The sequence below is a fragment of the Nicotiana tabacum genome, chromosome 17, assembly GCF_000715075.1.
Source record: "Nicotiana tabacum cultivar K326 chromosome 17, ASM71507v2, whole genome shotgun sequence".
Classification (NCBI taxonomy): Eukaryota; Viridiplantae; Streptophyta; class Magnoliopsida; order Solanales; family Solanaceae; genus Nicotiana; species Nicotiana tabacum.
In genome coordinates this window covers 67,592,871-67,664,959 of record NC_134096.1, presented here as the reverse complement: position 1 = coordinate 67,664,959, position 72,089 = coordinate 67,592,871, and the positions used below count along the sequence as shown (strand labels likewise).

Here is a 72,089-nt window from a genome sequence, read left to right as displayed (position 1 = left end):
TAACGAGTTGCATTTAACACCACCTGGGCACTCACCTTATAGGCTAAAACTCAATATTTACAGCACAAATATGGCTAAATATGCACAAAAATATATAAAAGAATTATCAAATAAGCCTAACAGGCATGACTCCTTATTAATATTATAGTACAAGTTTTAATTTCACAAAGGGAAAATTTAAACACATAAAATTTCATCACAAGGATCTTGTCCTTATATAACTTTCATCGCGGCTTGTAGCCCAATTTAAATATTTTATATCATATATAAAATGCGAGGATCTCGTCCTCAACTCCGAATCACAAGTATTTTGCACATTGTGCCAATTGAAATTTTCAATTTACTTTCTTTCTTTTTTTCAATAAAATTTCGTAAATAATTTTTCTCAACACATAATGAACCTCATACTGGTAGGGCATATAATTCATAAAATTGAATTCAATTAATCCGAAATCACATCGAAACCAACTGTAGAGAGTAATAGAAAGTCACCTTTGGACTCATAGACCACAATAATGTACAAAACAAAAATGATACACACGGGCTAACACCGTAAAATCTTCCAACAAGGATAAACAAGGGAGTGGAGTACAAATTCACTAATCCACCATATATAAGGAGCATGAAAGGAGTTCTCACCTCGATAATCGGAATCGAATCAAAATAAAAATGGTGCTCCTTTTATTATAAATTAAATCATACATGTAACTACACCATCTGGTGTATCAGCCTCAGACAATTCATAGCAATTATATCAACGGGTCGGGCCTCCACCTCTTAGGCGCCCTCTACCCGCCTGTCCTCCACCCTTAACTAGCTATGCACGTGGAATATTAACTGGAATAAAGCTTGTAGCCTGAGTGTTCTGATGACATCCACCCCTCTCAAGTCTGGGACAATTTCTCTTGATGCGTCTAGTATCACCATTCTCATAACAACCCCTCTGCGGGCGCGGCTTCTCATACTGAATCTCTGCCGGATAACTGGAATAACCACTGTAAGAACCCGTGCTGGTGGTGCACTAAAAGTATTAACTGAAGCACTACGAGTATTCTGAATTGCGGACTAGGCTGATCGACTGCCCGAGCCTCCGCAATGATGAGTCATAGCTGCATAGTAGAATCTACTAAATCCTCTAGAGTTTCGAGACCTTTTGGCCTCCTTAGCCTCCTTCTCCTCACTTCGAACACGTTCTAGCATCCTAGCAATCTCTACTACTTGCTGAAATGGAATGTTAATCTACAACTCTCTAGCCATACATATTTTAAAATCATAATCGATCCCTTCAATGAATATGCGGACTCGCTCTCTAACTGTACAAACCAAGATAGGTGTATGACGGGCTAACTAACTGAACCTGAAGGCATATTCTGACACTGTCATGGTGCCCTGACGCAACCCTTCAAACTATGTGTGCCATGCATCCCGGGGAGTCTAGGGAACAAACTCTTTCAAAACATCTCTGAAAATTAAGTCCAAGTTGGTGGTGTTGCATCGACTAGTCTATCCTCATCATAAACTTGCCACCATTGATACGCTGCTCCTGACAACTGAAATGTAGTAAAGGAAACTTCGCTCACTTCTACAATACCCATGGTGCGGAGAATACGATGACACTTTCCTAGAAATCCCTGGACATTCTCGGTAGGTGTGCCACTAAAGTAAGTTGACTATATCTCTTAAACCTCCCAGGCCCCATTTTGTTCTTCTAATGCCTCTGGCCTGACCTCAAACATGACCGGAATAACATGTTGTACTGGCACCACACCAGAACCTGACCAAGGTAGACATATTGCTTTGGAGTACGGGCGGTAGGAGTCTGAGCTCCTCCCCCAATCTGTGAAATATTTGGTGCAACGGAGATCAACCCTGCTTGAGTTAATATACCAAACATGTTCAGGAACTGTACTAAAGTCTCCTGAAATCCTGGGGTAACAACAGGTGCTTCCGGTACCTGTCCCCCAACCGGAGCTATTGGCAACTACTCAATTGTTACTCTGACAGGTGCTCTAGCTGCGACACGTGCCCTTCCTCGGCCCCGACCTCTTGCGGCTCTAGCAGTATGCGCAGTTGTTTGCTCAGCTAACCTGGTAGCACGTGTCCTCACCATTTGTGAAAGAATAGAGATACAAAGGCTCAAATTCCAAAATCAACAAATTACGCATGACAGGAATGGAAGAAGTGGAAATTTCCTAACAGTTCTGTAGCCTCTCAAAGATAAGTAAAGACGTCTACGTACCGATCCGCAAGACTCTACTAGACTCGTTCGTGACTCATAGAACCTATGAACCTAGATCTCTGATACCAACTTGTCACGACCCAAAAAATCCCACCACATGCGTCGTGATGGCACTTAGTCTCTAAGACTAAGTAAGCCGATTATAATCATAATTCAAGCCATTTTTTTAATATAATTTAATACAACCTCCCAAGACTGGTAATACTGAGTCACGAACTCTAACTGAATACATGGAATTATCTCGAGGGTCTAATATACAATACTGTTCGAATAAGAAATTAACAGTACAATAAAATGGAAAGACTCCAAGGGACTGCGACGACCAAGCAATCCTGCCTTGAATCCTTGCGATCATACTCTAATCCCTGTCCGAATCCAATATCTCCAATACTTGGCTTTGCACAAAAATATGTAGAAGTATAGTATGAGTACACCACAGTCGGTACTCAGTAAGTATCAAGGCTAACCTCAGTGGAGTAGTAACGAGGTATATTCATGACACTCACTAGTCAAATAACATGTGCAACATAACATACAAAAATAATAAAAAATAAATAGCAGTGATAGCAACACCAATCAACTAGTGATTTAAATAACAAGGCAACAGTAATACCATAAATATTGCTCAAACGAATAATAAACACAGGTACAACCAATTAATCAAGTCCTTCAAAATATACATCTTTTATCTATAAGTTTTTCAATAAAAGTCTCTATAATATAATCTTTTCCAATAAATATATTTCGAATATACTTCCTCCAAACAAATATCTCTCCATTATAATTTTTTCAAGTAAATATCTTTCGAATATAATTCTTTCAAGTAAATATCTTTCAAATGGCACGGCATCACCCTTCGTGCTTTACACTCTCAATGGCACATCATCACCCTTCGTGCTTTACACTCTCCCTCACATGATAATATAATTCAAATGGCACGGCATCACCCTTCGTGCTTTACACTCTTCCTTACCAAGCACATGTATATCATTAACAAGCAAGGTAGGAAGCATAAATAACATCAAGGAGAGTGTTTAAACCACAACACAATACAACAATTCATAGCACAATTTGCCACTAACCGCAACCAAATTTCAAATATGTAGCAGAATCAATAAATTTCTCAACAAATAGCCCAAGGCTCCACGCAACGTATATAAAACCACAAAACAATCAACAGAGATGGAAAATACTCAGTATAGGGCAACACCTTCATTAATCTAAATTCTTAATAATTATATAAACAACTCTTCTTAAGCTTATTTAATTAATTATTTACAGATGAAAAATCCATAATGAAATTAATTTCCAAGAAATATCAAATCATCAATTCACGGAATCCACATAAATATACAAGTAATAATCAAATCAAATTGTCATATAAAAATAAATTCAACAAACAAGAATTGAGGTATGGCAAAATAGATGATTTAATAAATGCTAACAATTATCCAATTTACTACACAATATGCCTAAGACCTTAACCCAATATACTTTGCGCATATAAGCCCGAGTACGTACTCGTCACCCCGCGTTCACGGCTTTTCACATTTCACAAATGGCACATAAGACTCGATGCCTAAGGGGTAATTTCCCCACTCAAGGTTAGGCAAGATACTTATCTTTTTGAAGTTATGCCGATATTCTAAAATTGCCTTCTTGCTTGAATTGACCTCCGGACCGCTCAAATCTATCCAAATTAATTGTACAACTTCATTAACATTCATCGGAAACAATTCCGGATAATAAAACGTCGACTTAAAAAATTATTCTAAAAAGTCAACAAAAGTCAATGCGGGGCCCAACTCTCGGAACCCGACATAATTTTCACGAAATCCGAACATCCATTCCGATACGAGTTCAACCATATCAATTTTATCGAATTCCAATAACAAATCGTCCTCCAAATCTTGAATTTCCGTTTTTGTAAAGTTTTACAAAAATCTTAATTTCTTCCATTTAAATCCAAAATAAATGATGAATATAACCATATAATCATGAAGTATAATCACTTTCGGATATAGAACACTTACCCCAATCCATATGGTGAAAATCGCCTCAAAAATCGCTTCAATCCGAGCTCCATAGGTCCAAATATGTTAAAAAGGCTAAAACCTCGAAATATAGCTACTGCCCAGGTATTTACTCTTCGCGATCGCGGAAAATGCTTCGTAATCGTGAAGCAAAACTTTTCTCAGCCCAAAATTTGCCTTTTGTGATCGCAAAGAATAAGTGCCCAGCTCTTCCAGACATACTCTATTATAATAGTCATAACATTTCGTACAAAACTCCAAAGTGTAAATGGTTTAACTTTCTGAAAACTAGACACCAAGAGATATAACTTTTATTTTTGGATTATCTCCAAATTCTTTATAGATTGCAAGATATAAGCTTCCAAAGTCGAGTTAGTGCAACATGATTTTCCTCTTTGCGATCGCGAAAAGGCTTCCGCGATCGTGATTCACAGTGTCCAAACGGCAAAATTGCTCTTTGCGATCGCGACCGTTTGTCCACGATCGCGATGCATACCTCTGTGGCCAAACACCAGCAACTAAAAATGGCCTAGAAATGGTCTGAAACCACCCCGAAACTCACCCGAGCCACTCGGGACCCCGTCCAAACATACTAACAAATCTCAAAACATATTACGGACTTAGTCGAAACCTCAAATGACATCAAACAACGCTAAAACCACGAATCATACCCCAATTTAAGTTTAATGAAACTATGAAATTTCAACTTCTACATTCGACGCTGAAACCTATCAAATCAAGTCCGATTGACCTCAAATTTTGCACACAAGTCATAAATGACATAACGGACCTATGAAAATTTTCAAAACTAGATTCCGACCCCGATATCAAAAAGTCAACTTCCCGGTCAAACTTCCAACTTAAACCTCATATTTTCACCGTTTCAAGCTTAATTTAATTAGGCTTCCAAATAATTTTCCGGACACACTCCTAAGTCCAAAATCACCATACGAAGCTATTGGAATAATCAAAACTCTATTCTGGGGTCGTTTACTCAAAAGTCCAACTCTGGTCAACTCTTTTTATTTAAGCTTCAAAAATGAGAATTGTTCTTTCAATTTAATACCGAATCTTCCGAAAATCAAACTCGACTATACTCGCACGTCATAATACATATTATGAAGTTGCTCGAGACCTTAAGTCATTGAACGGGGCGTAAATTCTTAAAATAACAAGTCGGGTCGTTACATATCCATTTTTGGCAGATAGTGATCTGTGTCTAGTCGGGCAGAGTCAATGTTGAAGCTAGAGCAGCTAAGGCGTCAGCTTTCTTGTTTTCCTTCCTTAGCACATACTGAGAGTTACATTGCCAAGCCGTCCAATCAATTTTTGTGCATAATCATGATAAGTACGCAATTTTTGATTTTTGACCTCGTAGCTACCGAGAAATTGATTGATCACTAACCCAGAGTCTCCAAAAATATGTAATTGGAGTTGTCTCATATCAACGGCTATCTCAAGACCAAGTATGAGTGCTTGATATTCTGCAATGTTGTTGGAGCAATGTAGTGTTAAGGTGAAGGAATATGTCAAGACCTCTCCTTGTGAATTGACAAACACGACACATGCGCTAGCTCCTTCACGATGTGCGGCACCATCAAAATACATTTTCCAAGGTGGTTGCACTTCGATGACCATTGCATCCTCATCAGGTAGTTCATCAGTCAACTCCCAATCATCAAGTATTGGATGATCTACCAAGAAATCTTCCAAAGCTTGTCCTTTCACAACCTTTTGTTGGATGTACACAATCTCGAATTGTTGAAATTGGAGGTACCACCTTGTTAATCGATCATTGAGGATGGGTTTTGACATAACAAACTTGATCGGGTTCGCCTTTGAAACGAGACGGATGACATGAGCTTGAAAGTAGTGCTTCAGCTTTTGAATTACGAAAACCAATGCCAGACACAACTTTTCGAACTTTAGCTTATTTGGGGTCATCATCCTACTCAAGTAGTAGAGGGAATTTTCTTTACTTTCACCATTTTCTTGGGCCAAAAAGGGCTCCAACTAACCTTTCTTGGGCCGCAATATATGGAATCAATGGCTTTCCTGGTATAGGGGCTGCCAGAACCGGAGGTTTCATCAAGTAGGATTTGATGCTTTGGGATGCGTTGCTACAAGCTTGGTTCCATACAAAAGGTACACCCTTCTTCATGAGACGGCTAAAAGGTTGGCACTTCCCTGCTAGATTTGAGATGAATCTTTTAAGATATGCCAATTTTCCTTGTAAACGTTTCAATTCATGTATATTTCTAAGCTCGGGCATCTTCAAGATTGCATCAACTTTGGCTTGATCTATCTCAATCCCTCGATGTCGAACAATAAATCCAAGGAATTTTTCGGAAGTAACTCCAAAGGTACATTTCAACGGGTTCATTCTAAGTTGATATCTCCGGAGTCATTCGAACACCATTGTTAGGTCTTGCAAGTGGTCTCCTCCCTTTCTTGATTTCACCACTAAATCATCCACATAACATTCCACATTCTTGTGGAGGATGTCGTCAAAGATATGTGGCATCGGCATCGGCATTATTCAAGCCAAAAGGTATTATTTTTTAGTAATAAATGCCTTTAGGAGTGTGAAATGCAGTAAGTTCTTCATCTTTCGGTGCCATACGTATTTGATTGTAGCCAGATGATCCATCCATGAAAGACATCGCCTCGTATCCGGTGGTGGCATCAATCATAAGCTCTGGGATGGGGAGTAGAAATTCATTCTTAGGGTATGCATTATTGAGGTCTCTAAAATCGACACAAACTCAAATTTGGCCATTCTTCTTCTTCACACGAACAATGCTTGAAATCCATGTAAGATATTTAAACTCCCGAATTAAACCAGCTTTGATGAATTTATTGACCTCGGCTTCTATTGATTTGATCAATTTTGGCTTGAAGCGTCTTTTGGCTTGCTTAACAGGACGAGCTCCTTTCTTGACCACGAGATGATGAACTACTACTTTAGGATCTAAACCAGGAATCTCTTTGTAGCTCCAAGCAAAGACATCTCTATATTCTTTGAGTAGCTCCACATAAGTGCTTTCTTTATCTGCGGTTAGTAGGGCACTTACATAGGTGGGCCTGGAGTCTTCCGCAGTGCCAAGGTTGACTTCTTTCAATGCATCAACTGTCATTTTAGTTCCTTCTTGTAGTTCTGGAGGAGCGTCCTCGGCATCTTCATCTTCTTGGGGATCACCATCATTAAAATATAAATGGCCACACCAAGAGGCGTCTCCCAAATTTTCGTCGACCTTCCTTAGAAATGAAGTTCCTCATTCGCAGTAATGTAATATGAAGATCCTACACTTTCTTCATATTCGTCACGCTCTCTAGTGTAAACCACTGTGCGAGTCTTCACTTTGAGTACCGCTTCACATGAAATCAAAAGTTTTGATTGTCGCCTCATTCTGGAAGGGATCAGGCTTTGATACTCTTTGGAGATACTTTGGACTCTAGATGGCACATGTCTTCTTATTTTTCCATAATTACTTTGGGATTTGTTCTTCTTCCTTTTCAATGGCCCCAACCTCTTAAATATAAAAGTTCTTTTAGTTGGTTCTCCAAGTCGATCAAAGACAGAAGGCCTTTTATTAGGATCAGCGGGTTCATCTTCCATCGTTATATAGTTACTACTTGCTCTTCTAATGGACATGTGAACTGGCGGGGGTTGTTTGTAACCCAGGCCCTCACATGATTGCTTCACCACATGCTCCATATCTTTCATCGTGTTTGCTTTCCTAGTAGCTTCAGGTGGGAGCTTCCCTAGATTAGATAGTTCGTTGGGATCATATCCAGCCTTTACGAACAACATGTAAGCATTTGGATCAAAACCTTCATTTGTGCACTTTGTGGGGAGTACCTTATTTTGAGGTATGTTAGAGGCCACAAACTTTTCCAGTAGCTTTGAAGACAATTTTGTGGTATCAATCTGCTTGATAGGAAGGGTTAATTCTCTTAGCGCGTCTTTTTGGGGGCTTGATGATGCTCCTTCATCTTTCTTCACTTTTGGGACGTAATGAAATAAAGGAACTATTTTCTTGCTTGCAGTTGCAATATTCTTTTTGCAAGCTTTCGAAAAGACAAAAAATGTAGCGACAAATATATTATTCGATTTCAAGTGATTGGGTTACAATCTCTAAAATATCTTAAATCTAAAGAGATGTAGTCCTCTGATTCTTCTCCTCACGAACGATGGTTCAAGAGCTTGAGGGCTTGATCTTGAACTTTGACAGATTTTAGATTTGTGGTACGTCACAATAATTTGAAGGTCGTCACGAACTAAGATTTGGTGTTGGGTTATCACGAACGGAAGATTTGAAGCCATCCGCCTATGATTTGAGTTCGCCTTTGGGATTTGACCACAGATGAAGATTGCAGATGTGGATGGAGACCTTGATGTTATTCTTCAGAGCTTCTTTAGCCGTTCCTTCAGCTTACTTGTTTTGGTCCTCTAGCCTTGTCCTTTGACCCCTTTATATAGGTGTGGGTTGGAGTAGCCTTCAAGAAAACCCTAGTGGGCCACTGGACTTGGGGCTCATGGGTTGACACATTTGATAGAAGGCCACCTAATGGGCTAGTCCAATAGTATAGGACTTTTATTTAAATCAATTTGATTAGATTTAAATAATTAACCTAATTATACTAGTCCATAATATTTATTTGGACTAATATATTATCACGATCCGAAATTTCCACATTCGGGACCGTGATAGCACCTAACATTTCACTTGCTAGGCAAGCCAACGTTAGAATAATATTAGCTATTTTAAAATAATTTTAAATTAATTAATAACAAAGAAACAAATGTAAAAATAAAATCTGAAATAAAGTGAATAATCCATAATAATAGCGATGTCTAAATATCATCCTAGAACTGGTGTCACAAGTGCATGAGTTACTAAAATAATACAAATAAAGATCTGAATGAAAATGAAGCTGTATTAAAGGAATACATAGCTACGATAACGTGGAATGGGATTTCAGAACTGTGCACGCCATACAGTTATACCTCAAGTCTCCTGCGAATAGCTGAATTCGAGCAAATCTATTGTACGCCACTGAGACTAACTCTGATATCTGCATAAGAAGTGCAGAGTATAGTATGAGTACAACCGATCCCATGTACCCAGTAAGTGCTGAGCCTAACCTCGACGAAGTAGTGATGAGGCTAAGGCATGTCACTTACACTAACATGTACGCAATAATAATAATAACAACAATAATAGAAATAAAACAGGTATCTCATTTCAACAGTTGAAGCCAACTCAGCAGTCATAAACAATTATTATTTCAATCAGTTTCCATTGCGGCGTGCAACCCGATCCCACAATATATTCATATTCAATTCCGTTACGGCATGCAACTCGATCCTCAATATATCTTTTCGATCAATTCTGTTGCGGCGTACAACCCGCTCCTCCAATATATTCATTTCAATCAATTCTGTCGCGGCGTGTAACCCGCTCCTCCAATATATTCATTTCAATCAATTCTGTTGCGGCGTGCAACCCGCTCCTCCAATATATTCATTTACCAATTCTTATAAAAGAAATTACTCCAATAAATGCAACAATTAATATGAAATTATAAGACAATAAGCATATAATAATTATGATTTATTAGAAATAAGTGATGACAAGTAGTAATTAATTGTGGAAAACACGAATCATAGGAATTAATTCCAAATGAATTTACTAATTTTTCGGATTCAAATCCTAAATTTATTTTAAAAATTGACAGTGGAATCCACATTTCGAATCCCTGAAAAACTTATGAAATCCGAACACTCGTTCCGATACGAGTTCAACCATATAAAAGTTATCAAATTTCGATGCCAAATAGACCTTCAAATCTTAAATTTCGTTTTTGAAAAGTTTTACAAAAAAATCAATTTTCTTCCATCTAAATCCGAAATAAACGATGAATATAAGCATGGATTTATGAAATATAATTACTTTTGGGTATAGAATATTTAACCAAGTCGAAGTCGTGAAAAACTCCTTTGGAATCGCCCAAATCCGAGACTCAAAACTCAAAAATGAGAAAAAATGGCTAACACTCACTTTTTATGTGTTCTGTCCAGCATTTTTGCATCTGCGGACAAATTTTCGCATATGCCGACTCACATTTGCGAGACAAAGCTCGCATTTGCGGAAAAGGGCAGCCAAGCAGAGGACCGCATTTGCGAACCTTCACGTCGCAGAAGCGACTGCGCAGATGCGCGAAAGGAACTGCAGAAGCGCGAAAGATCGCATATGCGATCATGGCACCGCAGAAGCGGGCATCGCACCTGCGTCCCAAGCTTCGCAGAAGCGAAACTTCTCCCTTGGACTCAGAGTCGCAGAAGCAATCACGTACCTACGGCCAAAATTGCGCAGGTGCGAAACACCAGAACCAGACGTGCAAGTTTTTACCAAAATGGTCAGAAACACGTCCGAAACTCACCCGAGCCACTCGGGACCTCGTCCAAATATTTCAACAAGTCCCGTAATATAATACGAACTTACTCGGGCTCTCAAATCACGTCAAATAACGTCGAAATTACAATTTAGACCTCGATTCGAACTTTTGAGTTTGAAACTTTTTAATTTGCAAAACTCATGCCAAAATGTATTAAACGAATCCGGAATGACTTCAAATTTGGCGCACAAGACATAAATAAAATAACAGAACTATTCAAATTTCCAGAATCGGGTTCCAACCCCGATATCAATAAAGTCAATTCCGCGGTCAAACTTTGGAAATCTTTAGCCTTTAGATTTCTAGTTTCCGTTAAATGGCGATAATTTGAGCTAGGGACTTCCGAATCCAATTCCGGGCATACGCCCAAGTCCCAAATCACGATACGGATCTACCGAAACTGTCAAAACACTAATCTGAATTCGGTTGCTCAAAATATTGACCAAAGTCAACTCAGTTGAGTTTTAAAGCTCTATTTCACATTTAATCTATTTTTCACATATAAACTTTTCGAAAAATTATACGGACTGCGCACGCAAGTCGAGGAATGATAAATAGTGCTTTTTGAGGTCTTAAAACACAGAAATAAATGTTTAAATTAAAGATCACATTTTAGGTCATTACATATATGTTTAATTTTGAGATTAAATCCAAATTTCTTATGGATTTAAATTTAATAAAATTTTATTGTCTACAGCAACTTTTCAAAAACTACAACCGGAACCAAATTATTTTAAAATTATTTTGGTTGATACTTTTGCAATTCTTTTTCTAACACTTTTTAGTAATTTCTTTTTGTTTTGATTCTCTGAAAAATGCAAATCGGATTAGGAACCAAAATTTAATTGGTACAATTTCACTTTGTAATTCGTGAGGTTAGATTTTAAAGTAAATATATCTCCTCTGTCCCTTTTTTCTTTTGAAATGCTTAGCTCTGACCCAGTGTATACCATTTAAAATGTATTTTATTTATCGCTTTTAAAAGCAAGTAGCACAAGAATAGGATACATTTGTGGACAAATAGCAGCCCATCAAACTATCCCTTATCACCTCAACATTGTAAATAAAAAAGAATCTCTTGTTCTTTTGAATACCTTAAAAACCCTTAAATTTGACGCTAATTATTAATTTTCTCCCCAAAGTATGCCTAGTCCTAATTACCCCTTATACTTGAATCAGTGAATTTAACTATCCCCTCGGTCTGCCACATGGTATACAAGTGGCCTCAGACAACCTTTGACGTGTGAGGGTGCATAAACAATGTCACCTAAGTAGCTCAAACATTAAAAACAGCTCCCTAATTAATATTTTCCTTTGTTTTTCCCATATATCCCATTGTTATTCTTCCTATTTCTTCCTCTTTATAACATCATCCATCAAAGTACAACTAGTGTTCTTTCTTTTTCTATAATTCTATTTTTTTGCTTTAATCGCAAAAGTTGTTAGACACATTTTTGGTTTTCTTCAAGACATTGAAGATGAACTCACTTTGTTGATCGAAGATCCACCATGGTTGGATTACTATTCCACTTGATTGCAACCCACCCACACTGATTAAACAGCAAAACCAACAAAATATAAACGAAAATTTATTAGAAATTTTTCAATGGAATTTTTTAGACCAAAACCATAAGATTTCTAAGTAAATCGAAGGGAAAATGGGAGAACCATTTGAGGGAATTAGATAGAGTTCTGAGCGAGAGGGAGAAGAGTTTGGGCATAATGATTTAATTTAGCTGTCTTTTAGTTCTTAGGTTTTAATCTGCTTGTTTTCATTTTATTTCTTTTTCTTAATTTAAGTATATTCTCCGAATCTCGCGCATAGCGGGAGTTTAGTGCACCAGACTGCCCTTTTTTTATCCAAGTGGAGCACACATCAGATAAAATGTCCAACAAGGCCAGCACATGTGTACATATATACAACTAGGTGTCACGTCCTTAGTCTACAACTAAGTGCACGTGCGACACTTGATAACTTGCTCACAATTTTGTATAACTTGCTCGCGTTCTTGCTATGCCAAGTCAGCCTTACTACACTAAAGATCGCTAAGGGAATGTTAGAACACATGAGAATTGCCAAAGGAAACTTTTGTATTAGAGAGAACTTGATTGTTTTGCTTGGTGATTTACAAATGAATAACCCCTTTAAATACTAGTTTCATAGGGTCTAGTGAGTAAATAATAATTATTACAAAAGGCCCTTATTATTTACAAGTAAGTCTATTCTCTAGAATATTCTACATGGCTAGAATCTTCTAAGGATTTTCCTAGCAATTCCATAGGGTTCAAAGGTCTTCCATGAGAAATCTCCATATTTCTCTAGAACCTTCCCACATGTGTTAGTCTATTTCATATGTAAGCTTCCATATGGCAAAAATATATGTCAAATAGCACCTATGTGGCATGATGATATGGCGGGTCATGACACTCTCCCCATCCAATTTTGTACTGCCCTGGGCACAAAGTAACGACACGTACGCGCGCACCTCTCCCTGGCGTCGCCGGAGATCTTTGTCCATTAGCCATGATGCTCTATGGAGCGGTTCTCCTTCCCATGTCACAAGGTACTGGTCATTTTTCTTCTTGTCCCATTTGTACTTTGGCCGGCTAGCAATGATGGGCTCGATCCTTCGCCCATCGGATAGCTCTCCTTGATCTTGGCCTGAATCTCCCCATGACTCGACCAAGTCTAGCAGGTTCTCAAGCATCAGGTCCTTGCTTCCATTCCCTATTTGGCTTCCCTCTGTGGTCCCAGCCTTGCAAGAAAACTTGACCCATTTGCTTGGTGCCTCATCTATGTTTGATAGCGTGCCATCACTTTATTACTCGCCATCCTCTTCAACTCTGTCCGTCCAACGTTTCTTGCTACCACCATGCTCCATTTGTATGGCGCCAAGACAGGTTTTGGAATCCCCTACTTTAGGCTTATATTCCAAGCGCATCCCTCCAATGCAGGTGGTCACTCATGTGATATCCTTGTGTGCCTTAGCAAAGTTACCGTTCATTACTTCAAGCTTCCCCAACTTTGGGCATTCCCTTGCTCGATGTGATCCTTTACAGAAGTAGCACCCTCTCTCAAGCACATGCTCGCTACTATTTTTCGGCCCCTTGTCGTTTCTCTTGGACCCCTGTCCGTTATGGGATGGCCCTTTGCCATTGCCCTTGTATACCTCGACTATGCCTTTCTCGTTGTCCATGTCATGATCTCCCCCACCCCTTTCGGCGTTGCCTTCTTTGAACTTGGAAGGCTCCATCTTGAAGTCAACGAGCGACTCGGCTACCCATATGGCCTCGCCCATGTTGGCTACTTGATGTCTTCTTGACTTTTGCTTTACTCAATTTTGCAACCCATCCATGAAGTAGAATAGGGAATCTTCCTCGGACAATGACATGATTTGCAACATTAAGGTAGTGAACTCGCGCACATACTCCCGAATTGTGGCCGTCTGTCGGAGCTCTCTTAGCTTCCGCCTAGCCTCGTACACCACATTCATCGGGTATAATTGCTTCTTCAACTACTTCTTGAACTGCTCCCACGTCTCAATCTTGCATAGCCCCTTCTCCATGTCAGTACACTTTTGACGCCACCATAATGCGGCAACCTCGGTCAAGTACATTGAGGCGTTGCATACCTTAACAACTTCGTCATGCTCCTTGACCACCTCAAAGTACTTGTTCATGCTCCAAAGTAAGTCTGCCACCTCGCGTGCGTCCAGTGCACCACCATACTGCTTTCTCTTAGGACCTTCACATTGGTCCCTTTTGCAAGTATCACGCCCTTGGTAATTCCGACCATGGTTCCCTACAAAGCTTCCTTCTAGCAATCTCTTGTATTCTTTCTAACATTCCTTTAGTTATAACCTTTGCTCTGATAGCACGTTGTCACATCCTTAGTCTACAACTAAGCGCACGTGCGACACTTGACAACTTGCTCATGATTTTGCACTACTTGCTCACATTCTTGCTATGCCAAGTCAGTCTTACTACACTAAATATCGCTAAGAGAATATTAGAACACATGAGAATTGCCAAAGGAAGATTTTTGTATTAGAGAGAACTTGATTATTTTGCTTGGTGATTTACAAATGAATAACCTCCTTTATATACTAGTTTCATATGGGCTAGTGAGTAAATAATAATTATTATACAATGTCCTTATTATTTACAAGTAAGTCCCTTCTCTAGAGTATTCTACATAGCTAGAATTTTCTAAGGACTTTCCTAGCAATTCCATAGGATTCTAAGGTCTTCCATGATAAATCTCTATATTTCTCTAGAACTTTCCCACATGTGCTAGTCTATTTCATATATAAGCTTCCATATGGCAAAAATATATGTCAAATGGCACCTACGTGGCATGATGATGTGGCGAGTCATGACATAGGGGGTAGTAAAATGGTTAAAAAAATAGTTAACCACCCATATTATCCAATAAAAAATGGGTTGGATAATGAACTATTTAAAAACGGGTCAAATATGGATAAGAACCATATTATCCATTTAGAAAAGGGATAACCAATGGATACCTAATGGGTTTAACTTTACATTTGTAAAGCCTCAAATTGGAGGTTCCTCAAGTTTGGGAGACTAAGAATTCTTCCAAAAGTGATCATATTCATGAAGGCATGGATAATATGGTTACCCAAGTCATCCGTCGGTTAACCCATTTTTTATCCGCATCAAATATGGGTCGGGTCGAATAATTTATCCGCTTTTTCATTACCCATTTTTGACCCATCCCATATCTGACCCGCCCGTTTGCCACCTGTATACACAGCTAAGGTGTATGAGACCGGTGGGGTATTTAAATCTACGTATTCAAGTGTAGGGTGGTAATCAGTACTAGGTATAGCTTGAGGAGGAAACTTATAATCTGTGCGAAGTTTAAGGGTGCTTTAAAGTATTTTGCCTAATTAATAAGGTACGCATCCAGCTTTAGGATCAAAGCTACTGATTCAAGAGCTAAGTAAGCTCCGAAAATTAGGTCAAGACATCAACTTTCGCTGGGGATAAAAGAATACTCCTATATACCAATCTTAAGGATTCGTAAATTGACTGTGGACTAAGACAACAATAGAAAATTTTGAGCCTTAGATTTTGGTTTAGTTTTTTTTTTCTTTTTTTTTATTTAAAAATTGTAATTTAAATCATGTATATCTAGGTAAATATGCTATGTCAAAATATTTTTCATGTGTTTTTAGCCTATACAAATTCAGAATCTTTAAGCAGTAGACTTAGAAATATAACATCCATTACTTTTGTTTACCCGAAAAATGGATAGAGTTGAATTTATACGTAGTTCCGAGGATATGTGGCATAACTTAACATAAAATGTAAGGATAAATAAAAATGTAAATATAGATTGCAGAGAATTCGAAATAGATAAGGTTGTTAGGAATAATGAATCTTAGGATTCAACAAATAAAATCAATCTAAGAAATCTGAAAGAACGATTCTTTACTGTAGAAGAATATAGCGCTTTTATTACAATGTAAGCCTCAGAAAAACTTGTTTTCTAGAATTGGTAACCAGGCCCTTTTATAGTGGAAGGATTTGGCTCTAAGCATAATAAAATAAACCTTCAGTGGGAGACCCATAATAAGTGAGCTTTTTCACAATTTCTGCCAAGATTCTCTCTAGTGGGATTGCAACGGCTTTTGTCTGTGAGCTCGATCTTGCTTAAAACCCTCGATTTTGGTTTGAGCTTGATTTCAACTCGAGATCTTGATCTTGGCTCGAGCCCTCGAATTGATTCGAGGTTAATGTTGGTTGGTCTCTGGATTATCAGCATGATAGATGTACTCTGCATCATGGTTCGATTTCGATTTGAACTTGATAATGATATCGAACTCGACACGGATCAGCCTCCCCAGGTTCGAGGTTAGTTTGTCCCACCTTCAGGATCTTACTTCGATAGATCATCGTTCGAACTCGATCGGACGTGCTAAGGCCGAGATCTATTTCGACCGTATACAGATAGTCCCCTCGTTTTTCAGAATGAATGTGGTGAGAAATGATATGACTTTTTAACGGCTCGATCGGTTTATAACCTGACGTTTCCATCGGGTTCGACCATGACGCATCTGATAGTTGTCCCGTCGGTTTAGTCTTTCAAGGCATTTAATGCATGCCAGGCGGTGGTCGGCCACTGCTGATACTGAACCGCCATCGCTTGAACCTATAAATAACCCTTTCTTTTATCTGTTACCACTTTTATATCTTCTATCTTCCAAATTTCCCAAGTTCTTCTTCGTACTCTCCAACTTACCAGTAAATCTGTGATTTCCTTCTGCAAAAGCCCCTCTTCAGTTCTATCAAATCTTTGTCATTTTTCTCTATTCCTTGCTTCTGAACTCAAAAATGGCAAAAACGTCACAAACCATCCCTCAGAAAGAGAAAACTTCATCTTCACAGTGTGCCGCCGATGATACGCCGGCTGAGCCATGGCCTGAGGAGTGTGTTCCTGCGGCGTGCGTCCTTACTTATGATTTCAAGGTCGATAAAGGATCATCGGTACCTGGTCGATGTGAACCAGTATTGAGGTATATATATTCGATAACCGAGAAACACCTCCAACAGCTAAAGAAAGATTGCAATTGGGATAAGAAAGAAATAATGATTCTTTCTTCTGACGAAGATATCACTTCGCACGTGAGAGGGTTTTTGAATGTGTATTCTTATCCTTTCACGTTGGGTCCCCTAGATTCCATTGTCATTGATTTCTGTTGTCAATACCAAATAACCCTAGGCCAGGTCCACCCTTCTTTTTGGCGGATCGTTATCCTGATCCGATATTTCGTAAGCAAAATCGAGGGGATGTCGTTCACCCTCGACCATCTTATCTGATTATACCGTCCTTGACTTTTTTGAGGAGGTTTAATAAAACTCCAGCCTCGAGCTACCAAGGCTCTGTTCTCGAGTATTGACGAGGACAAGGACTGGGGTTGGATGGGCAGGTTCGTTCGAGTAAGGACTTCGGACCTGATTCCGACTGAAAAGATGCCCTTTCCCGAGGAGTGGAATATGAAACGTAAGTGTGATCTTGCTGTTACTTCTACTTTGTTCTTTCATTTATTCTCTCATCGACTCTCATCTTTTTGTAATGTAGCGGTTCCCTGGATGCCCAGAGCAGTTTCCGATCTCAAGAACTGGGTACGAGCCCTTGTTTCGACCTCCACATACGCCGAGCGCTCATGGCGTGATTTGTCAAAGGGTCGGTGGGAGGCCAAAAATCACGGTAAGATCATTTCCCATACTCTTTGATGATCCGAACAAGGTGATTTTCAAAAATATTTTATTAAGGTTTTCTATATGCAAGTTTGGGTAAAGACGCGGTATTGAGGCCCTTGTCCAATGAGGAGGAAATTTCGACCTCTGTCCCAAAGCCGGTAAAGAAAAATAAAAGGAAAAGAGACTCCGTTCTCGAAAAACCGAAAAAGAAGATGGCTCATAAGCCGAACAAGAATGTCATTCCTTTGACCGTGGAATCTGTTCTGCACTAAGGGATGAAAATGAAGAAGAAGAAGAAGAAGAAGAAGAAGAAGAAGAAGAAGAAGAAAACGATGAGTCCGCGCTGGCGGTCCGAATGAAGAGAACCACTTATGCCTCATCGGCGGCTGGATCAATGATGCTCCATGAGGCTTTGCCTCGAACTGAGGATATACCGGAGAAAGATTCAGGTAGAGTCCCCGAACTATCGGATATCGAAGACGCATCTCATTGGAGTCAACGAGCAGGGGATATGACCGAAGGGGCCCTTGAACCCCTTCGAACCGAGGAGAATGCTCCAAGCGATTCATTTGGGGCAGCAACAATCGAGGATTCTCCTACCTTTCCCGTTGTTTTCGCAGGGGTGATTTGGGAAGCTCAAGATCTGGGAACCCTCGATCTAGACAGGCCTCACGATGAAGAAGACCCCTTTCGTGACCTGTTTACCGGCATTAAGGAAGTTGCCGGTGCTGGTGATGAATCGGATCTTTTTCACGGATTATGGCAGGCTTTGAATCAGGTGAGCTTTTAAAATTATTTTGTCGGTACTATCCTTATGTTCATTTTTCGTTAACTTCGCTTCTTGTTTCTTTGTAGGCAGCAGCAGTTCATCAAGAACAATGTTATTGATCCCAAAATGAGCTGCATCGATACGAGGCCGACCTACAACGGGCTACCGACGAGAGGAACTCTCTTAGACTTTCCTTAGGGGCAGAGAGAAGAGGAAATAAAAGACCTCCGAGCTGAGATGGCCAAGGCTTATCGAGATCAGACCGATTTGTCCGAGCAGGTAATGATGCTTTTGAAAACCTATGGGCTTGATACCAGAACGATAGCTAACATTTCGGTCTCACAGCTGCAGCAAAAAATCGAGATGATCGGGAAGCTTCGTGAGGAGGTCGACGTGATAAGAACGGAGTCTTTGCGGTGGAAATAAGGTATGGACCACTTTGCTGTAGAAAAAGAGACTGCTCGAGCCCAGTTATCATCGTCCGAAACCCAACTTCAGAAAATGAAGGAAAAAGGAATGGTTCAAGCAAGAAGAATTGAGGAGCTTGAAGCTCGGTTGGCCTCTGTACTTTCCAAGGCCAAATCTGATGCCGAAAAGGCAAAGGCCGATGCGGATGCGCTTGTGGCCGTCTATCGGGCCGATGCTGAAGCTGCCCAAGTCCAGGCAAGAGAGGCAGCCGAGTACGCCGATACTCGAGCACATTGGGTCGCCGATCTTGCTAAGTGTCGATCCCGAAGGGATACTCTCGAGGAGATCCATGCTCGTGGTTTCGATCTCGCTGAAGAGATAAAAAGGGCCAAAGAACTCGAAGCCGATGCTGAAGCTCTAGTTTCTGACGGCGATGATGACGGCGATGATGATGATGATGGGAACAAGAGTGGATCCGAGAATGGGGGGGAGCCTAATAAAGAAGAGACCGCTCCTGACCGGAAAGTTTAGTGTTTACGTTGTAATCACCCATGTAGATAAATTTGTATATAGATATGTCCCTTTTTTTGCCGACTTTCTTCTGTTTTTTTTTTCTTATCTTGTGAGGACTTTATTCACGCCTTATGAATGTTTTCACAATGATTAAAACAACTTAACCAAATTTGGACTTCGTAGCCTCTGTAACCGAGCGAGCGCTTACTCAAACTTGGAGCGATGTAGCCCTTAGGCTTATTAGTTAAGCCAATGATTCGAGCTTGAAGAAATATAGCCCATAGGCGTAATGGTCGAGTGAGTGCTTGCTTGGACTCGAAATAAAAGTAGCCCGTAGGCTTAGTAGTCGAGTGAATGATTCGAACTCGAAGTAATGTAGCTCGTAGGCGTAATGGTCGAGTAAGTGTTTGCTCGAACTCGAAAAAAAATAGCCCGTAGGCTTAGTCGAGTGAATGATTCGAACTCGAAATAATGTAGACCATAGGCGTAATGATCGAGTAAGTGTTTGCTCGAACTCAAAATAAAAGTAGCCCGTGGGCTTAGTCGAGTGAATGATTCAAACTCGAAATAATGTAGCCTGTAGGCGTAATGGTCGAGTGAGTGTTTGCTCGAACTCGAAATAAAAGTAGCCCGTAGGCTTAGTCGAGTGAATGATTCGAACTCGAATAAATATAGCCCGTAGGCGCAATGGTCGAGTGAGTGTTTGCTCGAACTCGAAATAAAAGTAGCCCATAGGCGTAGTCGAGTGAATGATTCGAACTCGAAGTAATGTAGCCCGTAGGCGTAATGGTCGAGTGAGTGTTTGCTCGAACTCGAAATAAAAGTAGCCCGTAGGCTTAGTCGAGTGAATGATTCGAACTCGAATAAATATAGCCCGTAGGCGCAATGGTCGAGTGAGTGTTTGCTCGAACTCGAAATAAAAGTAGCTCGTAGGCTTAGTCGAGTGAATGATTCGAACTCGAAGTAATGTAGCCCGTAGGCGTAATGGTCGAGTGAGTATTTGATCGAACTTGAAATAAAAGTAGCCCGTAGGCTTAGTCGAGTGAATGATTTGAACTCGAAGTAATGTAGCCCGTAGGCGCAATGGTCGAGTGAATGTTTGCTCGAACTCGAAATAAAAGTAGCCCGTAGGCTTAGTCGAGTGAATGATTCGAACTCGAAGTAATGTAGCCCGTAGGCGCAATGGTCGAGTGAGTGTTTGCTCGAACTCGAAAATAAAAGTAGCCCGTAGGCTTAGTGGTCGAGTTTATCTTAATTCTGATTGCATAATAAATCTCAAAGTAGAGGAATTTTCCTTGGATATAAGATGCCGATAAAGTAGAGAACTTTATTCGCACGTTATTACACGCCTGGGTTCGGGCCAGTCTATATGAGCATGGTTCGCTTCGACCATTTGGCTCTTACAATTTTTCCTATTGGAACCATGTTGTTGCGAAATAACTCTCTTGCGAGGCCTCAGATATTGTTGTAAATGCTGCACGATCAATTGGTTGCCTCATTAAAAACCTTGCCGAAAAACCCATTTGGGATAAAACCGGTCTAAGGGAAAAAGAGTGCAACGCGTGTCTTCAAGTGAGAGATCCATCTTAGCCCTTGTTCGGACTTCTGCAGGGGTCAGTTTTGAAATATAAATGAATATTGAAAGGCCGTACCTTAACAGTAGTACAGTTTTAGATGTGATACATTGCAGCTGCTTGATAGCTGTTTGCCATTTATAACGCCGAGCTTGTACGATCCCTTTCCGATGTTCTCGAGCACCTGATATGGTCCTTCCCAATTTGGTCCTAGTTTTCCTTCGTTCGGATTTCGGGTATTGATAGTAATTTTTCTTAACACTAAGTCCCCAGGCTTGAAATGGCGGAGATTGGTTCTTTGATTTTAATATCTTTTGATTCGCTGCTTTTAGGCGGCCAATTGGACGAGAGCAGCTTCTCGTCTTTCGTCCGATAGTTCGAGGCTGGTATTCATAGCCTCGTTATTTGATTCTTCCATCGCGAATCGAAATCTGGTACTAGGTTCACAACTTCGACTGGTATCAATGCTTCAGACCCATATACTAAGGAGAATGGGGTCGCCCCTGTACTGGATTTTGACGTCGTCCGATATGCCCAAAGGACTTCGGGCAGGATTTCTCTCCATTTTCCTTTAGCGTCGTTCAACCTCTTCTTTAAGTTTTGAATGACAGTTTTGTTCGTTGATTCGGCCTGTCCATTCCCACTGGGGTGGTATGGCGTCGATTGTATCCTTCTTATCTTGTGGTCTTCGAGGAATCTTGTTACTTTGCTGCCAACGAATTATTTTCCATTGTCACACACTATTTCGGCGGGTATCCCGAATCGGCATATGATATGATCCCAAATAAAGTATATAACTTCTTTCTCTCTTATTTTCTCGAACGCCTGCGCTTCAACCCATTTAGAAAAATAATCAGTCATAAATAAAATGAATTTGGCTTTACCTGGGGCCGATGGTAGAGGGCCGACGATATCCATTCCCCACTTCATGAACGGCCATGTGGATAGGACTGAGTGGAGTTGCACTCCGGGTTGGTGGATCATTGGTGCATGCCTTTGACATTTGTCATATTTACGAACAAATTCCTTCGCATCTTTGCCTATATCGATCAAATAATACCCTGCTCTGATTATTTTTCGAACTAATGTATCGGCTCCAGAGTGATTCCCACAAGTACCCTCATGCACTTCCCGTAGGATGTAATCGGTATTTCCCGGACCCAAGCATACTGCCAACGGTCCATCGAATGTTCTTCGGTACAACGTTCCATCCGAAGCCAACGTGAATCAAGCAGCTTTAGTCTGTAGGGTTCTGGAATCTTTAGGGTCCGATGGGAGTTTCCCGCTCTTCAAGTATTTAATATACTTGTTTCTCCAATCCCAGGTTAAGCTTGCAGAATTTATTTTGGTGTGACCTTCTTCGATTACCGATCTCGAAAGTTGAACAACATTCTCCGAGCCCGAGTCATCTACATCGACCGGCGACCCCAAATTCGCAAGCGCATCGGCCTCATTATTCTGTTCCCGTGGTACATGCCGTAAAGTCCATTGTTTGAAATGGTGCAAAGTGACAAGCAGTTTATCTAAATACCTTTGCATTCTACCTTCTCGAACTTCGAAGGTTTTGTTTACTTGACTCACCACCAGCTAGGAGTCGCAATTGGCTTCAATGACTTCTGCTCCCAAGTTTCTAGCTAGCTCGAGACCTGCAATCATGGCTTCATACTCGGCCTCGTTGTTAGTCAACCTGATAGTTTTAATAGATTTCCTAATAGTGTTATCCGTGGGTGGTTTCAATACTATGCCCAGCCCGAACCCTTTCACGTTCGAAGCCCCGTCCGTAAAAAGGATCCATACCCCCGATGATGTACCTGATTTCAACAGGAGTTCTTCTTCGACTTCGGGTACGAGGGTTGGTGTGAAATCGGCCATAAAGTCTGCTAAAATTTGAGACTTGATGGCCGTACGGGGTTGATATTCAATATCGTACCCACTGAGTTCGACGACCCATTTGGCCAGTCGGCCTGATAACTCTGGTTTGTGCAAAATATTACGAAGCGGGTAAGTGGCTAACACACATATGGGATGACATTGAAAGTACGACCTTAACTTTCTTGAGGCGCTTATTAGTGCAAGTGCCAATTTTTCTAGGAGCGGATATCTAGTTTCCGTTTCTCCTAAGGTTCGACTCGTATAATAAACGGGGAATTGCGTACCTTGCTCTTCTCGAACTAGGACACCGCTTACGGCGACTTCCGATACTACCAAGTACAAACAAAGTTTTTCGTCTGTTTTTGGAATGTGAAGTAGTGGTGGGCTCGATAGATATCGCTTTAGTTCCTTTAATTCATGTTGGCACTCCGGGGTCCAAGAAAAATCGTTCTTCTTTTTGAGTAGAGAGAAATATTTATGACTTCGATCAGATGATCTTGAAATGAACCGGCCTAAGGCTGCAATCCGACCTGTTAGCCTTTGTACGGCCTTCACACTGTCCACAACGATGATGTCTTCGATAGCCTTGATTTTATCGGGGTTAATCTCTATTCCTCGACGTGATACCATGAAGCCGAGGAACTTGCCCAAACCGATCCTGAAAGCACATTTTTCGGGATTGAGCTTCATGTTGTATTTCCTCAAAATTTCGAACGTTCCCTGCAAATGGGTCAAATAGTCCTCTGCGCACAGGGCTTTAACTAGCATGTCATCAATATAAACTTCCATTGATTTTCCTATTTGTTCTTCGAACATTTTCTTTACTAAGCGTTGGTAAGTAGCTCCTGCATTTTTTAGCCCGAAGGGCATCACATTATAACAATACGTTCCATATTTGGTGACAAATGAAGTCTTTTCCTGGTCCTCCGCGTTCATCCGGATTTGATTATACCCGGAATAGGCATCGAGAAAAGTGAGGATCTCGTGGCCAACCGTGGCATCGATCATGCGATCGATGTTGGGCAACGGAAAGGAATCTTTGGGGCATGCTTTGTTCAAATCCTTATAGTCCACACACATTCTAAGTTCGTCCCTTTTTTTAGGCACTACAACTACGTTGGCTAACCATTCAAGATATTTTACTTCCCGAATGGACCCTACTTTGAGAAGCTTGGTTACCTCGTCTTTTATGAATGAGTGCTTTCCCTCGGACTAGGGTCTTCTCTTTTTCTTCACCGGTCTGAACCTGGGGTCCAAGCTTAGCCGATGCATTTTTATGTCCGGCGAGATCCCTGTTATATCTAAATGGGACCAGGCAAAACAATCGATGTTATCGATAAAATATTGAACGAGTTTTTTCCTGAGTTCGGGGCTCAACCCCGTTCCCAAGTATACCCTTCGCTTGGGCCAGTGCTCGATTAATATGACTTGCTCTAGCTCCTCGATTGTTGATTTGGTGGTGTCGGAGTCATCGGGAATCATGAAAGATCGAGGAACCCTTTGATCATCATCCTCTTCGATCTTCTGGTTATCTGGATGGGTCGAACCCGATATCTGTGATTGCTATTTGGTGTCCCGTTCTCCTTCTGAGCCCGATCCCTTTATCGGTGAAGGTGAGGATATTGGTTTAGCTTTCTCGATGACGAATATTTCCTTCGCGGCTGGTTGCTCTCCGTACACCATTTTGACACCTCCTGATGTCGGGAATTTGAGGGCCTGGTGTATGGTCGAAGGTATAACTCCCATGTTGTGGATCCATGGCCTTCCGAAAAGGGCGTTGTATCTCATATCACCTTCGATCACGTGAAACTTTATTTCCTGAACGGTTCCGGCCACGTTTATTGGTAGGATTATCTCGCCTTTGGTGGTTTCACATGCCATATTGAACCCGTTTAGAACCAGAGTTGCGGGTACGATCCAGTCCTGCAGGCCGAGCTATTCTACGGCCTTCAATCGGATGATGTTGGCCGAGCTACCTGGATCGATTAACACACGCTTAATTTTAATTTTATTCGTGAGTACGGATATTACCAGTGCGTCGTTATGAGGTTGGATGAGGGCCCCTTCTATATCTTCATCATCGAAGGACAATGTCCCCGTGGGTGCGTAATCTTGAGTCCGAGATCGCTTTTCCCTCATAACCGATGTTTTAGTGCGTTTAAGCACCGGTCCCTGAGGGGTATCGATGCCGCCGATGATCATGTAAATGACGTGTTGTGGTTCTTCTTGCTCATTTTGCTTGATGGAATCCCTGTTTATAAGATGGTTCTTCGCCATCTCACTCAGAAATTCCTGAAGGTTCCCTTTGTTAAATAAGCGGGCTATTTCCTCTCTTAGTTGCCTGCAATCTTCCGTTCTGTGGCCATGGGTACCATGATATTCGCACGTTTGGTTGGGATTTCTTTGGGCAGGATCGGTCTGCATGGGTCGAGGCCATTTAGTGTCTTTGATGCGTCCGATAGCCGACACGATAACGGATGTACCAATGCTGAAGTTATATTCTGACAGTCGAGGTGCTTCTATAGGATCGACATATTTATCAAAGTCGTTCTTACTCATAAGTCCCCGAGAATTTTGCCCTCGATCAATCCTTCGATTGTTCCGAACTATGTTGCGTGCTGAACCGTTGTTCACCCGATCTGCGACGTATGGTCGATATCGGTCTCTGTTCGACCTTTGTTCTCTGTCGATCTCCTTTTGGCTTTTAGTAACTGTCCTGTTCTGATGAACGGGTCCGTACGGAGCTCCCAACTGATCATCCTCGACCCTAATTTTCGATTGGTATTGATTGTGTACATCTGCCCAAGTTATCGTTGGATACTCGATCAAATTTTGTTTCAGCCGATGTGATGCTGTCGAACTTAGCTTGTTCAACCTTTGGGTGAAAGCTTGTACGGCCCAATCGTCTGTGACCGGGGGTAATTCCATGCGTTCCATTTGAAATCGGGATACGAATTCCCTCAATATTTCATTCTCCCTTTGCTTTACCTTGAAGAGGTCTGATTTCCTTGTTGCAACCTTTATGGCACCAACATGTGCCTTTATGAACGTATCTGCTAACATAGCAAAAGAATTGATGGAATTCGGCGGTAAATTGTGGTACCAGATCATCGCTCCCTTCGAGAGGGTCTCCCTGAACTTTTTCAACAACACGGATTCGATCTCATCGTCCTCCAAATCGTTGCCTTTTATGGCACATGTGTAAGAGGTGACATGTGTCATTAGGATCTGTCATACCGTTATATTTGGAAATTTCGGGCATACGGAATTTTTTGGGGATTGACTTCGGCGCCGCACTCGACGGAAAAGGCTTTTGTATGAATTTTTTCGAATCAAGCCCATTTATCACTGGTGGAGCCCCCGGGATTTGATCGACTCTGGCATTGTACGTTTCCACCCTTTTGTCATTGGCTTCGACTCGTTTTGTGAGTTCTTCGAGCAATTTAGTAATTCCGGGAGTAGTCCCCAATTCTTGCTCGTTAGATTGCACTATGGCGGGCTCTGTTCTGGGGGTGACTTCCCGAAGTGGATTGGAATCCGGCCTGCTTTGTGCGCGAGTTTGGCTTTATAACTGAGCTATCGCTACTTGTTGGGCTTGTAGCATCTCGAAGATCATACATAAGCTGGCCCCGATTTCCCCTGCGTTTTGGGTATCCCGGGCGACAGATCGAGTACCGCCCTGAATGTTTCTTTCCGGTTCGGAACGCTGATTCGCCTCCAAAGCTATTTGTGAATTGACATCCAATAGTATTTCGGCCCGAATTTTGGGTACTTCGATTCGAGTCTCGGTGCCATCGTTTATTGGCCTTCCGGCTCCGGGTGCCAAGTTGTTGGTTTCATCTTGAAGGCCGACTTCGTTATCGATCAGTGAAGCCATTTGATTGGTGGTTATTCGTAGCTGATCCGAAATTCTAGATGCTTTCGGAAATAAGCGCAAAGCACAATGGCGTGTTTTTTCAGATTTGTATCAAATAACCACTGTTATCCTCGGTCCCACGGTGGGCGCCAAACTGTTTACCTGAAAAATGGATAGAGTTAAATTTATACGTAGTTCCGAGGATATGTGGCGTAACTTAACACAAAATGTAAGGATAAATAGAAATGTAAATATAGATTGCAGAGAATTCGAAGTAGATAAGGTTGTTAGGAACAATGAATCTTAGGATTCAACAAATAGAATCAATCTAAGAAATCTGAAAGAACGATTCTTTACTGTAGAAGAATATAGCGCTTTTATTACAATGTAAGCCTCAGAAATACTGTTTCCCAGAAATGGTAACCAACCCTTTTATAGCGGAGGGATTTGGCTCTAAGCATAATAAAATAAACATTCAGTAGAAGACCCATAATAAGTCAGCTTTTTCACAATTTCTGCCAAGATTCTCTCTAGTGGGATTGCAAAGACTTTTGTCTGTGAGCTCGATCTTGCTTAGAACCCTCAATTTTCGTTTGAGCTTGATTTCAACTCGAGCTCTTAATCTTGGCTCGAGCCCGATCCTGGCTCGAGCCCTCGAATTGATTTGAGGTCAATGTTGGTTGGTCTCTGGATTATCAGCATGATAGATCTACTCTGCATCATGGTTCGATTTCGATTCGAACTTGATAATGATATCGAACTCGATACGGATCGGCCTCCCCGGGTTCGAGGTTAGTTTGTCCCACCTTTGGGATCTTACTTCGATAGATCATCGTTCGAACTCGATCGGACGTGCTAAGGCCGAGATCTATTTCGACCGTATATAATTTTATATTTTATCCGCGGCAATAAATAGGGTGTTCGTCGGTCGGTATGATATGATATTTAGACATTTCAGTTCAGTATTTTATGTATACGATTTCTTAAAATATTTTACAAAAATCATACCTAATTAAATTCGATATGGTTTGATTTTTCTCCTTTTTCTTTTGGATTATATTATTCAGCTCTGTAACTTCGATTTGCTCGACGAGCTCGAATACTAACTACTAACTAGTGCATAGAGCCATAGACCATAATATTCTTAATTAAGGTACACACAAATAAAAAAGTAAAAATATTATAGCTTTATATATTTGATTATTGATAAATTTTTTGTCTAAACGAGAAAAGTATCAAACTATAGAGAGAGAAAAGTACTTAAGGAATAAATTTGATTATTAAAAATATTTTATTACTTGTTTATAGTTATTGATGAAACAAAAGCTAATCTAATGTAACAATAGAACACAAGTAAGAAAACACCTTGAAATTGTAGAAATATTACTTACATGGAGAGTGCCTCAACATGAATTTCAAAGAAAATGACAATTCAAAGACCAAGAAACTACGCATAGTGATCTCATATATGTGAGAGAATCGAGTCATGCAAATTAGTCTAAAAGCTCAAACACAAGGCCAAGAGCAACAAATGCCTTGCTCAAACTATACATTCTCTTGAGCATTTTCTCAAGCACACACACACATTGATCTCATTTATGGTCTCGCTTAATATTTTTTACATGTGCAATAGAAAGTATATATGATATACCATAAATAAAATACATTGTATAATTTAGTATATATTTCGGTATTGATCAATATTAATATTCTTTTAAATATTGAATAACACACCTAATACCGAAATTTTTAAAAACTTAAATTAAATATCATATCAAATACTAAAATATCGAATATCAAATACAATTTTTTTAATTTCAATATGGTAATCCAACATTTACCAAATTATATACCGTCCTAGCAGTAAAAATGAATAAAATGGGTTGAAAAGGATTTTAAAACGAATCCGAACCCAGTAAGTGGCAAATAGAATTATCCACGATTCCCTCCAATAGAATATGTAGTTAGTTCCTCAGCAAAATCCTCAATCCATCCGCCAGAAAAAAATATCTGCAACTCTACATAATAGAGGCTGAGAACCTTGACAGTGATAGCTCTCATCTTCACCATTCCACAAAATACCTAATAAACCCTAAAAAAAATTCTTCCTAATATCAATTCAATCATCCCAATTTCAAATTTTCCTTTCCTCTAACCTTAATTCATAGTTTTTTCTTTCTTTCTACAGATGGACTTGGCTTATTCACCAATGGCCAAATGCATTTCGACGCCATTTCAATCTTTCACTCATCGACCACTCGCACTTTTTTCTAGGGTTTCCATTTCGGTACGCATTAAGCCCAAATTTGCAAATAATACTCATAATCGTTGGTTGAACATGTGTTCAGCTTCTAGCTCAGATACACATACACTTGTTGCTGGGCATAAATCTGTTGAAGTTGAAAGTAACAAAGAGGATGAATACGGGGACTTAAAATCATGGATGCACGAAAATGGGCTACCTCCTTGCAAAGTGGTTATTAAGGAAAGGCCTTCCCATAATGCTAAACATCGGCCCATTCACTATGTTGCTGCCAGTGAGGATCTTCAGGTCCATTTCGTATCCGGTTCATGGTTTTTCTTTGTTCCTTTTTCGTTTTCTTTGAGGTCAACTTGTGTTTATTTATTTATGATAAGGCGAGGTCAACTTGTGCTTATTGTAGGCTGGTGATATTGCTTTTTCTGTTCCGGATTCGTTGGTGGTAACGCTTGAGAGAGTTTTGGGAAATGAGAGCATTGGTAATGTGCTACACTGGTTTTGCAAGTACAGTTTCCATTTGTTAGCTACAGAGGAGTCAAACAGATTCTTTTGATGCGATTTTCTCAAGCATACTTTTAACTGCTAATACCCATAACTTAGCTTATAAATATGTAAATTCTCGACAACAACTAGATGTCAGTCCCAAACAAGTTTGGGTTGAATCCTCACTGACCACATTACTCCATTTAAACTCCTCTTATGCCAATATTATGCAAGTACAAATAGAAAATATTAAATGTTCTGTATATTTATAAATATGTAATGACTATTTAAGAAGCAAAATCATGGAATCAATGTCTAAATCGGCATACAAGTTAGTTGCACTGACCCTTGTACTCCTCAACATCATTCTTCTTGGGACGGAGTTAGTAAGTAAAAACTGTGTGGATTACTGACTCCCTTAAGTTAGAAAAAGAATTTGCTGTCATCCCCTCCCACCCTGTGTCCAATCCCGACATTCAGTTTACTTTTCTAAAGTCAGGGAAGTAGATTTTGTGTTGATTCAAGTGAGTCTAGTTTTAATAGCTTTATGCAACTGATGGTTGGTCAAGAATGCTTCGTTGGAATTAATGGGTGTTGTAATCTTTAGTAAGATATATAATTTGTCTTTGTTCTTGAAAAATAGAAAGTTGATGAGAAAAGTTTGTTTTACAGCTGAACTCTTGACAACAAACAAATTGTCTGAACTAGCCTGCTTAGCGCTTTATCTAATGTATGAGAAGAAACAAGGAAAGAAGTCGTTCTGGTACCCTTATATAAAAGAACTCGATCGCCAGCGGGCAAGGGGCCAGCTAGCTGTGGAATCGCCTCTTCTATGGTCAGACGCTGAACTAGATTACCTGACAGGGAGTCCTACTAAGGTATTTGAAGTTTCCAGCTGCTGACAGATATCAGAAGTTTAATTTTCATCGTTAAACAAGATTTTGGTGAAAATTTAGGCTGAAGTTTTGGAGAGGGCTGAAGGGATCAAGAGAGAGTACAATGAGCTTGATACAGTCTGGTTCATGGCTGGATCTCTGTTTCAGGTTTTCTAATTTCTTTCTAGTCTGATATTTTATCTTTTGTGCACCGTTGCACTCATCTTAGCAATTAGCCAGTTGCTTGATTGATTCTGATGTTAAACATTCTCTCTTGTGCAGCAATACCCGTATGATATACCCACTGAAGCATTTCCTTTTGAGATCTTCAAGCAAGCTTTTGTTGCAGTGCAATCTTGTGTTGTGCATTTGCAGGTTCATCACACACTGATAATGGCATTTTATTAAGTTTATATTTCTTATAGCTCTTTTGTATAAGAATGATTAAGACTAATTGAAGTCTTTACTGAAACCAGAAAGTTAGTCTTGCCCGGAGGTTTGCACTAGTCCCATTGGGACCACCATTATTATCCTATTGTAGCAACTGCAGAGCAATGTTAGCAGCAGTTAATGGTGCAGTGCAACTGGTCGTTGACCGCTCTTATAGGGCAGGAGATCCAATTGTTGTGTGGTATGGAATCTACCTTCTACCTTTTTTGTTAGTTTTCAAGTTTTTCTTTCAACTCAGAACACGGTAATTACGACAAGGTTGTGTTTCAAAGCTAGGATTGCACTCCAATTGGGTGGAAATACAAAGAACTAGTAATGGTCTATACTCTCTTTTTATATTGGAAATTTCACCTCTATTGGAGACTTTGAACTAGTTAAAATGGATAATAGATTTCTTTGTATTTATTTATTTTTTATAAGGGAAACTTTGGATGGATAGATGGACTTTGCTTTAGACATAACCAGATTTATTGTCCTGTACTGTTGTTTGGCAAGAGATCTCTTAGCAATATGTTACTGCATTTTTGTAGGTGTGGACCACAACCTAATTCAAAATTACTCATTAACTATGGTTTTGTTGATGAAGAAAATTCTTACGACCGCCTTATGGTGGAGGTAATATTTAAACCAATCTTCACACAATTGCATTAGTTCTTCAGTTTGAAATAATGTGCCTTTTGCACAATTCAGGCTGCATTAAATACAGAGGATCCTCAATATCAGGACAAGCGTCTAGCTGCTCAAAGGAATGGTAAACTATCAGTGCAAGCTTTCCAGGTAGAATTCTTTAGTTTTGAGGAATTTGGTTAGTGATTTGTTTTTGAGTTGAAGACGTTTTAATATGCCCTTGCGACAGGTGTGTGTGGGAAAAGAAAGAGAGGCTGTGTTGGAGATGCTTCCTTATTTGAGATTGGGATATGTTTCAGATCCTTCGGAAATGCAGACTGTCTTATCATCTCAAGGCCCTATTTGTCCGGTAAAAACTTCTGGCCGATCTTACTTATGCATGAAAGGGAAATTTTACATGGACAAAAGAAAGGGAGAGATTCTTGTAGACCTTAGCTTCTTCTCTTGTTGGAATCAAATAGGCACCTATGTCTTAATAATGATGTGTGATATGTTTAGCAGTAATCCATGCAATAGAAATTCAATTTTATGCATTTTTTACTCTCCAGTTTTACCAAAACATGTTTCATGGTGTCTAGCACGTATTGCGGAAATCCTATTCTCGGTAAAACAAGAATTAAAGGAGAAGGGAAAAGATTCATGGCTTCCCAACTAATCACTTAAACCACAATTTAAATTGGTTGATATCCAGTTACATAATAACAAAAGGTGAAAATCTTATTTCACCTTTTGATCAATACAGGTGAGTCCTTGTATGGAAAAAGCAGTTCTGGGCCAGCTAAGTGATTATTTCGAGGCAAGGCTGGCTAGTTATCCAACCACTCTAAGTGAAGATGAGGCTTTGGTAAAGTCCTGAAGCTTTTAGAGGTTGAATATTGATCTAAGGTCATCACAATGAGTCTAATATTGGTTTACTTCTCATAGTTGGCTGATGCTGATCTGGATCCAAAAAAGCGAGTTGCTACACAGCTTGTCAGGTTGGAAAAGAAAATTCTAAATGCATGCCTGGAAACTACAGTGAACTTCATTAATCAATTACCTGATCTCTCCGTATCTCCATGCCCGGCTCCTTTTGCTCCAACATTGAAATGATAGGTCAATCACCATCCTATCCTCCCCCCCCCCCCCCCCCTTTTCTCCTTTTTCCTTTCCCCTGGACCGTTTCTTCCTCAATTTTTTTTCCTGAAAAGGACGCTCAATTGCAGAGATTGTGGAATGAAATCTTCATTTAAAAGCTGTGGATAGATTGAGCATCTTTCTCAAGTGTATTGATACTGGGCCAACCAGACTGCTCATCGATGAGGTCAGTGAAGTTGATATTTCAACTCTATCTAGAATGTCTAGAATGAGTGTTGGTGTAACCTTTAATAGAAACATGAACCGCTGTCAGTGTACACTGATGATTTTGCTTCAAATCTTAATGAAGTATTCTTATCGTATCTTGTGATAAAACACTGAGAGCTGAGAGGGATAAAATGATGAAGTTGTTATGTAATTTGGTCTTATCTATTTATTAGAAGCTATATTAAAGATATGGACGAGGGAGGATGGTTGATTGCAAGAATAAGTAATCTAATACTCCAGAACAAGAAGAAATGAACTAGAAATATGAATAGCTTTCTGTGTACACTGATGATTTTTGCTTCAAATCTAAATGAAGTATTATTATCATATCTTGTGATAAAACACTGAGAAATGAGAGGGATAAAATGATGATAGTTGTTACATAATTTGGTCTTATCTGTTTATTAGAAACTATATTAAAGATATGGACGAGGGAGGATGGTTGATTGCAGAACAAGTAATGTTAGACTCCAGAACAAGAAGAATTGGACTATGGATATCATATCGTGAAAGTAGTGTTAGCTTAACTTGAATCAAGTGTGACTTTTGACGTCTGTGAGAGATAATAAGCAATCAAAATTAGTTTTGTATTGCCGTAATCAGTTGTCATGGTACCGGTGTTAGATTTTTCCAAGTTGAATTTCTGCAATATACTATCATTTGTTTTTTAAGCAAGTGCTGAAATTATTGGCACTATGCTTAATGTGGATTTGCTTGTGCTTTTCAGGTGAACTTAGCGACTGAACCAATGAAGTAGTCCAAAAGTATACATACGTTTGCTCTGTGCAATATGCTGGCAGTTCTACAAAATCCATTAAAGACCAATGTTCTTCGTTGTCATTCTCCTTGAGCCTAACTCTTTTCTTTTTCTCCCTTTTTCACTGTCACATTGAGTTTAATGATGATGCTTTTAGGTGTATAAAGAGAAGGTTCTTGCTCGATGCAGTGCATCATTGTGCTGGCCATCTATGTGATGTTAATCATTCTTTGTAAATATTGATTTTGATGTATCATGTTCAATCTGATTCTCCAGTCAGAGTATATGATGTAATGCATTGTGAAAATGTTTATGTTGATGCTGAATGTTGGACACTACACTAATCAAATATGGCATTAAATAAATGAAATGACTCAAAGCTATTATCGTAGTGCATAAAGGGAGTTCAGAAAGCCACAGAAATAGGGTGAGCCCATAGAAAAACAGCTTTTAAGGGATTGTTTGGTAGATTTCCCTCTGATAGCTGCATTATCCAGCAAGGTGAGTACTAGTGTACTTCGGGACCTCAAATTACTCTTAAAGGGGTCGTTTGGTTTAAAATCAGGGTGATTATAACTAGGATGGATAATCCTACCTTCCACTTGGAATAGATAATCTCATGATTTTAATATAAATCTTATGCTGGTTTTAGCTAATATCCACAACTAAACACTGGACAAATTTAATCCAAAATTATATTGCTGGGATAACCCCTAATCCCTGTAACAAAACGCTCCCTTATAGTCTCGTTCTATTCAAGAAAAGAATCCTGGAAGGAGGCTGTTCAGAACACAATAATTACTATAAAGCTGATCCCAAAAAGAACTGCTGATCCAAATCTATGATGATACTCCAAATTGGGTAGAAATATAAAGGACTACTAATGGTCTATAATCTCTACTCTTGGAATTTTCATCTCTATTAGAGACATAGCAACAAGTTTGAATCTTCTATGCTGTTGTTTGTCAACAGATCTTTTAGCAGTAAGCGTTCTTCAATATTAAGTGTTTACCCCAAAAAGTTACAGTTGAATTTGCGAAAGTGGTTTATAGATACGTGGATTAAATTGATATAACTAAGGATACGTGAATTGATTTGTTATAAATAAGTATAAAGTAACAACAATTAGTAATGGAATCAAGTAAATATAAAGCAAGAATATAATAAAGTTAGCCTGGGCCATAAGAACTAGGAGGAATCTCTCTATGGGGATGACTCCGGTTGAATACTCAGCCTTTAAGAACACTTCAAATCCGGAATAAAAGAATATAGAAAACAAAGTAGGCGAAATACATAAAACAGTCTCTTTAAGTCGTTCTCAACGATTAGATAGACATCTCAACTAACCCCTTTACCATTTAGTTACTTCAAGTGGGTATTAAGTGTATCAAGTAGACACCTCACATTGACATGGCAAATTACGTGTATTTTAGTTATATTTGGGTGCGTGAGGCTTTTATCAGACTTTTCTCCTGTTTTCAGAAGAATAAATAATTTTACAACCGCTAATGGAGTTCAAATTGGATACTCCGACGAGTTTGATCGGTTACCCGACCCGCTTATACACCTAATCTTCAACCAAATCTCCGACATCAAAAACCTAATCCAGTGTCGCTCCGTTTCGAAACGGTTCAATTCTTTAGTGCCTCAAGCCGATTCGCTCCTCCCCCGGGCCATCTCCACCACTGACTTCGACGACGACGACTCCTTCTTCATTGCCTTTCTCATATCCATCATCAAGTTCCTTCACCACTTCGTTTCCCCGAGCAAGCCTCTCCTAAATCCGACCCGATATCAGAATTCGCCCGCCTTGGTTTAGTTGAAACTAAGGAAGAAGTCTTTTCTTTCAATGTCTATTTATTGTTAATTACACGTATAATTTTTTTTTATTATAAATTATACATGTCATTTTTAATTGATTCATACGACACGTTATTGGCAAGTGTAACTCGCGCATATGGTCTGCTGCACTCGGGTGCTTATTTGATATACTTAGTAGCCACTTAAAGTGTCTAAATGATAAAGGGGTCAGTTGAGGTGTCTGTCTAATCGTTGAGGACAACTTAAAGGGGCCGTTTATGTATTTCGCCAACAAAGTTAAGTATGATAGTTTGCTATATGATATCCTGATGTCTTACAATAGAATGAAAACCTTATAGTAGAGCTATGGGGTGCATGATCCACAAATCATGCTCATTTAATTACCAATATTAATGGTGCAATAAAAGGTACTAAAAAGGTGATAAAGAATATTAACAGATAATATAGCCTAATAAAGGCCAGTAGAATCGTGGGATCTTCTGTAACGTTTCTGTAACGGTCATATCTTGAATTATTTCTTATTAGGCCAAAGGTTTGTATCCGGTATCATCATGGTTGAGTCACCACTGACTGGTCATCCTTGACATGTGTAGCTTCCCAATTCACCCAACTTTTGAGACTGATTTTTATTGTATACATATAGTCCCCCCACTTTTCGGTTACTCACTGTGATGTAACCGGAAGTGGAAGGTTTTATTTTTTCCACCCTCGCCACTGCCTCATTAAAAACCTTACCGAAAAAACCCAATCGAGACAAAAATCAGGCGAAGGAAAAAAGAGTGCAGAGCTTAGGGATTCAGATGACAACTCCGCCACTTATTTTTCTTTCGTCAATGACCGGTTGGTGCTGAAAAAGTACCACCACCATAGAAAGCTTGATCTCAGGTTTTTAGTGTTCCCCCAAAACTTTTAATCTTTGAGTTTTGAGTCTTGAGTTTTTAGTTGTACCCGAAATCTTTCTTTGAATTTTGACTCTTGGGTTTTTAGTTGTACCCAAAAATTTCATAACCTCACAGCTTTAGAGACCGGGAATGTTAATGACCAGAAATTTGGTACTTCTGATTTTGATAAAGTCAGGGAATTTAATGCATCTGGTTAACTTTACAATCGGAAAACAAGGCATCCGAACTTTAGCCATTTGATTGGATGGCTTCATAAGAGATGGCCTTTATGAATGCAATGCTTATGAAGAGGACGTCTCATGTTCATCTGGGCATAATTGTTCGAATTCGTAATCTTTATTTGCTTTTAAGTGTGAGAAAATTTTAGGAATGATTATTTTCATTGAGACATATACGAGAATATTTTAGAAGGTGCAAGTTTTGCTTCATTCTATTCCTTGAACGTACCCAAGTATTTACACTTTGCATATACAACAGTTTACTGGAAATGAACCAAAATACATTGTAAGAGAATTGCGGACGAACAGACATGTATTAGATCTAGCTGGTTCTTGATTTCAATTCCTTCTATTATTTTTTTCGGGGCTGATCTAGCAGTCCCCAGTCCTTTTCTTTATTCCGAAGCTAGTTCAGGCTATCTCCGGTATCCTGTACGAGTATAATAGTTTTAGGCATAGTATTTTTTTGTCACTGTTCCGAAGCCATCTTCAGATGCTTCCGGTACTTATTGTTGTGGTTTCTGCTGCTTTGATGCAACAGTCCCTAGAGTTTGTAGACATTATTGTCCTTCATCAAAGTTATTTTCTAGATACTCACTATGGGAACACTCCTGCCTCCTCTCAGTCCGTGATCCTAATGGGTATGGTTCAAATCGGTGTCTGGAATGCCTCCAATCAAAGTTCGGTTGACCTTGATTCCCAGCAGTAGAAACTGTCGATATAATTACCTGCTCATATTCTACGAGAATTTTTGACTCGTACCCGTTGTGAACATCTTTTCACGTTGTTGAGGGGAACTCTAGCAGGTTTTCCTTGAGTTTGTGCGAGGAATCCGAACTTAAAGGAATTAGACCCTTGGTGAAAGCCTCCGCTGCCCATTCATCCGATATTACAGACAACAACATGCGTTCCTTTTGGATCCTTATCACGAACTCCCGCAGCCTAGGCTATTTTGAACATATCCGCTTTCCTTATTAACACTTTTTTGCTCCGGCATGTACCTTGATAAAAGAATCTACAAGTATTTCAAAAGAATTAATTGAGTGTTCAAGTAAAAGTGAGTACCATATTAAAGCCCCTTTTGTTAGGGTTTAGCCAATTTATTTTAATAAGACTGATTCAATCTCATGTGGAGCCAAATCGTTTTCTTTTACAGCTCTAGTGTAAGTTGTAATATGTTCATGTGAATCCGATGTTCCACCATACTTTGGAATATACGACATCTTGATTCTCTTTGGGATCAACTTCGGACCGCGCTAAGTTTGAACGACAATTGTATAAGCTTCTTTGAGTCTGGGCCTTTTAAGACCAGAGGTGCCCTCGGGATTTGATCCATCCGAGCGTGAAACTGTTTTGTATTTTAATCCATTCGAACGTTTATTTCTCTCATACACCTCATGAGCTCGGTCTTAAGAGGACCGTCTGCATTATTTTCATTTCCAGATCCACTGCCTGCACCACCTGCTTGGTAGTTATTCGATCTCAACTCTTTCCATGAAGCGACATTATGGGTTCTTGGAGCTATTTGATTTATTAGCATGCCAGGAGAGGCTCGAGATCCGTCATTTGAATTATTTAAAGCCACCGATAACGCTTGTTGGAGCTCAGTCATTATCCAGTCCTGTCTTGAGAGATAATTTATGATCTCCCTTTGTTGTGCTCTCAAAACTTTTACAGTATTGGCAACGGGTTCGTCATCCAAATTATCAGGGGTAGGACTCCTCGCATGTCGAGTATATTTTTCTACCCGGTTCGTGGTTGACTCATTCTCGTTAATATGGATTTCACTAGTTGAGTCATCCTATTGAGTTCCATCATGAAAATTATCCACATGCTTGTTGTTGTTGTTGTTTGCTCTAACATTGAGCAAGTTGTTGACATCATTATTTACCATAGCTATTTTATGCTTGCAACAGAAAAACTTCAAAGCACATTAGTAAAAGACGAGCAGATCAAATTAACACCACAATTATTTATACTCCACGGCGGGTGTCAAATTGTTTACCCCAAAAAGGTATAGTTGAATTTGTAAATGTAGTTTATGGACACATTGATCTGATTAATAAGATAGCTAAGTGTACATGAATTGATTTGTTAGAGATAAGTATAAAGCAACAACAATTAGTAATGAAATCAAGTAAATATAAAGCAAGAATGTAATAAAGTTAGCCTGGGCCGTAAGAACTCGGAGGAATCTCTCTTTGGGGATGACTCTGGTTGAATACTCCGTCTTTAACAACACTTCGAATTCGGAACAAAAGAATACAAAGAACAAAGTAAGTATAATGTTTTGCTGTATGATTTCCTGATGTTTTATAATAGAATGAAAGCCTCCATTTACACTAGAACTATGGGGTGCATGATCTACAAATCATGCTCCCTTAATTATCAATATTAATGTCGCAATAAAAGGTATAAAAGGTGATAAAGAATAATAAAGGGTAACGTTTCTGTAACGGTCATATCTTGAATTGGTTCTTATACGGTGTCACCATGATTGAGTCACCACTGACTCGTCATCCTTGACATGTGTCACTTCCTAATTCACTCAACTTTTAAGACCGGTTTTTCCCGTATACAAAAAATAGTGATGATTTTCGAAGTGGGACTGAAATGCGTAATAAGATAGAGGGAGAAGTATAAATTTCTTAAGAGGGCAATACGTGGGAATGAAATAGGTCAATTCAGCTAATTTCGATCTTAATGGTTGCACTAATAATTTTTCAGTTGACACACCTTAAAATGTATTCGTTAATACATACAATACAATTGGGTATAAAAGAGAGATCCATAACATTGATAACGTAAGGTTTGCTGTGATTCTGATATTTGTCATCCCCCTTCTTTGTTTCTGAGCTTCTTCTCATCCCCTTCCTCTTGTTACTTTAATTTCCTGTTTTTCTCAGCTCTGCAATTGTCCAAGTTGATTATCATTTCCAATTGTGTTTCCTGTTTCGTAACTGAATCTCGTATTTTCACTGTTGTGTTGAGTCCATTTCATTTTTCTCTATTTGGAGTTAGAATAAGAGATTAATGTAGCTTTAATTCTTTGTAACGGAATTTTTGAACCGGGGACATTTCTTACAAAATGCAAAATTATCCTGAGGTTTCTAGTAACAAACATATTCTGCTTTAGTTTGGCTGTCTTGACATTTATTTAGCTCTTGCTTTCTTCATATCTCTGGTTGTATGACTTAACTTTCCCAAGCTACAACCTTGTCCCATTATAAAACTTACAATAAATATGTAATCACTAATAATTAAATTTGAATATTGACCTAGGAAGCGTGTTCTTACAAGAATGCTTGGGTCTGGCTACTTTTTTTTTTTTTTTTTTTTTTTTTTTTGTATTAAAATTTTGATATGTAGTTTTCTGGTTTTCACTCTAAATAAATGTGGAAGCTAACTCTTTTGGGCCAAGTGCCAACGAGTATCCCTAAAGAAACTGCAAATTAAGCAGCAAAGGAATGGAAAAGGAGATTAAAGGAGGGATAATAAAAGAATGATTAGTACGCCAAGAAAACGAAGCATGACCAAATTGTGATTGTGGTGGTTAGGTATTCCCTCTTTTCAATTTAGACTTTCGGATATATTTCTACAATTAGAAATTATTAAAGTTTAAAGTTTTAATTTTACCATTTTAATTTTAATGAGAAACTTTTATAACCACACAAATGTTATAATCAGTAGCGAAATCACATGGTCACAAAGGTGGTCAACTGACCACCCTTCGTCGGAAAATTGCACTGTGTATATAAGTAAAATATTATATTTTAAAAGTATATAACACATATTAAACGCCTTTTGTCGGAATTTTTTTTCACTTATTTCAAATTTGAATACCCTTGAAAAAATTCCTAGTTTCGCCATTGATCATGACCTCATAAAGTTTTTACCCCATAAGTTTTTAAGACCACAAATTTCAAAAGTCTTTTTTTTTTCTTAAATTGTACCGAATCAAACTACATCGTCTAAATTGAAACAGACGGAGTATTTAATTATAGGAAACTCCGTTCACTAATAATGACCAACCGATGCGCTCTCTCTCTCTTTTTTTTTTAAAAAGCAAATATACTACTAGGTTATTACCCTAGTAGCTATTATATATAATAAATCCCATAACAGGTAAAATTACATAATGTTTAAGTAACCTACAAACAAACAATGTAGGAGTAGCGTAATGAAAGATGGAAAATACAAGGTTAATAATTTGCACCATCCAAATATTGCCTACGACTGTGAACGTACACACCAGTTGCCAACAATTTGTTGTAGCACCTACAAAGCTCTCACCAGGCGCCATTTGTCGCAATCCAAGGATTAGGTATGTTTAAATCCAGTAGTTCTACAGCAAAGTATTTTGGACATTGTGATCTTGAGGCTGAAAATTCCAGCATCATTGTTGATACATTGAACATGTCTTTGGGATGAAAGCATAATAGCGACAGAGCTGCCTGCTTGATACATGAGGACAACATAGTGTCTTCTCATCTCTAAATTGAGTATGCATGCACACTAATATCACTGATAATGAGATGACACTATATTGTCAATACCAAGACCAGATGTGTGCAACAATTTTTTCTGTATTTCATGTGAGTAGATATCCTCAGTTTGATATACATCATACGCCAAGAGGCTGTTCATCTGTGCAGCCATACATTGTGTAAAATGCAATCACATTTAGTATAAGCCGTATCTATGAGATGGCTGCTTGACTTCATGATTCTGTATGGTGTTAAATCACCCCCAGAATAAGCATGATAACATGCGAATACCACCGATGCTCTCTCTTTCTTTCTGTTTGTTTCGTTTTTTTTTATGAAAAAAAATAATTACATCAAAGAACGGGGAAAAACGAAAATAAAATGATATATTAATATAGTATGCTACTATTATGCTACTAATAGAGTTTGACCTCTCTATCTTTTAACTGGAAAAAACAGAGAGCTCATCTGTAAGCTAATTCTCAATCCTTTTTATCTCGTTTTTATTTTTCAACATTGGCAAGATATTTTATTCGTTCTCAGAACACATAATTTTTTATTTTAGTTATCTTGTTATTATTTTTTTTCCATAGTTTTTCCATTACAGTATTTCATTTCAACAATGTTGTGGCTATGATTTTATAAGTCAAGGGTTTATGAAAAATAATTTTTTTACCTTAACAAAATAAGGGTGAAATCTGCGTACGTATTAATACTCTGTTCATACCTTACTTGTAACAATATACTAAATATGTTATTGTTATTATTTTTCTCGAGACACATTAAATGGCAGGCAAGATTATCTTACGAAATGGTAAATACTTCCTACGTTTATTTTTACTTGGCCAATATAAATTTTACACTCCTTAAAAAATAATAAATAAAGTATATAATTTACTATAATATCCATATTAATTGATGCATACTTTTAATAAATTTAAAAAAAATAATTAATACTGTTTGCATAACAGAAATTTTTATTTTTATTTTTATTTAATATACTAAAAGTGATAAATAAAAATAAAAATTTATTTTTAAAATAAAGACAAGCAAAAGTTAACATAGGGAGTACACAAAGTGAGTAGGAGTATGTCAAGTTTTGGAATAGCGTGAAAATTTTGGCATTATCTGTTGGGGTATTCCATATATAGGTTGAGTTGTTGGAGTATGGTTGGACCACATCTAATACAACGTGGAAGGAAATGGACTGAGTCGTACATCCTCGAATATAGATTCGAGTAAAGCTTTCTGGAAAGGGAAAAGGAAAACGATTCTTCATATTTCTCTTCCAACTCCCAAGTATATCTCGATTCCACGTTAAAATTTAATTTTGTCCATTAGACCCATTACACGAGGACAAGTGTCTACCGCTTTTTATTTTATTTGGTACTCTCATATAAATAAAAAAGCCTATTAAAAGAAGAAAAACCTTCCTTAGCAGATTTTTATTTTCATTTTCAAAGTTAGAATTAATTCAAACCTTTTAAATAAAGATAAAAAAAATTATATTTATCTCCTACCACAATGTTTAGTGATCACATGTTATATTCATTTTAGGTAGTGCCTAATGATTTTCTTAGATAGTCTCTGTTTCTCTCTCCTTTTCTTTGTTTAAAGTTTGGGAGTCGAATTCTTTTGAATAAAAGGGTCAGTATTAATATTACTAACTTTTCGAAACTAAACTAAATTTGATTAACTGATTTATCTAAAATTTAAAAAATTAAACTACTACAGAATATATATATTTATATCGAAGTTACTAGGGAGCATCTACCAGCTGTGCTAACTTGCTTGCTGCCTGCAGTCTGCAGATTAGAGTGGAGTCCTATGAGTGGACCATTTGGGGTTAGATGTTCAATCAACAATGGATAGAGGGGACACGTGGTGTTACTAGAGAATAAAAGATCCTCCTATATGAATATGATCATCTTCTTTTAAGATATATTATCATATCATTGTTAAATTAGCAGGGGCTAGAAACAGAGACGTCTCAAAACCCAAAACTAGAGAGAACTATATTATGCCACCTTGACTGACTACCAAAGCAATTAAATTACTCCTGCACTCCCTAGAAACAGGTGTTAGTCCTTTTTTGCATTTCTCAAATCGAAAGTCGAAACTCATCAGACGAATTGGAAATGGCCGCTAAGTTTAATTTCCTGCAGACCGATTTTGTCATCCATAATAAAAATCTGAGGCTTTAGGCACACGCATTACACAGTATGAAGAATTGAAGATCGCAGCAGCAGACACAAACTAAAAATTAATTTATGAAAAATGCTTGGGATGATCTGATACATGGCATCGATCATCCAGCCATCAAGCTCAGGTAATTATTCTTCAAACTACGCCATTTCCTATTTTATACTGTAGTATGTACTACTCCTAGTTAATATCAATAGATGCCTCAGTACATTTTTCTTGGGGTAAAAAGCAAGATATTTTTGTAACCCATGATTTAAACTTTATGGGATTAACTTTTAAGGCTTTTAATATTGAACCCGTTATATTTTTAAACTTATGGGTTCGCACTGATTATTAATTTGTTGTAATCTTAATAAATTTTTACACATAAATTTATATTGCGAGTCGAAAATTATAATAGGTTTAGATAAACATTGTGCTGCTATACTACATCCGCCCCCGCCTTCACAGGCAGAGCTAGGGAATAATAGTACGTGGTGATCAAGTTAAATCATAAATAGGGACGGATGTAGTATTTGAGTGACGAGTTCAATTGAACTCATAACTTTGGACGTGGAGTACAAAAATAATAAATATGAACTCATAACTTTAAAAATATAACAGACTCAATCTTAAAAATCATAAAATTTGAGCTAATAAAATTTTAATCTTGGTTCCGACTCCGGTCGTAAAGTCCTGCCGACGTACCTCAAGGAGTCAGGGCTTAAGAGGAGAATTGACAGCAGAGAACAGCGCATTCATAAGTAAAGCTGTCCCTCCCATTTCTGCACAATAATTCAAGCTTCAATTTGGAAGAGCGGGAAAGGATATCCCACCACATATTATTGTTAAGCAGGTTAGTACATATGCCCTTATACCTTCACTGACTCACTGTTCTTTCTATTTATTTATATACATAAAAGTACACGTATACGTACTCTCTCAATAAAGTTTTAACTTTTATTAGTGCATTGATACGGTAAGTAATTATTTGCAATATTTAATTACTTAAAAGATATCAGGTGAAACGACCTACTCCAATTATTTTAAAAATAAAATATGTTAGAATTATTTATTATGACAATATATATATATATGAGATTTAAGTTACATATACACTGATATTGTAAAAAATATTATATTATAAATATTACCATGTGATAGCAAGGTTGGTGAAGTATTATATCTATCAAGTCATCAAATAATATTTATATATTATTAAAATATACCATAACCAGCCTGATTATATAAATATTTTTCTTTTCACTTGATCATTAGTCATTACATATAACGTAAACTCATTTTAATTGCACCCACAGGCAGCCTAAGTTTCATTAAATAGCCTTACCTTGTCGAAGTGGAGCATATACAAAACCGAGATTTCTGTTCTCTAAACAATTGTAATGGAGTACGTAATTATCAAAATGTAAAAAAGAGGGGACCTTTACGATAGAAACCTAAGCCGATAAGGTTGCTGATAATTTGTCAAAAAACGTTTGAAAATATTGTCAGATGCTTATCCATTCAGAAACCACATCTCTTTATTCTTCTCTTCTTACCTGACTCTGTTCAGCTGTTTTCCCAACAGTCTTCGTTTCATATTTGTCAACGTCAGGTGAGAGAGAAAAAAAACCTTATAGGAGTATACATTATCAAAGCATTTACTACCTTTGTTCTATTTTATTGAACATATTTCGTTTTTGGTCCGTTCCAAAAATAATGACTCATTTCTTAATTTAGAAATAATTTAACTTAAACTTATAATTCTACCTTAATGAAAATAATTCAGAAGCTTTTATAACCACACCAATACTGTGAGTCCATTTTTAACTTGTTTAGGACCACAAATTTTAAAAGTTTTCAATATTTTTTTTTTTTTTTTTTTTAAAGAGATAGTACTTAAATGTATGTCTGTGTGAAAGAGGGAGTAGGTGTGGGAAAGCAAAATTATTACTCTTTCTTTCCCATTTTATTTTATGTGCCACGGCTTCTTTTTGAAATCTTCGTGTCTAATAAATATAGTCTCCTATGTGTCGCTATCTATATTTTAATCTCCATATCTAGTAATATATTGCCGCATATGTGGAAATACACTCCTTTAGTTTCCTTTCATTTGGAATTTTTTACATAGCTGATAATCTTTGGTTAATTACTGGAACGAACTATCCTTCTTAAACATTTGCTTATAACCTTTTAAACCATAATGTCATCAGTGACTTAGTCAAATCTTCACTAAAGAGATTCAAAATAAAAAGGAGTAGACACATGAAGAACCAAATGAATTTAACATTTACTATATATACACAAAAAAATTATTTTAACCATATAAATACAGTATAATTGTCCTGTGAAGGGGGATTAGATGAATCTCTCACACCCTTATCTCCGCCCCAGATATACGTTATGATATATATCAAAAGTTAAGATGCAAGTATAATATTATGAAAAATTAAGCAGCTTTAACATCAAAAAAATCCAAGAAATAGCCCTTGCATGTTTAGGAAATGAATTATAATAGAAAATAACAACGAAAAGGAACAATAAAAGCAGCTTTATAGCTTTTAATTAATCATTCTGTAGAGTAGCTTTGAAGATGCTTTGGTTGAATGTTACCCGACTCTTGGGCCTTTCTTTTTCATTTCCACTAAAATCCTTCCAGCTTTGGCCATGATGACTACATAGTTAGGTTTAAAGAAGAATATGTTCATACGATTTTCTTTATTATTGTTTCATGTACTTGTAATCAAGATGCTACTTCTCTAATATACCATCTATTTTGTTCTTTAGCCAAACCCTCATCAGATGAGTTTCATTCGTAAGCAGCCACGCTATATCACCAATAACTGAACAACTTTAAAATATCAAGAAAAATATTACTTAATAGGGAAATGAAATCTTGTTGAAAATCTACATATTTGTGTCTCACTATGTTTTCATCTCTACACAAAAGACAGAAGCACTAGACTCCTACTAAAAGAAAAACAAAGAAACTGGACTCCTACTCCTAACATTTTCTATCTCGAAAGAATCTTATCAAAAACTACTTGATTGTCTAGTAGTGTTTTCATATTGGTGTATCTAAAAAGAAGAGAAGCAGCCAATTATTTGGCTCCTACTGCTAACATTTTGTAATTAGACTACATGGTAGATGTAGTATTTCTAAGTAGCTGATGTAAATTAAAGTCTGTGTATATATGTATACGCACACATTAATACGCCATAGGAGATGAACCTTAGAACAAAATGGGTCAACCCAGGATTCGTGGAGAACCAAGCGTGCTAAGAGAAAGAGCTGCTCTTTTTCTCTATTTTATGCGACATTATTTTTTCCTAAAGGCTTATTCACTTGTCGAATTTCCTGCCTTTCACGGTTGAGCGGAGAGTTTAAACTCTTGTCAGTAACATCTCTTTTTCCCTCCCACCCTGATGGCTGATGCAATAAAGAAAAGTAATTTCAGACTTTTTATTACATGATATACTTATTAAGATGAACATCTTTTTTTCTTTTTGGTTGTAATTGTTTTTACCTAAGTTAAATAGTTTTCAATATATATATAACAATATCGATGAATGCGATAGCAGGTGCGATAATTAATTCTGAGATTCTATAGGGTCTCAAATATTTACCTGGGCCCTAGTAATCACCATAACAATCCCCACGCGTCCAAACTCCATAGCCCTTTTAACCACAACAATATTTGAGCAGAACTCTCCTCACCGCATACAAGCGCGTTCTCTTCACTCGGTAAACCAACCATTTTGACAGGCTCCATTGCCATCCAATCACCGAGTCCAAATCTCACTTTCAATAATAGTATTGAAAATAACGACCGAACAAGGAGCGTGACGAGTTGAGAAATAGTAACTATTCGAACAGTAGACACGCGTCCAGTTACTGGAACCTCCCACCAAAAGTATTCGCCACTTTGGTTCTAATGAGGTACAATACGTGTCATTTGTTATGTCTGAGTGCTTTATACGTGTCGAACTCTGATTAGCTCTTATGCGAACACCAATCAGGCACCCAATTTCCCTGGATACGCTGCTTTATCATGGGACCCACCTAATCCCTGTCCACCAATCATAAATCTTCACTATTCTACGTTTGCCCTAGACACGTGGCTTTCCTTCACCCCAATCACTGTGCTGTAACTATGATAATCCGCTGGACCACCGGTCAAATGTTATTTTTTCGGTCTAAAAAAAGCTCGTCCAGAAAGCTCCTCAGCTGTGATGGACGGTGGAAATGGTTGGCCAGCCGCTAGATACGCCGGTGGACCGCAGGATACAATGATAATGAACAATATAATGCTAAGATTCCGACCGATCGCACCTAAACCGGTCGCCGGGGGTTCATCTCCTGGTTCAACACCGGAAGGAAACAAGATAGAACTTGTTACCAAACGAAGAGTCAAAAGAAAGTACGTTAGAGTTAAGAAAAATAGCAAGTGCAAAAGTAACAAAGAAGAAGGAGAAAAGGACGGATCCTTACAGTTTACTGATAGTAAAACTGTTTTAACCCTTCAGTTGATGCCTGAAAGCAGCAGCAGCGTTAAGAACTCTCTAGAAAATATCGGATCTAGACCTTTTTGGATGAATTTTCAGAAATCGGAGAATAACGATGTTTTAGCCGTAGGATCAGTGGATCAGATAGATCGGACGGTGGAGATGCAGAAGAAAAGGGTTATAGAGTCATGGGTGATGGTGGATAAAATGTCAAACACGTTGGTAGATGGAGAAGCGCTAGGGAGTACGGACATGGAGAAGATGAAGAATTTGGAAGCTGACACGTGTCCAGGGCTCATATCAGACGGCTTAGATAGGGTGCGGTGGGTGAATCTGGCGTATAGGAGATTGGTGGATCCTCTAGAAGGTTCTGGAACACCGCCGGAGCTGGTGACGTGGCTGGTTGTGAAGGAGAAAATAAATTTGCCTTCTTTGCCAGCTTTTGCATGCACTGTAAGGATACTGTATATGAAGCACTCACAGACAATGCCGTGTGATGTGTGGAAGATGGATTTTGGAGGATTATTTGCATGGAGATTTGATGCTAAAGCTGCACTTAGTTTGGGTCGTTGAAGAAATTCAATACCCTCTTCAATTCCTGCAGCAATAAGGGATAATCAAAAGCTAGCAGGTAATTATAATATATCTCAGCCAAAATCATGGCACCCTATTAATGCAAAATAATGAAATTGGTGTTTCTTTTGCGCATAAAATCTGGCGCAAAAGGATGCACTTCTTGTTTAAATCTCTACTTATAATTGTAAAAAGATATTGTTGAGAACGTTAATTGTGAAATTGACTGGCTTTCTGTTAATTTCAACTCTTGATAATTAATTTTATGTGTTTCTTAAACTTATTAGTTCAAAGTGAAGTCATGTAGATAACAGGTGAATCAACTCGAGTTTCAAAGATGGAAGATGTCCACGATACAACTATGATTATCTATATAGTTGAGTATACTTTTATGTTAAAGGTGAGTTTCTTGTTCAAGAAAAATGAATGTTATTTTGATGAAAACTCAGAAAGAATATTTGAGAAAATTATGGTTGAGAACATCTTCAACTACTTAAAACTAACTAGTTCAATTCTTATGATATGGAGGAAGTTGATTTTGTAACAACTAATAACACTAGAAAAACTAAAGTTGTCTAACTTTTTCCCGTAAAGAGTGATCAACATCATGACATTTTCTATCGTTTCTGGAGAGTCGATCAAAATTCATTCTTACAAATCATCTTTCAGAACTTACTGGGAAATGAGGAAGTAGCACATAGATGATTTTTGCTCTTAGTTAAACTATCTGCTGAAGAACATTTGTTTGTTTGCAAAGAGTTGGCTAAATGAAAATCATCTTTAATAAGCTAAGTGTATATGTTTGTTTCTCCCATGTCAACATCCCTCAATACATGAAGACTGCGACAAATACTAAAGTAAAAGTGAACTCTTCATCTAATCCGGAACAATTGATATCATTGGACAGGTTTAGATAATTAGGAACCAAATAATGGAAATCATTACAGGATGAGGCTGCTACTAAATGAATTACTTTGCTAACTTCTTATTCTCTTCAATGTTTATCGTTTGGGAAAGATCATATTTTAGTGAATTTAATTTGTATACGCTGATGATGTAAAAAGTTTATATTATCAATGTTTTTAACTTGTATAACATATTATTTATCTTATTGTCTAGTTTATCAAATTAGGCTTATTATACACGAAAGTGTTTTAGGTTATTTTAATATGATGTTATTTTTTATTGTCAAATGCACGTATATAAGTTAAACTCACAGAGAATGAAACGTTAAGCCTACTTCTTCCTTTTATTTCATTGGCACACTTGGTACCTAACTAAGTAGAGTAGGTAAAGTTTGTGAAGATTACACTATTATCCTGACAACTATGTTTTGTTATAGTACTAGCTAGCATTGATGGTAACGTTAAAGCTTTCTGACTTTGATGCTGGTTCTTTATACTTTTAATTAAACTACTCCTATTAGATTTGTTAGTGATAATGTATGATCAGCGGATCTAGGATTTAAATTTTATGGGTTCAGTTTTTAAAGTTTTTAGTATTAAACCCATTATATTTGTAAAGTTATGAGTTCATATCTACTATTTTTGCAAGTTTAATAAATTTTTACATATAAATTTTTATTCTGTGTCAAAAGTTATGGGTTATAATACGCTAGGTCCGCCACTGTATATGATATAAGTATAATGAATCATTACACCATCCCATGAACGTTGTGGGATGTATGGTTAGAATTTCTTTCTCGTTAACTAAGTAAATATTTCGTATTCGTCTACCTATGAGGATGATGAACTTCTTGACAGGGACCACTTTACGCTTAACCGATATGGATTCAGATTAGTCGGATCAATAAGTTTCTAATACCGGATATATGGTTAATAATTCACATCACATAACATGCACAAAGAACAGCTCATACTCTGATGCAAATATTTGTTGCCAGGGTTAGGTTACTCGGAGAATCTCTTGTACAGCAGAAATCAATAGGTCCATGTCGTTGAGAAATTAAGTACTTGTGCTTTTCGCCGAAGTTCTATTGGTTCTCTTTTCTTAAAAACCAACCCGGTTTCAGAAATGTGTCTAGGCTTTATATCAAACTGCGGCCTTCTGAATTACTATTATCTTAACCATAGTGTATCTTCTTTTACTTTGCGTTGTCGTGGAACTAGACGTTAGAAGGCTACAGTAATATAGTGTGGTTGTCGGTAACACTTTACTAAGTAAATGTATGTTCAGGTGCATTGACTCTGTCTTCAAAGGAACAGTACTACAAAGAAAATATTGGACGAATATGTTGTAATTAGGAATAAAAAAAAACTAGAAATTAAATTTTTTACAATAAAAACGTATGCTTTAGTTAGGCATGCAAGAGTTAGCAAACATTTGATTTTTTTAGTTATCACTTTGTTGCCTTTAACAACAGTGTGTAATATTGTCTCTTTCGACAGCAAAGCAGATAAATAACAGCATATATATAAGCTTATTTCTGAGTATTTCCTCTTTTTTTTTTCCTTTTCTCTTTTAAGTTTGTGGATAAGATAGTAAAGGAATATATAACAGTATAAGTTGCAGTCAACTGGAGTTCCAGCTGAGATTAGAGGGTATCGGGTGAGGCCGCAGGAACAACCACCTGTCCCTTATACTTTGCAACTATTCTACTTTTAGGGATTTAACTCCCCTTCATTTTCCAAGTTCTTACTTGGATGGATGACATATATCTTATCTTCATATCAATGGTCCAGATTTAATTACCTAAACATGTACTTAACCATGGTTAGGATAATAATATTCATTATTGTTTTCGGAAATTTTGATATTCTTTCCAATTTCATTCTTTTTCTTCCTGTTTAAATAGAACAACACTTACAAGAGAAATACAACCCATGAATAATACATAAAAGTATGCTAAAATATAAAAAAATACTGAATTCAGCCAAATTGATGTATGTGTAAATCTATTTTATATATTACATTTAAAAATACCAGAGTATTGTAAGTTTTGACTTTGGGTCTAATTAAAAGTAGCATCCAAACCTACACTATTACTATTGAAATTAACCTAGCGTTTGGATATAGATTTAATTTAAACTTTAAAAAAATGTGCTTTTGAAGATGATGAGATGAAAATAAAGTTGAAATTGTGTTTGGTCATTCATTAAATTTATTTGAAATTTGTGGGTAAAAAACTTCAAAAACTATTTTAGAGCTGTTTTTGGGATTTGAAGATTTTGTTTTCAAAATCAGTCAAAAAATGATTAAAATCTATAAACAAATAGATATTTGAAAACAACGTTTGGAAAAGGCTCCCAAATTTTATGGCCAAACGAGGGCTAAATTGTCTGTAACTATTTTTAGCAGCAAGCCACTAAGGCATGTTTTCTCGTATTTGTTTTCCTCTTCTTCTTTTATATATTTGTAATAATTGAGTCAATCTAGTTTTTTCCAAGATTTTGGTGATGTTACATGTTATATTTTGAGACTTTGTCTGTCTTAACGACACATTTTCAGTTAGAAACTTAGTAATCCTTCTAAGATAATAAACAAATTATTTTTGGTAAAGAGTGTGTTGGGAATACACAACCTGAATTATTGCAATCTTTGCACTGTGAATCAAAATTTTACTTGAGCATTGCATGTATAGAAATTCTTGTAGTAAAAGTTGTACTCATCAAATATATAGTGCACTTAATATATACTCCATTTGTTATTTTGAACTCTATTTATTTTACGTAAAGTGAGACGTCCTAATAACATTGCGACTCTTATCTGATGCTTACAAAAATAAAGTACCAAAAATTTACCGAATTGTGTTGATACCAAAGAGAAACCAAAATAATTGAGCTGATCTTGAAAAATCTAATTTTAATTATACATAATAGAGTAACAAAAAAGATGTTATTGTATAATTCTTAAAATAATAGGTCAAATCGAACTATTGACACCCCTACTTTTAATTTTGTTGTGTTTTCTAGTGATGGTGGATATGGCTTATGTTGGATTTTTTCTAAAGGGTGTGAATGAGAAATGAAAGAGGCACCTCTTGAACTGTATATCACCCTTTCATTGTCTATATATTTAGAGGCTCGGTCTCATTTTTCATGTATGAAAAATATGAAAACTTTTCCTCTCTTTTCTACATTGTTGCATTATTTTTTTCAAATAAACATAAGTGTCAAGTGTGATTTGCTCTGTTTGTCGAGTTCGCTGAAGTTCGGTAATTTCGATTGTGAGTATTATATAATAGTTTATTTCATTCAAAACTATGGGCAACAATGAGGGGATTAAATTCCTTAAGGATATTTAAGCAACTTGTGGGCTTGGAATTATTTTTTGTTTTGTTTATTGAACTAATATTTTTTTGATTTTCTACAAACAATCTTAAGAAATTTAATATGGCCATTTGTCTGCCATATATGGAGAGAAAATTGGAGTATTGTCTTCGCGGTTACTTGTTGTATTTTCATGCAAGTTGTCGCCATACTAATTGTGGCCACATGATCATGTAGTGGCATGAAAACAAATTTTCTAACAGAAGTGCTTGATATCGCGCACAAATTGTTGTGAAAAGAAAAAGTCGATTGTCATATATATGAAGAACTTTAAGTTTGTGGGATTCTGGCTCACGTAGCATTAACAAGTATACCAACTACTACGATTGAAGTCCTCGGGTATTCAACAGAGTGTGAGAGGTTTTACTTCATGAATTAATTGATGAAGTTGATTGAGTTTACTCAACAGTCAGTAAAAGAATGGCGAGAACCGTTTGTTGCTGGTGAGTTCTATCGTTGTATTGGCTGTTATTGTAATATTTTGAAAAGTTTGATATAGAAGGCCATGAGTAACTAGTACTTTTGTATTCGTGAATGCATAAAATAAGCGAGCGTGTTTGTGGTGGAGAAATTAGGCTGGTGTAATCAGAAATTTACTTATTCAATCCCTTATTTTCTCCATTTGAATCTACCCTTTTAATGGCAAAGTCTGAAGACTAAAACCAAACAATATTATGATGAATAACGGGATTGGCATTCATTATTCTCTTTGGAGAAGGCATTTGTGTTACAAGTCTTTTTCGTTTCTATCTTTTGATCCATCAACAGCAAGGCACCATTTTAATTAATGACTTTCCAGCAAACTGCCATTGCAATACTTCAACCTGTGAGGCGAAGGTAGATAACAATCGGAATTTAATTTTGATTGACGGCACCAAACAAATATTGTTCGGCGTTGGAACATATTACTTCACTGCTACTATTAATTATAGCAAATGATGTTGATGTGGAAAGTCACAACGTCGCATTAATTTTATGCCTCCAACAAATTACGTTTGATGGCACTGGTTTAATCACCAACAGATTGTGTCATTTGAGAAAGGGGTCACAGTTGCGTTTGCTTTTATCATTTGGATATTAAAATCTTAGTGATTTTCTACTTCAATTAATTACTCGATTTGAAGATTAAAAATTTCGCCAATTATTAATTCTGGTTGTATCATGATATAAACAACAGTTCCTCTTGTTGGCTCCACAAAGCAATTGGGGTGGTGAATATGAATCTCATTTTGAAGAAATATGTTTGGAATATGACATTATTCATCAAACAAATGCCCCTTACTTGATACAATCCAGTGAAATAGCGGAAGACAGAATAGAGCGTTAAAGAAAATGATGAATGCCTTGTCGAAAGTTCTGATTTACCTCAAAACTTATGGGGATAATTTATTCTATATGAAGAATGAAAATAAAGAAAGCCAACTTGAAATATTATAAATTATAGGGGTATTTGGAAAAAATGCAAGTTCCTAAACCCAAGAGGATAAAGTTAGGATCAAAAACCATTGCTTGTATTTTCATAGGATATGCAACTAATAGTAAAGCATATCGATGTCTGGTTCACAAATTAGAAAATATCAACATTCATATTTATGCGGTGAAGAATCAGATAATGCTAAATACCTTAAAACATATATCCATATAAAAAGGAATGTGAGTCGTCTAGTGAAAAATCTAAGCGACCTCAGAAAGAAATAAAAGTAAGTACACCTACTAAGGAGAATCCAGGACGTAGTAAACGTCAAAGGATAACTACTTTCTTGGATCAGATTTTCTGAATTTTTTTTTGGAAAATAAGCCTAAAATTTTTAAGGAAGTTATGTCTTCCTTAAAAGGACAATTTCGAAAAGAGATAATTAATGGTGAGATAAAATCCTTATTACATAACCGTACTTGGGAGTTAGTTAATCTTCCTCCAAGGAACAAACATTTGGGTTCCAAATGGATTTTCAAATGAAAGATGACGACATTATTGATAGGTATAGGGCAATATTTTTTTCATGACCCAATTCCCACCTTGACCATGATGGCACTCAAGACTACTGCTAGGCAAGACGAAGGTAAAACCATCAAGTCAAAAAACCATTCATAACACTTTTAAAAATCAAGAATTTCAATAATAAAGCAGAGTTAAGTTTAGAACCCATGGTTAAATACCTTATCTTTGCTAAGTTACGAAATATGAACAAAACATAAAGAAAAATGATATAGATATTAGGTACAACCATGAACATTTACTAAAAGTCCCCAAAACCCAGTGTCACAAGTGAATGAGTATCTAATGAAATATACAAAATGCCTACACTACTGTCTGAAATAAAAATAGACAGAATAAAATAAATATAGGGAGAAGGGGACGCTAGGTGCTGCGGATCGAAGCATGGGGAGCAACTTATCACTAAGTCTCTGACTGAAGCAACTACGCGCTTGGGTGACCACCCAATGTACTTATCTCAGTACCTGCACAATCAGTGCAAAAGTATAGTATGGGTATGTAAATAAATGCGTACCTAGTAAGTATCTAGTCTAACCTCGAAGAAGTAGTCTCGAGAGGTCGACTTCGATATTTATTTGTGGTCCAATAACAATATACATAAAAGTAGACATATATGAAATACAATAAGTAAGAACAAATAGGTGATTATAAATAATATGATTCTCAACATAAAAATAATTATGAAATCATTAAATACCATATGCTTCCTCGAATTAAACAAAGATAACCAATATCAGATACAATGTTAAATCAAATCAGAAAAAGCTCACGTGTACTCTGACTCCCTATCGAATACTAGGGCTGTTCAAAATCGAATTGTAACCATTAATTGAAACAAAAAAATAATTTATTGGCTTATTGGTATTGGGTTATCGGGGTAAAGGTTGGTGAATGGATTGAGATTTTATAATTAACGGCTTAACGATTTGGGGACGAATTACTCAATTTCCTTATCGGATAAACCGTTAACCCGTTAAATAATTTTATATTTATACTTTTACCCCTACGTATATAAAGTAATTTTTGAAACTCTAAGGTACTCTTGGGATCCTCAAGATACTCTTTCTTGAATTCCCAACTATTGTTTTCCCTTCTTCTTTTTTTTACAGTCAAAACATGTTATGATTATAGTATATTGAAAAGCATGTACTCAAAATGATGTATGTTAAGAAGTTATGTGCATCTCTTCTTTCTTCTTCTGTTGTTGGTATACATATTCCTTGATTGTACGGTTATCCTGAAGAGTAAGGGATAAAAGGCACTTCCTTTTAGTGCTTTTTAATATAGCAGTAGTAATTAAATCTGACAACTTACAGAAAAATATTCTTAGCTATGTTCAAATAATTTATATTTGATTTAGCCGATAATCACCCGATAATCGTTAATCCAATACCAATCCGCATATTGTCTTATTGGATGGCTGGCGGATTACTACACTTTATAATCCGATAATTGATAAGCTAAACCGTTAAGCGTAATAATCATCCCAATTCGCCTGATAAGCACCCCTATCGAATATTACGCATGAATTGTGCCAAGGTCGTACGACCTGATCCACAAGAATAGTGTTGCATAACACCGCAGAGGTTGTACGACCCGATCCATAGATAAATCTCATAATACTACCCAGGTCGTGCGACTCGATTCAAAATAATATTTTATAGCACTTCTGAGGCGTACGACCTGATCCCATAGGAATAGAGAAACTTTCATTGGGCCACTGATAAGTGGAAATTTTGACTACTTATTAGCGCCTTTTAGCTTTTGTTTTAGTCTAAAAGTATTGAATTGTGTTCCCGAAACTAATAAAATTGTGCAAAATTATAGGAATGCTGGAAGTTGGGCTCCCGAGATGAAATCCGACTAAAAAGGAGCATTCTAAGCACAAGGCATTAAAGGAAACAGAAGCACTCAATGTGCGGTATGTAGAAGGAATTTTGCGGCCGCAGAAGAAATTACGGACCGCAGAATTCCATCTGTGGCCGCAAACAAAGAAGGAAAAATTAGCAGACAATTATGCAAATTACAAATCGCATATGAATTGTGCAGCCGCAAAAGCTGGGCTAAGGGTCAAGATTAGAGAATATGCAAAAAGACCAAGTCCATAGCCTCAGTGAATTGCGAACCGCAGAAGATTTGTGCGGCGGCAATCATAATATTGTGGACCGCAGAAGAGTGCCTTGCGGCCGCAGTTCTTAATCTGCGGACCGTAGAAAAGTTACCTTGTGGCCGCAGTTCAAAAATGTGCGGCCGCAGAACTCCAGCTCCTACCAGATGAAGAAATCTGCAGACTGCACATGGAATTGTGCAGCCGCAAAACCTCCCGAGGGGTATTTTTGTCTAAGATTTTTAGCCTTGTATAAATAGACGAGTTTCACAAAATTAGGTCAAGTTGGAACCTCTGAAATTACTGTGGCCATTTTTCTTTGCCATTTTAGGAAGTTTTACTTTGTTTTGGTGTATTTACAATAGATTTAATCATTTTAAGATTTCATTATGAGTTTAATAAGTCTTTCTTCTCTATTTTCTTCAAACCCAATTATGAGTAGCTAGATTTCTACTAGGGTTGTGACCCAACCTGTCACGTCCCAAACCTGAAGGGGCGTGGCCGGCACCCGGTACCATACTTGGCCCGAGCGTACCACTCTGTAAATGTGAACTCTAGAGGAATAACCCTCAACCTAGGCCGATGAGGCCATATTCTGAATCATCTGGAAATATCGTTTGTCTCATCTAAGGGGTAAACATACCCAAAAACTCATATAGTGTTATACAAACTATACAGGACTTGTCTACAAGCCTCTAGAGATAGTTGAACTGTATCATGGTCGGGATAGGGCCTCGACCTACCCATCAAACCTGTATATATATAAAACGGACTCCAAGGTCTAGACCTGGTAACTCCGGGGAAGTGGAGCTTACCAACCAAGCTGATATTTGGCTCTGTCTACTGGGAAGGTCTATCCAGCTGTCTATCAGGACCTGCAGGCATGAAATGCAGCGTCCCCAGCAAAGGGACGTCACTACAAATAATGTACTGAGTATGTAAGGCAACACAATAACTGAAAGCTGAAACTGAATTGATGATATAATAACGGAATGTAACTGGGAGTCAAAAATAATCTAAAGATATGCTTACCTGCTGATACTCACTCAACTTTCTCCATATAGTATGTAAAATAGTTGTCCGGCCCTATAAGGCTCGGTATGTGTAACTGCCATGCCGTAGTAGGCTCGCTCATAGGCGCTCGGCCATACTAGGCTCTGTATCTCGGCCATTCTGGGCTCGCTCATAGGCGCTCGGCCACAGTAGGCTCGGTATATAACTTACCATCTGATCAGAGGTTGCCCAATAGGGGCCTGCCCACCGATTATAGCTCGATGGTGGTAAAAATTACTGTAACACTGTATATATATACACTCTCTGCTCTCTTAGCTGAAATAAGACAATATTAAACTGAATATGAAGTCCCGATAAGGGAGAATACTGTAACTTCTGAGACTAGGATAATGTGAATAAATTTAGGAATACGGACTTCTCTTTATGCCTCGTTATCAAACTCATATAGTTACGAGATCATGCCAAAATGAAGAAAGGTTTAGCCTTAACATATCTTATCACAATCTTTCCAATAACCAACTTGAACTCTCCTCTTCTCACCTTAATCTACAACAACGATAATAATACTATCATTAAGTTACGAAAGGTACAACTAACGCACAACGAACGACAAGCTTATTTTGTATTAAAACGGACAGCATCTCCTCTATAATCCTTACTTCCTCCAAATTCAAGATAACACCACAACACCAAAAACAACAATAACAACATATATACATTAGTTTCCAACCTTATGCACACCACACAATACTACAAAACAGCCCAACACACCCCAATCTCTTCATACACAAAACGACCACCGTAGTAGTGTCAACAACCCGAAATTGTTACGATGAACAACCAGCCCAACATCCTGCATTTATGTGGTGTTTCTCCACACCCTTCCTCCTCCAAAACTCCACAAAACAGTAGTAAAACACACTGCCCAGCAGCACCACAAAACAGTCCATAAAACAGTCCACAAAATAGTCTGCTACAAGTGAATAACTCAAACTCACGGCTTCCGATCACCGTCCCGTGAGTTCTTACAAATATAGAACGACTTACTATGCATATACAGCAGAAAAAATGGATGAAAGAGAGCAGTAAACTTACCTTATTTGTTGGATAACTCAGCTCCTATCTTGGTTCTTCAAACTCTAGGCTTTACCTCCAATTAGAACTTGAAAGGGAGAGAAAATCAATTGGGGTTTGGGGAAAATTTTTGGGAGGACTTTTGCAGAGATTAAGTCTGGTTATTGTTCTCTATTATCAACCTAATATATGAAGGGGATAAGACTTTAAAAAGTCCTCTTTGAATGACCCGAAGTGGCCCATTTTTGGACGACCCGAAGAGGCCCATTTTTGGATTTTCGTTTAAGCAAGTAGGTGACAGTCTGCGTAGTCTCGGAAAACCTCTCATATCTCTCTACTCTGACGTCGTATTGACAAACGGTTTAATGCGTTGGAAAATAGACTCATAGATCTTTAATTTGATGGGTGGAACACCCCATAAATCTACGTATATTGGGAGAAAATGCCAGTTACATTGGACCCAAAGTTTTAGTAAAACGTATGAACGTAACTTGTGATGACTTTCATCGACTTTTGTTCCACCACTCGCTTGAATTCAAAATATAACACACGGCTATCATACGAATAAAATAACTCATAACATAACCTCCTTATCATGTTAAACACCCTGGTCTCACTCCAAAAGTACATGCTATAACATTCCCCATTTTGTCGATTTTCGACGAAACATTATGTTTTTCAATTCCTTTAGCTTTTGAATCTTCCAACCATCTTTGTACTTTTTGTTCATGATCTTCAATATTTGTAACCTCCGAGTTAATATGATTAACTTACTTTCTAAACTTTTCAAATATGATTTCATTTTTGAGCTTACATCAATTGACTTACGACGTACTCGTACGTACAAAAACATGGGTTGTAACATCATTTCCCCCTTTGGAACATTCGTCCTCGAATGTTGACTGGTGCACATATCAGTATCATAACCTATATCTCTCATAAATAATTTATTGCTGGCCTTTCCATCTAGGCAACTGTTCTATGAATAAATTCATAGGCCCGGGCATTCCCCCCTTTAGGCCTTTTTCTGACACCACGACTTATGGTCTGAATCCTTCCAACCTTGTAATTATTGTGACCTTCTATCATGCATCTTGTACGAATTTTTCCTTGTATATGTGCCTATGTGACTCTTTTGTTCCTTTTCCTCTAGCTTTTATCCAATCTCTAGGCCTCACTTTGGGAACATATATAGAACTATGACAAGTTGTTCCTCCTGGTGTATATAGGTGTAGTAAAGTTCTTTGCTCGGTAATTTGTCAAACTTACGACTGTTGCGATATCTTGTTTCGTAGCCTTGTAAATATATCCTATTGGCTTTACTACATCTAGGTAGGTTATACTACACTATCACACTTACTTCAGTTTATTATTGTCGAGGTTTGCTACCCAACTCCATGTTATCTTTCGCTTCTTATCCTATATGTATAAATCTAAGTCCTTTAGTTCTTCCTCATTACTGTTCATCTTTAAAATGAAGGCCTGATATCATCTCATACTTTGGAACTTTTATCTTCCTATTGTTGATTCACCTTAATGTTGATCTATAATCTACCACTGATAAATTAAAACCTCTTATGTAATACATTGTCCTTAGGGATCATGTCTCATCAGGGAACATCTGAAGTTATTTGCTCGATCCACCTAGGGGCGATACTATACTTCAATAACCGTATTTCATCGCATCCCAACGTGATTCATCTTATGAGGGGTATTCTAATCTCATGTGATTCATGAAATCCCTTCTTTTTGAATCATTAACCAATCAATGGCCTTAACGTCATCCTCTTATCTATCACAATTACACCCTTATTCTACTAACAAGGCAACATTTCATCTCTTCAAATTGCTCATAGTCTTAGACTCCTCTGAGTTCATTCAGGCTATAGTGAGTTTTCTTTTTTTTTTTTATAACTTACAGAAACCATCAGCTCTCTTATTTTGATGGGCTTAATTTTGAGGCCTTACATATTCTCGTCACCTTCTCAATAATCTTGTTGCTCTACCATACTTTAGCTTGCAACCTACACATATCTATTTATAGTACTCATAACCTTCCTTTAACTTTCTAGCACCATACATTTCCTTATGTTATTCAGGAACTTCAAGCGGGACATCAAATTGCCTCTAACTCTTCTTTACTCTCTTAACTAGACCTCTCGGTACTTGGAAACTATAGGCTAGAAGATATGTCCCTGACAACACCACTATCATTTGTGGGTACTAAATCATGGTGCTTCTAGCCCGCTATCTGATGTATGGACTTTTCACAACCTTCTACATTTAAGCATTTCGTACCTTCTTAACCTTTACCTTACTTAGCTTTTAATCTCGCATTGTATCTTTTTTCTCTTTCATAACCTCCCTTCCACATAGGTAGAATTCACTTCCACCTCTTGAAGCTCTACTATAAACTTGCACCTCTAGTGCGTACACAATCCGGTGGGAGCTTCATACTTACTCCTTATGAGACTAGCACCTTTTTTTTCTAGCTTTATTGTAGAGCCGTTATAGAATATGGCTGTTGTACTATCTTTCTTGTACCTCTAATGTTAAGAGTGATTTTGCAATGTTCAGACTCCTAATTCAGTTAGCTGATGTAACTCGTTAGTTTCTTCTTCTCTCCCAGCCTTTAAGTAGGCTTATGCTATCTTCCGATCTGCTGCTCAGGGTATTATTACTTTCTCTTTTGGTGTACGCCATGGAACATCCATAATATAATCTTCTAACAATTCAAGCCTTTGTCTGTGAGGTGGACTCAATTCTTTTTGTTTTAACTTTACATCGGCGTCTCATATAGCTATAGGAATGTCAACATATATGCTGCATGGATAATACTCTGAAATGTTAAGTGCGGTCATAACATAACTAACTCTGGGTCATTGATTTAATAATTCCTTTCGTGCCTTCTCAGTTTTCTTTAAAAGTGCGCAATTACTTCTCTTGGTCGTTCTGCCACTTATTGCATGAATACTTGGCTTATCCTAGTGCCAACACCTATTGGAATTTTGTGCAACTCATATGATCTCAAATATTTCTTTTGATTTTTACTTCCCGTTCATTAGCCACGATAGGTGCCACTTTCTTATGGAGTGTATACAATATTGTAGTGAGACTGTTATAACAAGATCATTTCTTCTTTAGGTCACTATGCTTATGTTGAAGCCTTCTTCCTTATTTCCTCAGCTAGTCTTTCGTTGTAGCACTTAGGGAAGACCCTCTGACTCTTGTAGAGCTGGGAGCTTTTTACATCGTATACCCGACGAAAGATTTGATGTACTGACTCGCCAATAATTATCCTTAGTTACTTATCTCTGCGCCCTTATGCTTGTAGGGTTACTTCTGCACTCGAATTTTTATTATCTCCTCAGTGGCACTCTCTCTTTTATTTCCATAACACTTATATGGTACCTTTTACTGCCCAACTCCTATCAGAATATTCCTCAAGGATTACGATGTCGTATCTACGAGACCGAATTTCCTATGCTGGGTTTCACTTCATTTATCTTTCATGATCTACTGATTTATCTGAGACATCTTGTCTAGCCATGACTAGGCTCTTCCTGCATTCCTGAATGAACTACTAACTACTTGTCAGTCCATGCTCATATGTACATTCTGGGTAACCTCTCTTGGATTATATCTTCTGTCTTAACTTAACTTTTGCATTGTCTCCTAATGTATCAAGTGTTCATTTGCACTTATTTATCAATAACATCTGGTGTGAGAACCCTTGCTGCCTCTCCCCGACGTCGTGCTTGCATAATGTTCTGGACTAGAATCATGTCTATAGGATCTGAATAAATGCAATATCATTCCTTTTACCATTTACTGCATTCTTCCTTTACTATTCCATAGTTACCTGAACCACTTAACTCTGACTTAATACCATATTATACCATCTTTTCCCCTTTAGGGGAGTATTAACATGTAATGCTATGAAGACTTACTTATAAATATTTTACCTCTTCATCTTCGACGTCTTTTCACGTCTTTATTGACTCTTACTTGCCTTGCAGTAACCCTTACGTATCAAGGATAATTGAATATCTTACACACGACGATATCAGATACCTAGTGTAACTGGAACACTTAGTCCCTTAAGATTAACTTTGCTCAAAGTTCTTGCTTTAGGGAAGTGTCTTCTTGAGTGACCTTTGAAGGTTATTCTTCTGTTGTCAATTGTATTATTGCTAGAATGCGATATTTGAAATTCTCTTGATGTCAACTATCATTACCTCATTTGATCCCTAATTGATGTTCAATTTATCTTGTTCACTAGCCCATGCTAATTTCTATTACTCTGGGGGTCTAAATTGTTTTGTCTTTGTAATCACATTGGACGCACCAACTCATTTCTCGAAATGAGAATATGACTTTTGGCCTATACTCTTTTATTGTCTCAAGACCTGTCACCTCTTGTTTTTTTTCGTTTTTTTTCACTTGACTATAGACTCTGTCATCATATCATATTTTGATTTACCGTTATCACCTATTTATCACATCTTACTCATAATACTTCATTTCTCTCTTCTTATTCTCCTGCTAATACTTCTGTTTATCGCATTATTCTGAAAACTTCAACAAAACATTGTTTCACTTTTAGCTCCCCTAGCTCAATCCACCATTTCGGGTTACTCTAACCCAAGCTGGATCTTGATATCCCATCCTTCTCTTAAACTATATATGTTAGCTCCCATAGGGCATAACTGAGATGGGTGTGGCCAATTGTACATACCTCTATTTCTGTTGAAGGTAACTTAGAATCCATTTATTTGTCTGCCTAACGTGGAAATTCGGACAGTCTTCATTAACTAGGTACCTCGTACCCTTCTTCACCTTGCTTCTGTTACATGTTGAAACTTATACTTTTACCTTATGATACTCCCATGGCCTGCTATTCACGAGGTATGTTAGATATTCCCGTCATAGGGTAAATGGGAAATTCGCATATATGGTAAGCACAATCTAATAGGGTCTCAAACAAGGCCACGTAGTCAAGAATTCTCTCTCTACTAATGCTTTTACCTACTGTTTTATTATACCTTTAGCTAGCTATAATTTTTCTAATTGAAAGCATCGCTATATCATTGGCAAACATAAGCTTTGACTCGAACTCTTATGACTCAACTCTATAGCACGATTTGGATTTGAATGAAGGGTAACAAACTCCTAAATGCCTTGTAGCCTCCTGCTTATAAGTGTGGTGCACAACACACCCATAAACAAGACTCTACTAGACACGGCTTGTAGACTCCCTAGGATAGAACTGCTCTGATACCAAGTTTGTCATGCCCTAAACCTGAAGGGGCGTGGCCGGCACCCGGTACCATACTCGGCCCGAGCGTACCACTCTGTAAATGTGAACTCTAGAGGAATAACCCTTAACCTAGGCCGATGAAGCCATATTCTGAATCATCTGGAAATATCGTTTGTCTCATCTAAGGGGTAAACATACCCAAAAACTCATATAGTGTTATACAAACTATACAGGACTTGTCTACAAGCCTCTAGAGATAGTTTAACTGTATCATGGTCGGGACAGGGCCTCGACCTACCCATCAAACCTGTATATATATAAAACGGACTCCAAGGTCTAGACCTGGTAACTCCGGGGAAGTGGAGCTTACCAACCAAGCTGATATTTGGCTATGTCTACTGGGAAGGTCTATCCAGCTGTCTATCAGGACCTGCAGGCATGAAATGCAGCATCCCCAGCAAAGGGACGTCAGTACAAATAATGTACTGAGTATGTAAGGCAACAAAATAACTGAAAGCTGAAACTGAATTGATGATATAATAACGAAATATAACTGGGAGTCAAAAATAATCTGAAGATATGCTTACCTGCTGATACTGACTCAACTCTCTCCATATAGTATGTAAAATAGTTGTCCGTCCCTATAAGGCTCGGTATGTGTAACTGCCCTGCCGTAGTAGGCTCGCTCATAGGCGCTCGGCCATACTAGGCTCTGTATCTCGGCCATTCTGGGCTCGCTCATAGGCGCTCGGCCATAGTAGGCTCGGTATATAACTTACCATCTGATCAGAGGTTGCCCAATATGGGCCTGCCCACCGATTATAGCTCGATGGTGGTAAAAATTACTGTAACACTGTATATATATATATATATACACTCTCTGCTCTCTTAGCTGAAATAAGACAATATTAAACTGAATATGAAGTCCCGATAAGGGAGAATACTGTAACTTCTGAGACTAGGATAATGTGAATAAATTCAGGAATACGGACTTCTCTTTATGCCTCGTTATCAAACTCATATAGTTACGAGATCATGCCAAAATGAAGAAAGGCTTAGCCTTAACATACCTTATCACAATCTTTCCAATAACCAACTTGAACTCTCCTCTTCTCACCTTAATCTACAACAACGATAATAATACTATCATTAAGTTACGAAAGGTACAACTAACGCACAACGAACGACAAGCTTATTTTGTATTAAAACGGACAGCATCTCCTCTATAATCCTTACTTCCTCCAAATTCAAGATAACACCACAACACCAAAAACAACAATAACAACATATATACATTAGTTTCCAACCTTATGCACACCACACAATACTACAAAACAGCCCAACACACCCCAATCTCTTCATACACAAAACGACCACCGTAGTAGTGTCAACAACCCGAAATTGTTACGATGAACAACCAGCCCAACATCCTGCATTTATGTGGTGTTTCTCCACACCCTTCCTCCTCCAAAACTCCACAAAACAGTAGTAAAATACGTTGCCCAGCAGCACCACAAAACAGTCCATAAAACAGTCCACAAAACAGTCTGCTACAAGTGAATAACTCAAACTCACGGCTTCCGATCACCGTCCCGTGAGTTCTTACAAATATAGAACGACTTACTATGCATATACAGCAGAAAAAATGGATGAAAGAGAGCAGTAAACTTACCTTATTTGTTGGATAACTCAGCTCCTATCTTGGTTCTTCAAACTCTAGGCTTTACCTCTAATTAGAACTTGAAAGGGAGAGAAAATCAATTGGGGTTTGGGGAAAATTTTTGGGAGGACTTTTGCAGAGATTAAGTCTGGTTATTTTTCTCTATTATCAACCTAATATATGAAGGGGATAAGACTTTAAAAAGTCCTCTTTGAATGACCCGAAGTGGCCCATTTTTGGACGACCCGAAGAGGCCCATTTTTGGATTTTCGTTTAAGCAAGTAGGTGACAGTCTGCGCAGTCTCGGAAAAACTCTCATATCTCTCTATTCTGATGTCGTATTGACAAACGGTTTAATGCGTTGGAAAATAGACTCATAGATATTTAATTTGATGGGTGGAACACCCCATAAATCTATGTATATTGGGAGAAAATGCCAGTTACATTAGACCTAAAGGTTTAGTAAAACGTATGAACGTAACTTGTGATGACTTTCATCGACTTTTGTTCCACCACTCGCTTGACTTCAAAATATAACACACGGCTATCATACGAATAAAATAACTTATAACATAACCTCCTTATCATGTTAAACACCCTGGTCTCACTCCAAAAGTACATGCTATAACATTCCCCATTTTGTCGATTTTCGACGAAACATTATGTTTTTCAATTCCTTTAGCTTTTGAATCTTCCAACCATCTTTGTACTTTTTGTTCATGATCTTCAATATTTGTAACCTCCGAGGTAATATGATTAACTTACTTTGTAAACTTTTCAAATATGATTTCATCTCTGAGCTTACATCAATTGACTTACGACGTACTCGTACGTACGAAAACATGGGTTGTAACACAACCCTAGTGTGTAAACCTTATGGGTATTTAATTTAGTGCTTATTTATAATTGAGTGTTTATTATTTAGCTTAGTTCACGCTTCAAATGTGGAATTAATGGTTGCAAATATTAGTTCATGCCTATTTGACTTAGTCTCTACTTGAGAAAGAGAGACTTAGTCTAGGATAACTTAGATAACAAGGAATTGGGTCAATTGAGAGATTGATTAACCCAATTAAAGGGTTCAACCTAGAGATAGTAATAACCCGACTTGAGCTCTTATCAACTATTTTAAGTCATAGCCATTTGGTCTTGAGAAAACTAAATTGGGCAAAACCACTCTCTGACCGAGAAGTATTGAGTGGGTAATTCAGAGTTGATAGCTATAATACACCCCAATCAACAAAACAAGCATTAAAGTCGTTATCCCATTAGGCAAACACCTAGGTAATAGTCATAGCCCTGGGCTTTTTATCCATTTGGAAAAATCTTAAAAATAATTTTGTCTAGTCTTCTTCCTTTATTTTGTAATCAATAGAGTAAAATTAGAAATAGAAAACAAATCTTATTGTGGAAGTGCAATCTAGATAATCCAATCCCTCAATTGAAATATATACTCCAAACTCCTATCTTAACTCTCTGTGAATTTGACCCCGACTCTTAGTTGGGTTTCTATTATTGCAAGCGACCGTTACATACCTCTTTTGAGGTGTGCTTTGGTCGTGATTAATTTTTGGCGCCGTTGTAGGGGAACTAAAAACGGTGTTAGCTATATATTTGGATGTGTTTTTGGAGTATCTTCTTTTCCTTCCGTGTTACTAATTTGTTTAAGAAATCGTAGGTACAACCATGGCAAACAATGAGCTCGAAAATATTGCTTTGGGGGATGTGGACATTGAGGATGTCCAAGTGGATGAGGTTCCTCTTGAACCTCAAGCCAATAGAAGAGGCCGAGTGCCTCATGAGAATGTGCCCGTTCCACCCCCACCTCCACCACGAGCGGCTCCACACCGGGTGTTATCCAATGAAGGATATGCAAGTGCAATAGTCCCTCCCCATATTAGGGCGGACAACTTTCAAATCACCAATGTGATGCTCACTTTGCTAGAGCAACAAGGTTTCTTCACTAGTGCTCCAAGTCAAAATACATACAAACATTTGAAGGGGTTTATGGACACTTGTTGGGGGAGCAAACAAACAAATATTTCAGAGGATGCATTGAGGCTAAGGCTTTTTCCCTTCTCTCTACGGGGGAAAGCTTTAGATTGGTTGGGACGTTTGCCGAACCATTCCACTCACACTTAGGATGAGTTGGTGAAAATGTTTATTTCTAAGTTCTTCTCTCCAGGGCACACGGCTACACTTCGGGATGAGATTTTGGCATTCAAACAAGAGCCAAATAAACCACTACACGAGATATGGGAACGTTATAGAACAATGGTTAACGAATGTCCAAACAACGATATGACGGAGAACATGATTCAACAAACTTTCTATCGTGGGATCAACACAACCAACCAATGTGTAGTGAATCAACTTGCCGGTGGGAACTTCATGACTACGCCTTATGCAGAGGCGTGTGAGATTTTGGATGAAATGGCGGAAACATCATCGGCGTGGCAATCCTGGGCTAATGTTCCACAGGGTGATCCCAACGTGATCCACCTTCACAAAGAGTTGCATGACCATGGGCAAGCCATTTCCAAATTGACTACCACCATGAATCAATTAGCAAATGGTCATCTTCAATAAGTGCAAAATTCTAAGCAAGTTAATGCCATGGAGGGAGTGAACATGATGGTGAACAAAAGAAGGACCAAGGGTCCACAAGTGCAACATCGAGTGGAGAATTATGTGCAAGAGGATAGTGGTTTTGATCAAGACGATTCTTACAATGAATAAGAAGAGGAGGTGCAATATGTGAACAACTTTCAAGGGCAACAAAACAATTTCCAAGGCCCAAACCAACAACAATGGCGACCTCAAAACAATCAAGGCAATTGGAATTCGAACAACTAAGGAAATTTGAGTGGCGGAAACAATCAAGGAAATTGGCATAACAACAACAATCAAGGAAATTGGAGTGGTAATAATCAAGGAAATTAAGGGGGTAACAATCAAGGTGGATGGAACCAAAATCAAGGCCATCGGGGGTCGGGTTTTCAAAGGCCCCCGATGTATCAACAACCAAATAACCGCCTCCTTATCCTTCCCATGGTCCTAGTTCTTCAACCAATGAGATGGGGCGTATTGAGAACATGCTCAAGCAAATGATGGAAAAGAATGTCGATTCGGACGCCCAACTTGCCTCACACAACACATCGATCCGCAACTTAGAAGTTCAAATGGGGAAAAATCGCAAGCTCTAAATTCTCATCCTAAGGGGGCACTACCAAGTGACACGGTGGTAAACCTAAAGGGTGGAAACAACACGGAACATGCCATGGCTGTTACTACAAGAAGTGGAAGAGGTGGGAATGCATCAACCTCAAGTCAAAAGCAACTTGTGGATGATGAGCAAGTGGTACAAGAAGAAGAGGTCCCGAACAATGTAGTGCAATCAAATGATGAAGTTTGGATTGATATTGATGATAATGTGGAAGAGACTCAAGAGGAGGTGAACCCGTCTAGAGATCACATTATTGACTTACTGAAACCGGTAGTGCAAAAGGCTAAGACACCATTGCCTAAGCCTCCACCTCCATACCCTCAAAGGCTTGCTAAACAAAATGGCGAGAATCAATTCAAAAGGTTTATTCAAATGATGAAGAGTCTCTCAATCAATGTGCCATTAGTTGAAGCTTTGGAATAAATTCCCGGTTATGCGAAGTTTATGAAGAATCTCGTGACGAAGAAGCGGTCAATGAATTTTGAATCTATCAAAGTCACTCATCAAGTGAGTGTAATTGTGCATTCAATGGCTCATAAGTTGGCAGATCCGGGTGCTTTCACGATTCCTTGTACAATTGGAAGTGTCGAGTTTGCTAAAGCTCTTTGTGATCTTAGAGCAAGTATCAATTTGATGCCCTATTCGATTTTCAAGACCTTGGGAATTGGGAAACCAAGACCCACCTCTATGATATTGCAAATGGCCGATCAGACCATGAAAATACCTTTAGTAGTGATTGAAGATGTCTTGGTTCGTGTTGATAAATTCATTCTTCCGGCGGATTTTGTCATTCTAGATTGTTAAGTTGATTGTGAGGTGCTGATTATTCTTGGAAGACCTTTCCTTGCTACATAGAAAGCTATTTGTGATGTTGAAGCCGAAAAACTCACTTTTCGGGTGGGTGATGAAAAAGTGGTATTCCATGTGTGCAAGTCCATGCGAAAACCAAATAGCAACGAAGTGTGTTCTTTTGTGGACTTGGTGACCGATATTATTATTGATGATACAAGTGCCACAATCAATGTGGGTGATATGTTGGAGGCCGTCTTGCTCAACTTTGATGATAAAGAGATGGATGGATTCATGGAATATGTGAACTCTTTGCAAGGAATGGGATCGTACAATTATGCACCCCGGAAACTATGTTTAAATCTTGAAAATAGGACAACTCCTCCTACAAAGCCTTCCATTGAAGAGCCTCCTACTTTGGAGTTGAAACCATTTCCTCCACATCTTCGGTATGAATTTATTGGCCCTTGTTCTACTTTACCAGTTATTCTTTCCTCTTGTTTGACTAACGTGCAGGTAGATTCTACATTGGCGGTGCTACAAAAGAGGAAGAAGGCTATTGGGTGGACATTGACGGATATTTGGGGGATAAGTCCCGCATTTTGTATGCATAAGATCAACTTGGAAAAAGGCGCCAAACCATCTATTGGACATCAAAGAAGACTCAATGAGGCTGTGCAAGAAGTTGTCAAAAAGGAGATTATCAAGTGGTTGGATACCGGGGTTATCTACCCCATTTCTGATAGTTCGTGAACTTCTCCGGTTCAATGTGTCCCAAAGAAGGGGGCATGACGGTGGCCACCAATGACAAGAATGAGTTGATTCCTACAAGAATGGTGACCGGTTGGAGAGTGTGTATGGACTATCGCAAGCTCAACAAAGTCACAAGGAAGGATCATTTTCCACTTCCTTTCCTAGACCAAATGCTTGATAGGTTGACCGACTGTGCTTTTTATTGCTTTCTTGATGGGTATTCGGGCTACAACCAAATCCTTATTGCTCCGAAGGATCAAGAGAAAATAACATTTACATGTCCTTATGGTACTTTCGCCTTCACGGGGATGCCATTTGGTTTGTGTAATGCACCGACAACTTTTCAAATGTGTATGATGGCTATCTTTACGGACATGGTGGAGGACTATCTTGAAGTTTTCATGGATGACTTCTCGGTGGTTGGGGATTCTTTTGATGATTGTCTTGAAAATTTAGATAAAGTATTGGCAAGATGTGAAGAAACAAATTTGGTGCTTAATTGGGAGAAGTGTCATTTCATGGTCGAGGAAGGCATTGTCCTTGGCCACAAAATCTCAAAGAATGGAATTGAAGTTGACAAGTCAAAGATTGAGGTGATATCTAAACTTTCACCTCCAACTTCGGTGAAAGGTGTGTGGAGTTTCTTGGGCCACGTGGGGTTTTATCGGCGCTTTATCAAAGATTTATATAAGGTGGTGAACCCGTTGTGCAAGCTTCTTGAGAAAGATGCTAAGTTTAACTTCAATGATTATTGCATGAGAGCCTTTGACTTGTTAAAGTTCAAGTTGACAATCACTCCCATCATCACCGCTCCAAATTGGGGTGTCCCTTTTGAACTTATGTGTGATGCAAGTGATGTAGCGGTTGGGCTGTCTTGGGGCAACACATCAACAATATTTTTCATCCGGTCTACTATGCTAATAAGACCATGAATGATACCCAAGTCAACTATACCGTTACGGAGAAAGAGCTCCTTGCCATTGTGTTTGCAATTGAGAAGTTCCGTCCGTACTTGATGCGTGCCAAGATTATTATCTACACGGATCATGCGGCACTTCGTTATCTAATGAGCAAGAAATATTCCAAAGTTTAATTTATAAGATGGGTGCTTTTGTTGCAAGAGTTTAATATTGACATCCAAGATAGAAAAGGGAGTGAAAATCAAGTGGCGGACCACTTGTCTCGTTGGTAGATCTAGCAAATTTCCTTGTGTGTGATATCATCCTGGATGATTTCTCTTCAAACCAAAGGAAGAAGCTCAAACGGGATTGTCAAGATTATTATTGGGATGAACCATACCTTTTCTGGATTTGTACGGATGGGGTGATTAGAAGATGTGTACCGGAAGAAGAGCAATGTAAAATTCTTGGGGCTTGTCATTCTTCGCCATATGGTGGTCACCATGGTGGAGCAAGAATGGGCCAAAGTTCTAAGTTTTGGTTTCTATTGGCCCACTCTTTACAAATATGCAAGTGATT

General features: G+C 38.0%; 3 protein-coding genes and 1 long non-coding RNA gene across 4 annotated transcripts in view; 2 read left to right on the top strand and 2 right to left on the bottom strand.

Moving 5' to 3' along the window:
• The window catches only part of LOC142171911 (uncharacterized), an 11,957-nt gene extending 5,302 nt beyond the window's left edge, over positions 1-6,655 (bottom strand). Inside the window, exons 1-2 of the mRNA XM_075235632.1 lie at positions 6,291-6,655; positions 5,678-6,220 (exon numbers count right to left, since the gene is read on the bottom strand). Coding sequence (XP_075091733.1) covers positions 5,678-6,220; positions 6,291-6,655 — 908 coding nt within the window. The remainder of the gene's footprint in view (positions 1-5,677; positions 6,221-6,290) is intronic.
• Positions 6,656-28,858: 22,203 nt separating this feature from the next.
• Positions 28,859-34,090, top strand: LOC107767517 (uncharacterized). Its single transcript, XM_075234436.1, has 13 exons — positions 28,859-29,507; positions 29,620-29,695; positions 30,372-30,577; positions 30,656-30,742; positions 30,857-30,949; positions 31,051-31,205; positions 31,555-31,639; positions 31,715-31,801; positions 31,881-32,000; positions 32,394-32,495; positions 32,576-32,746; positions 32,857-32,954; positions 33,723-34,090. Exons 1-11 carry the CDS (start codon positions 29,145-29,147, stop codon positions 32,741-32,743), a joined length of 1,542 nt encoding a protein of 513 aa, XP_075090537.1. The 5' UTR covers positions 28,859-29,144; the 3' UTR covers positions 32,744-32,746; positions 32,857-32,954; positions 33,723-34,090.
• An 11,545-nt stretch (positions 34,091-45,635) lies between these two features.
• Positions 45,636-47,124, bottom strand: LOC142171562 (uncharacterized). The gene is made up of 2 exons (XR_012701272.1): positions 46,992-47,124; positions 45,636-46,794 (listed from the first exon to the last, which is right to left on the bottom strand). It is a non-coding gene; the product is annotated as an uncharacterized LOC142171562 (long non-coding RNA).
• Positions 47,125-47,597: 473 nt separating this feature from the next.
• On the top strand, positions 47,598-48,684 carry LOC107767518 (uncharacterized). The gene has a single exon (XM_016586551.2). It carries the CDS (start codon positions 47,598-47,600, stop codon positions 48,441-48,443), a length of 846 nt encoding a protein of 281 aa, XP_016442037.2. The 3' UTR covers positions 48,444-48,684.
• The last annotated feature ends 23,405 nt before the right edge of the window (positions 48,685-72,089 follow it).

What these genes read in the sequence shown, in the direction of transcription:
- LOC107767517 (XM_075234436.1), top strand. Translation starts at nt 29,145, where the DNA reads ATGGACTTGGCTTATTCACCAATGGCCAAATGCATTTCGACGCCATTT. An exon ending in ACGACCGCCTTATGGTGGAG is followed by an intron (nt 31,640 to 31,714) that starts GTAATATTTAAA and finishes TGCACAATTCAG; the next exon opens with GCTGCATTAAATACAGAGGA. An exon ending in TATCAGTGCAAGCTTTCCAG is followed by an intron (nt 31,802 to 31,880) that starts GTAGAATTCTTT and finishes CCCTTGCGACAG; the next exon opens with GTGTGTGTGGGAAAAGAAAG.
- LOC107767518 (XM_016586551.2), top strand. Translation starts at nt 47,598, where the DNA reads ATGGACGGTGGAAATGGTTGGCCAGCCGCTAGATACGCCGGTGGACCG.